This window comes from Neomonachus schauinslandi, chromosome 3 (genome assembly GCF_002201575.2).
Source record: "Neomonachus schauinslandi chromosome 3, ASM220157v2, whole genome shotgun sequence".
In the NCBI taxonomy this organism is placed as follows: Eukaryota; Metazoa; Chordata; class Mammalia; order Carnivora; family Phocidae; genus Neomonachus; species Neomonachus schauinslandi.
In genome coordinates, this window is record NC_058405.1 from 78,226,704 (window position 1) to 78,298,792 (window position 72,089).

The 72,089-nt window shown below is 41.5% G+C and overlaps 1 protein-coding gene across 1 annotated transcript; it reads right to left on the reverse strand.

The window, feature by feature from the left end:
* Positions 1-1,371: 1,371 nt before the first annotated feature.
* Positions 1,372-32,606, reverse strand: FGF9 (fibroblast growth factor 9). Its single transcript, XM_021678227.1, has 3 exons — positions 31,553-32,606; positions 22,988-23,091; positions 1,372-2,172 (listed from the first exon to the last, which is right to left on the reverse strand). Exons 1-3 carry the CDS (start codon positions 31,827-31,829, stop codon positions 1,927-1,929), a joined length of 627 nt encoding a protein of 208 aa, XP_021533902.1. The 5' UTR covers positions 31,830-32,606; the 3' UTR covers positions 1,372-1,926.
* Between the last annotated feature and the right edge of the window lie 39,483 nt (positions 32,607-72,089).

The window sequence follows — 72,089 nt, forward strand, 5'->3', positions numbered from 1 at the left end:
GGCAATAAGTCATGCGTTTCTACTTCCAAACAGCTTTAACTCAACAGTGACATACTTTTATTTTTCATAAAGAATGTGCATCAGAGCAAAACAAAGTTGGAATATTAAATTTTAAAATTAGTTACATAAATCCCAACACAATTTTTTAACTGTCACTTTCAATTTCCCAACATAACTGGCTAGAAAGTGTTATATGTGGTATGTGAATTTGTTATAAATTCCTTTTTCTTAAATATTGCTTTAAGAATTTGGCTCTTTCCTCCTTAGTATATAGTAAGAAATAGTCTTCCTTGCCCAAGGGCAAGTTCCAAAATTATTGCTACTAAAGAAATATGTATTCTTACGCTTTTCAGCATAAAATGTTATAAAAGCCTTGTAAAAGATATTCTGTATAGTAACCTCCCCTCTAAAAAAATTGAGCGCTTGTGAGGACCATTTTTAAAAACAAAACACAGTCAACAAGTATAATACTTTCCCCCTCATTGTCATTATTGATGAAGATTTATTAGTTTCATTTTGCAAGTTTTACTTGAAGGGTGCTATTATGTATTACAATGGTTCACACCAAAAGCAATTTCCTATAAAAGATGTTACAATGACCTCTATGGAGCTTGTATAATGTCATATTTGATAGTGCACAAATAAAAAGTCTCCAAGAACGGTCCTGTTTAATCTGACTCTTGTCCCTTAAAAAAAATTAAAAAAAAAAAATCTGTGCTACGTAAGCTCTTTTTTTTTTCTTTTTTTTCTTTTTGAGGATTCTAAATCAGTACAATGTTTGATGTTAGTCCTGTTGTCCTGGAGATCAACTAAAATAAAAGCATAGTTATTGTTCAGCTTTGGTATATTCTGCAATAGGTTTAAACATGTAGGATATATACCAACCCTTATATTTTCCAATCGTGAAGTTACAGTGATGGAATAAGTCACTTATGAGAGAGGAAATATTACAGACACAGAATAAAAGTTTGAGACCCAGTTTTTCTTTAATCCTCTGGGATAAGCTATGAAACAAGCAGTCTGAAGAGTGAATACTCAGTGTCATGAATGATGTGCATAAGTTTACAATAATATGGGCACAAAAGAGATTGTCACCTTTAGTACATTAGGGTCATTAGAATTTCTCATATCCATGCACCGTTATATTTACTTGCATGAATTTACCACAGGTTTGTAGCGGACTTTGCCATTTAATGCTTACAGAGCCTAAAGCTTCCAAAATGCCTATCTGGCCTGTACATATTTCATTAAAAATAAACTCTATATAATAAATAAATATATAAAATAAATAAAATGTTGCCTTTGGAATTTCTATAAATAAATTTAACTTTTTTTTTTATTTTTATTTATTTATTTTTTTATTTTATTTTTACTAAGAGGTCTTTGCTTTAAATTCACCGGGATGGCACCAGTGAGCATTAACTGAAAAAGTCTCTTAAGTAAGACTGCACCCTCCATGCCTTTGAAAATGCAGCGTACCCTTGCGCAGGCCACCAGCCAAAATCCTGATGAGTCGAAGTATGGCAGCTGTGCTGATACAAGATGAAGTACAACTGATCAAAAATGTAAAAGCGCGTCTAAATCCCAGCATGCATCAGGCCGCGGTCCTCTCTGCTTCTGCTTCTCTCTTCCATCTCCCCTGCTCCTCATCCACGCACACACTCACACCCCCGCTCAGTCTCCCTCTCCTCTTCTCACAATAAATCAAGCAAGTGGGCAGCGGCGGTCCTCCAGGAGGACGAGCCTGTTTAAGTGCAGAACAAAATCAGCATGTTCCCATCCAAGCCTCCATCGTACATTATACATGCGGCAAAGTTTGGCAACTGTGGAGCTGGTGTGATGACACAGCTAATCAATAAGAACCCACCGCGTGAAACCTTTATAGTGGTTACTTTTTTAAGGGCTCAAGTGAAGAAATTGTCTTTGTCAACTTTGGCTTAGAATATCCTTATATAGTTCAGGTACTTTGTCGGGGTCCACTGGCCTAGGTAAAAAATGTGTGAATTTCTGGTGCCGTTTAGTCCTCGTTCCTTCTCTTGGGGTCCCATCTTTATTTAATGCAACATAGTATCGCCTTCCAGTGTCCACGTGTTTATACAGATTCGAAGAGTACGTGTTATACCAGTTTTCTTCAAACTGTTCTCTGAATACACACTCTTGGGTTAGTTTCTCCTGTTAAAACAAACAAACAAACAAATCAGTATTTTGCAAAATAGCTACTTTCTGTATTTAAAGCAATATCCAATCGCGACACAATATAACTCTGGTGAGAAAATACTGATTTTAACCCATTTTAACCATTGTGACGTATTTTGCAAAAAGTGCCTGACTGTATAAATTTAACTACATTCTAATTGTTTTCCATACTGACTGAAGTTCAAAAGATTTCAAACGTTTTCTAGTTAGATTTTTTCGTATGCCCATTATTTGAACAAGCCCGACAGACAAAGGACGACAAATGCTATGAGTTGTTCCCATTTTTACTGCAGCAGTTAGGACGGTGACCATCCTGCGAGGGAGAGCCTTAGCTGAAGCGAAAAGTCCAGCTAACTGCCTCATCTTTAATACATGCTTTAAAAAGTACTTGCAATATAGACCAACATTCTCAACATTAGCACTGTGGTCGGATACCTTCTGCCCTCTGAAGTAGGAGAGGTGACATATTACTCCATAGGAGTGCTTTTCAAACTTTAGGATTACAGAAGAATCACCTGGGGTGCCTCTTTAAAATGCAAATTTGCAATCTCCAACCCTTTAAAATTCTGATCCAGGAAGTCTGGAAATACGCATTTTTAACAGGCCCTTGGGGGAATTCTGATGCAGTTAATCCATGGTCCACATTTCAAGATAGAATGCTTTCTATGTGACTGAGTCTTCCTGAAGACAAAGAAGTAAAAACAATTGCTGTAGCCCTCCTACTTCCTTGAATTTAGACAGAAAGAGCCCCCCAACTTAAAAAGCCACATTCTCAGGCACACAGCTACCAACAGAAAAGCTGTACTTATTCCTACATCCCCAAAGTTAAAAGGTTCCACATTTTCACAAATGTATTGCACCTCTCCCTCCACCTGAGCTTTACGAAACTCTAGGTCCCATTTAACCGCATGCCCCAGGGCTCCTGCATCCATGTGTCTCCTGGACAGAAGTCATGACCAGAAACAACATACGCCTCACATCCCTGAACCAAGAGCACACCCAAGTCACAAAAGCTGTCCCCTGGAGAAACAAGGCAACGGGACTGAATAGCCTCTTTGCTCTTCTCACCACTAGGCCACAACTTTTCAAATCAATACCTTCCTCGACGGTACTTTTAAAAAATGAACACAAAATTACCTTTAAAAATATTCCCCTCACTCTTGCTCATCTGGCAACTTACATAAATAAGAAAACAAACCAAAAAAACAACACATGTCCATGCACACACTTAAAACAGCAGAACAGGTAAGGGCATTTGACGTTCTTCCATTTCTGACATTCAGACCTAGAGGACAGCAAACTAGACATCACCAAAATACAGATGTCCTTTTTTTTTTTTTTAAGATTTTATTTATTTAAGAGAGAGAGCAACAATGAGAGCACAAGCAGGCGGAGCAGCAGAGGGAGAGGGAGAAGCAGGCTCCCCGAAGAGCAGGGAGCCTGCCGCGGTGCTCGAACCCAGGGTCGGCAGACACTTAACCGACTGAGCCCCCCAGGCGCCCTCTTTACATGCACACACCCAAGACAGAATTTAGTACACTGAGTTCATAGAGAGCAGCCGGGCAGGATCCATCACATCCTTGCAATGGAGTAAGTCAGAAGCGCAAAGGAAGAAAGGGAGAGAATTTGACAAAATCAACAGTCCAATGTGAGGCCGGCTCCCCTATTTCTATGAACCGAAGGCTTAACACCCACTCCAAAGCACACAGGGCCTGCCCACACCTCCTGATGGGTGCTCTTCCAGGCCCCGAAAGGGCTTGTGACACAATATTATCTCACTGGACAAGTTCTTCTTAAATCAAACAGGGCAAAGCAAAAAGAAAAAACAACGTGTCTGTCAAGGACAGATTCGACTGTCAAGGACAAAAATGACAGGGAAGCTTTGGAGGGCTGATGCTGGGTTCGTAGGGACAAAATGAATTGCGGGGAGTGAGAAGTCCTCCATGGCTCCCCCCTCGGAGGGATTACTCCACTGGGGTTCCAGGAGAAGCTCTGCCCTCGGGAGGAGGGGATGAGCATCGGAGAGGCAGCCCTTCACCTCACTCCAATGGAAACCTAGAGGAGCATTCTTCTGAGAAAACACAACCCCTCCCCTCCCCTGCACTGGAGGATGAGGCTGCATGTGATTTCTCTTTCATCTCTATTAAGACTGACGAAATAAAAATAGTGTGTTAAAGACATTACCAGCAATTTTAGTCTTTACTTCCATCTGTATAATAAATATTCTCCTCACAGACAAGATTATTCCTGGCTAAAAATGCCTGGTTTGGGTTTGCTGTGATTAAGTTAATTTTCTAAACAAATTATGTTTTTGTTTTTTTCTTCTTACCTAATAAAATGGACCAGTGTATGGAACTGTATGCTGAACCTTTAGTTCCTCAAAAAACATAAAAAACTAATTCATTTTAAGCTTGCTTTTTCTCAGCAGGAAATCATATCATCTGACAGACATTTTACTTAAAAAACAGAACACTTCTTTCTTCTTTTGGAACCGTGAGTTATGTACTAGTCCTGCTTGCTTTACAGAGCTATCGTACCTATCGTACGATGGCCTTTGTTGGATTAGAAACACAGACACGTCACCTCAGCAGAAGACAGGTAGTTTGCACGCTGGTGAAGAGCCCAGCTGGGGCGTCGAAGGCCCATGCACATCCCAGTTTCACCCTTCTCTAGCTGTGGGACATTTACGACTGTACTTAACCTCCACAATCCTCAGTAACTTCAACTTTCAAGCAGGTTAGTATCTTCAGACAGGGCTATTACAAATACGCAGTCAAAGAACATGCCTGGCACAGAGGAAGCCCTCCATAAACAATGGTGGTTGTTGACATTATGTTAACATCATAACCTCTCACAACTGGGAGGAACTTTGGAAAACAGCTAATACAACTTCTCCTGTTAAATACATGGGACAGTGAGACCCAAATGCGAAATGACTTGCCCCTGGTCTCTGCCACAGGATCTTATTATTAGGGGAATGAAGCCACCAGAGCAAGAAGTTTCCAGGAGCCCTACTGGAGGCGCCGCAATCTGGAGACCAGTCCCTTCTGGGCTTTTTTTGCTTTTCACTAAACACTGTGATTCCTCCAGACCTCCTCCTCCAGGGAGGCTTCTGGTGCTGTTTCCAAAGGGCCAGGCACTAGAGAGGGCTGCGCAGGGGAAAGGCTAGGGCTTGCACACCATGCTCAGGAATTACATGAAGCAACTGTTACTCTAAGACTCCTATGTGCTTCCTTCCTTCTTTACCTTAACAAAATGTAATTTTTAGAAAACACTATTCGCTTTGCAAGAGGAATCCGTAGAGATTATGAACAAAAGTCTACAGTGGTGGGGACAGCACAATCTAGCAAGTGAACACATTTGTTTTCAGTATTTATGAAAAGATTCTCATTGTATATGTTTTGAGGGGTTTTTTTAGTTTACCAAAAAAAAAAAAAAAAAAAACCTTTTTTAAAAAAAGTTATAAGCTAAGAAACTGAACTAGCCTTTTCACTGCTCAGAAAACACTGCTCTATTTCCCCTGGCAGGCTATTATACCATTTTTTATATACACATAATAGAATTTTTTAGGCAACCCAGAAAATAAAGTGAATTATTCCATTTTAAACAGCATCATCTATAGCCAGCACTTTTTGTGATGGTTAAGAGTTCAATTGCCTCCTACACGGAAGGGTTGTCTGACTTCGGTTAACAAGTTAAATGAGATCGTGCAGACATTACATTGCAAAAGCGCTGGTACATTTCAGCTCCTGTAATTATGACAATTAGTATAATGCCACTCAGATAAACTGACATACCTTAAAAATTAAAACGATCATTAAGAATTAAAGACCCTGTTACTTTTTTATGCCATGTATATTCTTTTAAATAATTTCTTCCTCTTATTGGGGATTACATTAACGTGTGACTTCTGCTTTGGACAGACAGATAAAATAGCAAGATTTACAGAAGTACTCTCTTTATGATCACTCTTTAGAACTCAGTGACAAAATACTTAGTCGAGGTGACTATACTTACGTATTTGTACCCTGTAGTGATTTTTCTAAACTAAAAATGAGCAAACGAGTGCAAATTGGGACAGCAAAAACATACTAGCCTGTATTCTTCTATATATGCAGTGGAGGAAAAAAAGTTTCTGCCTTCCAATCAACTATACACTTTAGAATTATAGAACTCAGATGTTTTAAAACTCACCACATGTTTCCAATGCAGACAGTTTATAGAGTATTCCACTATAAAGTGATCAATTCTTGTTTTATTGTATTTCCATGTTTTAATTTTTTTTTCTTTAGATTATTTAACTATAGCTGTTTATGGCATACCTATCTTTGAACTGTTGGATTATATCACTAGGCTTGGGTGGAGAATGTGGATTTAATTCAAAAGTCTACTAAAGTCCATGCTTTGGAACAAAATCTGGTGAATGTTAGCAACTATGGAAACCTCTTTTCATTTTATATCATCAAATTCTAAGCAGTGGGAAAAACTGAAATTAAAACTTCAAAACTTTTACGAATCCTATTAAAACCAAAGAATGAGATAATAATGTGAAAATTACAGCACACCCTAAGGAATGCTTAGGAATGTTATAAGACATAAACTCATATAGACACCACTTAAAATATTAGACAATTGGAAAATGTGTAATCCACATGGGCATTATTATGCCCAATTCATATCTATACTCACTTAAAAACTGAAATCAGAATTTTTCAAAATTTGAGGCTCAACAGTTCTCATGGAAAACATATAGGCTTATGGCATGCTGCCATTTTAAAACATGATTTCCCTTTGTATATCCCTTTGTATATATATCCCTTTGTATATATAAATATATTTATAAATATGTTTATAAATATATATGGTGTAGCTTTAACCACACTATCCAAAATGGTTGCATTTATTCGACTCAGTGGGTCACTTAAACTAGTTGCGCAAACCAGCCCAACCCGTAAATCCGAGGTCAGTGACTATACAGAAACTAACTTGATAGTAGAGTTCCCAAACATTTTGCAAGTTAATGATTTGATGTAATCACTCGTTCTCATATCTCCTGTTTATTACAGTCATGGTATTTAAACCTCCCTCAACCACAATTACTCGTACAGATGTACTCTTTCTCATTAATAATCTAGCAGTAAAGTCTTAATGGGAGTTGTTGCAAGGATCGGGGTGATTAAATATAATGACTAAAGGACCATTAATAAGAAGCCAGGTCTTTCAACTCTTCTCTCCTGGGAGAAGTCCCCAAATGGACAGAAAGCAACAAACACAGAGGAGAATAGGCAAGAGGGCACTATTTCTTATTTTATTAGACTCCAATTCAGAGCCAACCCCGTTATGCCCTCGATATGGCTCCCCACAAGCCCCGTCTTTCAAATCCCCACTATTCCACAGGGGCCTGCTTTCTTTCCATGATCTTAGAATTGTGGGAACAATTGGATCAGTTGTGTCTGGTCAACGCAAACAAAATGAAGCAAGGACGCAGGCAGTTTTTCATTTGGTCTCATCAAAATATAGAGAAAATTGAGAATTCCGACATTCTCTCCACTCCTCCCCCACCAAACACTAAACAAAACAAACACAAACCACCCTTTCTCCAGGAGCGGCTTACTTGGGCATTTGGGGATTCAAAGGCCGGGTCCCAGTCTGAATCCAGGCGCACACGGACACTTTCTAGGATGTGCGCTCACCAGCCTTGTGGCACCAACAATGCCGCCAAGGACAGAACCTGCCCCAGACAGGCTAGACAATTCAGGGGCCTTCCTTAGAAGCCACTATAGACATGGATATTCGTTTAGCAAATCTTATTAGCTCGTCAACTTGTACTCCATTTCCAGAGACGTAGTCCCACAGGGGAAAGAAAACCTTGCTCCAGGTGCACGAGGATTCAAATTTGACAAGTCCCGTGTTCACTTTAAGAAATATTGTTGCTTGTGCCCCCTATGCAGACAATGCACGTTTAATGCTTCCACTGAGAACCTTACAGGAAAAAATCATGAAACTTCTTTTAGGATCTTAGAACACCAGAGTAAAAAGAAATCACATGTAACATTTCTTACCCTAGATGATGATCTGGTAAGAGTAGCAGGTCGTCCAGCGACCACTGAAAATACACATCAAAGACCTGCAAACGCTGAAAAAACCTCACAGTGCGTAGCGCGAGAGGGAAGAGCCCAGAGCAGAGGGAACACCCTGGAAGAATCTGACTGACACACCATGGCAGAAACCCGTCCAGCTGAACAGCTGGGAGGGGAAATTAAGGAAATATGGGATCCAAAAAGACAAAGACAATTGAGTCCAACTACTTTGTTTCCATGATAACCATCAAATATACCACAGGGAGTGGAATTGGAAAAGAAAAATGTGCCAAAGGTTTTCTATGATAGACAAAATGGGTTAAATTAAGAACTTGGTTTGTAGAAATAAAATTAAGAGAAACCAAAAAATGAACCAATACAATGACAGTGGAAGCCCAAAGACTACTTTTGAAGAACGAAAAGATTCACGGAATTTCCTTACATAAAGGAATGCCAAACTTACACACACACACACACACACACACACACAGGGTCTGGGAGCGGCGGGTGGGTTGATTAATAATCCTGGGCCTCAATTTCCTTATCTGTAAAATGAGGGAACTGGACTAAGACATTTCTAAGGTCTCTTTGGGTCTAAGATTCTAGGGATTCAGTCTTGGAACATCAAAATGGAGAAAGCAGAGCTATCCACAAGAACTCTGGAAGGACATGTTGAACAGGAAATGGAAAAAGAAACTGCAGTGGAGGAAAATAAGGAAAGAAACCAAATAAAATGTGCTGCATCAATTGCCCACTGCAGAGAGGGTGGGGGCAGCTGCTCAGAAATGCAGACTGAATTAATGCTTCCAGAAGCAGCCAAGGGAATGAGGTTGCTGTTTTGAGGAAGAAAGGAGGACAAGGAAGAAGACATCACTTTGGCACAAGGAGCCCCTTCTTTCTTCTCCCTGGGAGACCGTCAGGATGATCCCATCCTGGAAGGTGTCTTGCCCAGTACGACCTTGCATTTTAGGGCCCGCCACCATCCTCTTCGCCATGTTGGTCACCAGAAACATGCCTGAACCACAAACCCTACATCATAAGCTCTCCCTCAGAGAACTTACTTGGGAGAAAAACCAAGTCTTGCAAGAAAATAAAAAGTCCGCAATGTCGTAGAGCACTCAAACCCAACGGGAAAGCTGGATGTGGGCATAAGGCAGACAAAATGCAACATCAAAGATAAATAATACCAGAACTCTTGAACTTCTCGAATACCCCCAGCCAATGCTCATGGGCCCCTACACCCCCATCCCCACCCGCGACACCCACAGAGAAACCCTGCATAAAATCGCAAAGTAGATAAAGCCTGTCTCTGGCACCCCCCACTTCTTGGGCCCCCAGCTCCTAGCCTCAGCTGTACGCATGCCAGCCCAGATTTCTCTGGAACCGAACTGTTCCTCCCACCCCTGAACTTGTGATATATAAATGGCTCTGCTCTCTTAGAAAGTGACTGGTGCAGCTGTCCCTTCCCCTCTGTAACACGCAGGTGACTGTGTCTAACTCTCTCAGGGCCCCTCTCTCTGCTAGAGTGGAACAACCCACTTCCAACAGTAATCAGGGCTAATACCATCAACTAATAATTCCATTGCTCCAAAACCAAAGTCATATGCTGACATAGACCCTTTTTTAAAACAGTGCTTTAATCCTGAAAAACCAATTCTGAAGGTAGACATTTCAGGTGCTGTGACAGCCTGGTGAATCCACTAATGTGCGAACATTAGAAAAAAAGAATTACAGTAATACTAAAGTAAATTAAATCCCAAAGAAAGAAACTTCTTTAACTATGTGGATAAAATAATAACAAGCTACCTATAAAAATAAAGTATCTAAAATTAATCTTGATAAGCAAGGCTTTATGGTTAACATTTTAAAGTATGATTCAAGGGATGCAGGAACGAGGGAAATTTATATTTATTTTCATAGACTGTGTGATACATCTTCATTCCGGAATTCAAACTGGCGAGAAACACACTGTCTGTGCATGTCGCGTCCAGGAAGGAGTATACGAGGCTGTACCAGGGCAGCGTTCCACCATGACCACACTCATCCGTGAAGAATGCTAAGGAAACGAGCCTGCACTAACCAGCCGCTGCGAGCCAAGCAGCGTGCTGGCTGTTTTATGGGCTTTGTCTTCTCTAATCCTCACAGCAATGCTGTGATGCGGCTGTCATTAGCCCTGTCTCACAGTTATAGCTCAGCAAGTTTGAGTAGACTGCCCAAGGTCGCACAGCGAGTGAGCAACAGGGCTGGGATGCTAAGCCTGGTGTTGCCGCTACTCCCTGCTTTACCTCCAGCTTCGAACCGTTCGAATGTTCCAAATGCAAGTAACAGGCTTCGATAGTCCATCAAAACCCTGCAAACTGAAAATGAACTTGAAAGATGGAGAAAGAAAAAGAATACAGGCCAAGTCAACACAGCCAAGAGAAAACTATCTGAAACACAGCAATTCATGTGGAAAATGGATGGAGGGATGAAATCTAGAGCCGAGGGTGGACAGCAATGACGTGAGAACATACAAAGCAACATGGCAGCTAAATGGGCAAAAATCATTCCATGCAAAGCAATCACATCGTGCACCACAGGGAAAGGGATGTCTTTGGTGTGACCTTGGCAAGTCTGTTCTGGAATACCACACTGAGCTTTGAGCACTTCATTACAAAGGAAAAGCAAATCATGACGGAGATTGCAGTGAATTACAATACACGCGAAAAAAAGAATAAGAAAAGAGGGGATCAACTTATGTCGGGATTTTAAGCATTTATAAAGAGGACAAAGGAGGACAGCTCTGTATATGTCTCTCCCACGTAACACCAGAACCTTTCAATCCTGAGGGGGGGCCCTCGGCAGCGGGGGCGTCCGGAGTGCAGATGATTTCCTCAGCCACCCGTGAGGATGCCGCTGAGGTGTACCAGGTCCACAGACTGAGAAACGATGTCTGTGCAGGAGCACAAGTCAGTGCCTGGCATGGGGGAGGCAGGCGGGATGAGGTGGCCCCGCCACCACTGTAGCTGCCCTCACGGTAGCGCCACCCGCCCCCCCCCCCCGCTCTGGGGAGTGGGGGGGCAGCTTTCTTTGTGGGGCTCCAGGGCACCTCCCACACCGTGGCTGACGATAGTGACAGCAAAGATGCTCCAGCAGCAGCTGGGAGAAACCGAAGCGGAGACAGGACACGGCGGGGGGCGGAAGTAAAGATAACAGAATTAGGGTACAAGCACAGCCACCACGTTTCTGAGCCCAGCGGCAAAGCCGCCTGCTCACAAGCCTTCCTCTCCTCAGGACACCCGCCTGGTTTTCTCCATCTCCTCTGGGAACAATCCTGAAGTTCTCTCCCACCCTGGAATTAAGCTCTCTAAGTTCTCTGAGCCCTTTTTGTACCTAAGGCTATCCTAACAAGAATCATACCAAATTATAATTCTTGGTTTGTGTATCTGCCACCCCCCACAAAGTTGCAAGTTCTTGGATCAGTTCTAAGCTCACCCAGAAGAGGAAGTACCATTTGCATTTGTATGTTCAGTTGATCTCATTATCCATGGTAGTTCTGTTCTCTAAAGCCTCTGTGAGCACTGAAGTCATGAATACTGACGCACTGTTCCCAAGAGAAACACGGCATTAGGTGCCACGCAAGTCAGTCATAACACTTTGGTCAATCAATACGTAACCTTGATTTTTGTGGGTTTCTATTTAAGTTAATGTTGTAGATTCATTAACAACGAACTCACCGACAACACACCAGCAACAGCACTGTGGCTCACACTCACACAAGACTCTCTCACTTAGCTGGTGTGCTCCGTAAGACTCATCACAGCCATCTCGCATTTAGAAACACCAGACAGCACTTCAGCAGTATGCTGAATCACCCAAAAAAGCACAAAAAAGGAAAAATGTGGCACTAAATAGATCCCCAAAAGGACACCTTTTTATAGTGTGAGCTGAAGCAAAAAGGCAGAGCATCGCCTGGCAGGACCTCTGCTGGAAACGTGCCCATCAGGCCATTCCCTTCTGCTTCTCCTTGAATGTCTGCAGATGACCATGGAAGTGCCACCAGTAATGACTTTAGGATCACAAGCAAATTTAGTAAGTAGACGAATTTGCAAATATACAATCTGCAAATAATGAGGAGCAGGTGTACTTCCAGTACCAGCATGTAATAGTAGTAGGTGGTGTCACTGATGTTTGTTGGCTTCATGAAAGCCAGCAGGAAAGACTGAGGGTGTAGGTGAGGGTGTGAGCAAGTGAGGGTGTGAGTGAGTGAGGGTATGTGTGAGTAAATGGAAGAGGGAGTCAGTGATGAGCAAGTGACGGTGTGAACAAGTGAGGGTGTAAGTATGTGATTGAGGATGTGAGCAAGTGTGTGAGCGAGGGTGTAAGCGAGTGAACATTTGAGCGGACAAAGGTGTGAGCAAGTGAGTGTGTGAGTGAGTGAAGGTGTGAGCCAGTGAAGGTGTGAGGCAGTGAGAGTGTGAGTAAATGAGTGTGTGAGGGTGTGAGTGTGTAAGTGAGGGTGTGAGTGAAGGTGTGAGCAAGTGTGTGAGCAAATGAGGGTGTAAGTGAGGGTGTGAGTGTGTGGACAAGTGTGTGAATGAGTGAAGGTGTGAGCCGGTGAGGGTGTAAGGGTGTGCATGAGTGTGTAAGCGAGTGACGGTGTGAGCGAATGAGGGTGCAAATGAGTGAGGGTGTGAGTGTGTGAGCAAGTGAGGGTGTGAGCGAGTGAGGTGTGAGTATGTGCCTGAGTGAGTGAGCAAATGTGGGAGGGAAAGTGTGAATGAGTGAGACTGACCCAACTCTGATCAGCCTGTCCGGCATCACTAATTCAAGGAACTGGGGGAGACTGAAACACTTAAAAGAGAAGCAGAAGGCTCTGCAATTTGGAACCAGTCTGTGAAACAGGCTCCAGTGAGAAGGAGTTCAGGTTGTGTGTGACCAACAATCCATTCTGAACTGAGAGGTGATGCTGGAAAGGTGAGATGGAGGATGGGGCAAGGGCAAGTAGCAGGTAAGTGAGGAGTAGAAGAAGCAGGGGGTGCTTGGAGGCAGTCAGCTTGTGCCTCTGTAGCCCCCAGTGTTGTTTTCTCTTGGTGGTCCTCACGCTCCCCAATTTACAAATTAACCAGATTTCATGCGTGCAGGGAGGCTCAGGACAAGAAAGCCATTAGTCAGCATTGCCAGTCAACTATGTAAGTGAAATATCCACTGCACAGATATGCTGCTCTTTTCAAATGTATATATGAACTGCTCTGTAACAAATTCATTTTACAATGTTAATGAATTCACAGTAGGTTTTGTTGTAATGAATTTTTTTTCAATCAAAAGACACAAGCACAGGGGCCCCTGGGTGGCCCAGTTGGTTAAGCCCTCTGACTCCTGGTTTAGGCTCAGGTCTTGATCTCAGCATTGTGAGATCGAGCCCCTCCTCAGGCTCCATGCTCAGTGGGGAGTCTACTTGAGATTCTCTCTCTCTCCCTCTCCCTCTGCCCCTACCACCCACCATCTCATGTGCCCCCCCAAATAAATAAATCTTTTTAAAAAGTGGGGGAATGTCTGGGTGGCTCAATTGGCTAAGCATCTGCCTTCGGCTCAGGTCATGATCGCAGGGTCCTGGGATCAAGCCCTGCATCGGGCTCCCTGCTCAGCGGGGAGCCTGCTTCTCCCTCTCCTTCTGCCTGCCTCTCCCCCTGCTTGTGCTCATTCTCTCTCTCTGACAAATAAATAAATAAAGTTTAAAAAAAAAAAAAGGCACAAGCACAATTACTATCCTGTGGGACTCCCTAACATTTTTTATTAAAAAGGAAGCCTTATACACAAAATGGTCAGGAACCACTCTGGTCTGCATGTCAACCCTTCTAATCTTCATAAATTAGGTGTTTAGGAGCCAGGATCCACAGGGTCTTCTTAGAAAGAAAGAAACAAACAAACAACCAAAGTGATCTGGGATCCCACTGACAATATATTCATACTTGCAACATGTAATAAGTGCCAACTGCATGCAAGACACTGTTTTAAGTACTGGCAGTTCCATAGGAAACAAAAGTAAGCAAGTCCCTGCCTCCATGGAGCTACCCTTTATGAAATGGAATTCTAGTAGGGACACAGAAGATCTATGTGCCAGTGGAGACTCTGCCCCAAGAAACGGCCACGCCCTCAAGCCTTCCTCGTCAGACTTCTCGGGCAGACACTAAGGCCGCGGAGCTTCCGAAAAGGCAGCAGTGTGGAGCAGGGAATATGAGTAAAACCAAGGGCAGGAAACAGAAGGGATCTTGTGTGAAGCCTGCACCTGTCATGAGGAAGATTCTACTCCGAGACTCCTGAGCCTGAACAAAGACCACTGCTGAGCATGTTGCCTGGTACCCAGGACCATCCTCCTCCAGATGAGATGAGAGCAATCTCCTGAGCTATTAATGATTAAAACCAAAGCCTTTGTCTCCAGACCTGTGTTCTCTGACTTTGGTCATTACTAATGTGGGATGTTTTAAACATGTCTCAGTAAATCAGTAAAGCTAATCCACTAAACAACATATACTTAACTAAAATTAAATAAACAAATAGATACATTTGTTAAAAGATGATTTTCCATGAACTAATGTCCATTGGTACAGATGCTAAGGAAACAAACCAACCACAAAATAAAAACTAGGCTACTAGAAAGAAAAAAACTGTTCCAAAATCATATCTGTAAAGGAAATACTAAATCCTATTCTAATACATGGTTAATTCTGGTAAAATTATTTTGTATTCACAAAAATGGATGGCAACTCTTACGCATATGTTTTGGACAAAGTTTATTCATCCAGCTACATTCAAATCGTAATTTGTCACTATCTATGTAACCCTGAGTAAGCCACTCAGCCACTAAACCCTCATTTTCCCCATGTCTAAAACAAGGACAGTGTATGAACTCAATCAAATAATATAGAAGATGCTCTTCTGAGGTGCTGCCCTCTTTATCATCAAAGAATTATTACTCAATCCTTTGAAAATTGGCAATGTACATATGCAGTATAAGGTAATACTCTATTTCCCAAAACATCTGTTTAAAACCACCTATTTCCATAGCATACTGCTATCAGGTAGATTACTAAACAAATGACCCTTTTCATTTCCTTTATATGAATTACATTCTTTGGAGACTATCTACAGGACATGCCTAAACATCTACCATCAAAGTAATCTGAACTGACAAACCACAGTGACAAATTGCTAAGTCTAGTGGTGCCTTGCCCTTTGGTACGATATCCTGTTCCACAAACACACTAGTTTATTCTGCTCGCTCAAAAGTTGCTCACGATTGCCAAGGCAGGATGCCCGATGGAGACAAGAAGGTCTCCGATACACTGCCGGGCTCAAGCTGCCTTTCCAGCATACCACTAAGCCTCCTTGCTAGACTTCACACCTACTGTGATGGGAGATTTTCAAAACTGACATCTGCAGACCCCCAGAAGACAACGGACCTAATTTGGAGAGCACTTGCAGCCCTCCAAATTAGGTCTTTGCTTGGTCTTTTCATTTCATGAAAAAGTAAAGGGATTGTTTTAAGGCTATTCTGGACCCCCCCCCAGATGACCACCTGTAACTGTATACTGCCACCCAAGAACGTATTTGTGCTAAGTAGTGCTAACTAGTGCTACTTTCACCATCAGGGCTAATAGGAAAAGAAAAAGACATACCTAGCACATCATCTGATCTCCCAGGAATTAGAATAGGAAGACTTGAGGGTTAGGGGGACAACTGTCTTCCCTAGGTGCTCAAAGGAACAGGTGGGCTCAGCTCAAAAAAAAGCTTTAGGGCCACATGGACAGTGAAGCAGCATCTTAGCCTCAGTCGCATACCATCTTCCATCACACTAACTCAATCACGCCAATCTGGATTTTATTGGTCTTAGAGGTTAGTGCAAATTTTAACATTAATATGTTTCAAATTGGAATTGCTAAAGAAGTATAAGAAGTTCACGTTGGAATGAATCATGGAACACTACATCAAAAACTAATGATGTACTGTATGGTGACTAACATAACATAATAAAATAAAATAAAATGTTTGTGTTGGTTCATATTCAAATGACATAGCCATGATCATTTAAATGAGTATGGGTTTCTAAGGATCTGAGAGATTTTATTTTTTCCTCTTAAAGAGATTTATAGGGGCACCTGGGTGGCTCAGTTGGTTAAGCGTCTACCTTCTGCTCAGGTCGTGATCTCACGGTCCTGGGATCGAGCCCCACATCAGGCTCCTTGCTCAGCGGGGAGTCTGCTTCTTCCTCTCCCACTGCCGTTCCCCTTGCTTGTGCTCTCACTCGCTCTCGCTCTCTCAAATAAATAAATAAAATCTTTTTAAGAAAAGAGAGAGATTGATATATTCCTTCACTCTGGGACAGGTAGATCTACAGGGTCTCTCTCCCCTCTATCCCACACCATGGAGACACCTTGCAAGGGAAATTCTTTGACTCACATACCTTTAACCCAGTAGAGACAACTGCCCTGACCAATGTATTTTTTTTTAAGTTTATGTGCATAGGAAACACAGTCAAAAATCCATCACACCTAGTTATTACATGGATTCATATAAACCAGGGCCCAGTTGTGTCTCTGGAAACATAACAACCAAATCTACTAGGAAATACATGTTTTATAAGCATCGCCATCAGGATTATGGTCAGGTTCCAAAGCACTGATCTGAGGGCTGCAAGAACTAGGCATGAGTCACTCTGCCATCTACAAAGTCTGGGTCTTTAAATGAGGAAGAAGAGGACCCTGTAAGAGGACAACCACATACTAGGTAGTGCTATCGACCACGGTGCCCAAATTCAGTGAGGCTCTGCATCTATGTGGGTCGTGACAGGCTGAATAGCTGGTTCATCAAACACTGACCATATGCCAACTGCACCGAACGTGTACTGCTGGGCCTTTAAAAAACAGAAAGATTATAAAGACAGAGAATCTGACTCCTAGAAATTTAATCTAGTGGAAAAGACCAACAGGAATTAAAATTCTGGACAGAAAAAAGTAAGTGCTATAAAAGGGATACAAACCCAAAATCTGTACATCATCCTTTTGTATCACTTTTACAGATTCTATGCTCTACTTTCCTGTATCATTACAATTTTAATGATTGTGCTACCCTTTTTAATGAAAAGGTGAAATATCTTTCATTAAATGCAAGCTTCTTAAAGGAGATTAATTTTTTTCATGGCATTCTTTTTAAAAGAGATATTTATTACAGTCAATTACTCTTGATGCTTTAAAGTATCTTGGTAACAGGGACACCTGGGTGGCTCAGTCGGTTAAGCATCTGCTTCGGCTCAGGTCATGATCCCAGGGTCCTGGGATCGAGCCCCCGCATCGGGTTCCCTGCTTGGTGGGGAACCTGCTTCTCCCTCTGCCCCTTCCCTCTGCTTGTGTGCTCTCTCTCTCTGACAAATAAATAAAATTTTGAAAAAATAAAGTAGCTTGATAACATTCAGATAAATTAGATTGACTCTAAAAGTAACTATCCAAGCCTTACTTCTAGTCTCCTTGATAAGAACAAAAGTGACAAATGTAAACAAATACTCTAATAAACTATAATCCTCTGTGTGTGTGTCTGTGTGTGCACGCAAGCGCACACGTGCATGATCTAACACCCTCTCTCTGACTCAGGCAGGATACTCTAATCTTTACATTTGAAAGCTCATGTGCCCTAACTTGTCTGCCCTGCCTTTTCTGAGACTCCTATTCCTCCCTCAAGATCCAGTGTAAATGTTACCACCCAATTTCCTCAAGCAGTTATTTAAACACTCTTTTGGACCCCCAAGATGTTTGTGTGTTTCTCTGATACAGCACACCGCACTCTGCACTGAATTACTTATAAATACACGCCTGCTACTAGATTTGGGGATCTTTCTTGCACGGTTATGCACTCAGCACAGTGCTGGGCACATAGTGGGTATGAATGTTTACGAATGAAGGAGCAAACCAAGGAATTGATGCCTGGGTGAATTAACACATGAATTCGAGAATCGAACCCCACCCCAGAGCCAGAATCTTTCAGGTTGTCTTTAAATCATACCATGATACACACTAGCGATCGCGTTTTTCCTATTGCCACATTCTAATAGGGTACCAGAATTCCATGCATTTTTCTGAAGAACTATGACCCCTTTCACCTCTGGCTTTTTAGATACATTCCTAACATAAACTTGGAAACCAAAGAATTACACAGATGAAAAGAGAAAATTTATCCCAAAATACATTTTAAATTAATATTTGCTATATTTTGCTTTACTTTTTGAGGGAAATCTGCTATTTCCCCAGATCTCCTATTTACCTTCTTTCATAATAAGGTAAGTCTTTTCAAGGTTTCCCCAATGTTTAGAAACTTCCCCGCTTTAGTGTACTGAGCTTTACCCAACTTCATATAGGTAAAAATTCTTTAAGCTACAATTTTTAGTGTACAGTTGACCCTTGAGCAACGCAGGGGTTAGGGGCACTCACCTCCGGCCCAGTCAAAAATCCGCATATAACTTTTGAATCCCCCCAAACTGAACTACTAATAGCCTACTATTGCCTGGAAGTCTTACCAATAATAGAAACAATTAACGCATATTTTGGTTTTTTGTTTGTTTGTTTTTGTTTTTGTTTTAAAGGTAGGCAGCTTGCCCCTAGGGGCCTCGCCTTGCTCAGCACAGATGCCTTTTTTTTTTTTTAAGATTTTATTTATTTATTTGACAGAGAGAGACACAGTGAGAGAGGGAACACAAGCAGGGGGAGTGGGAGAGGGAGAAGCAGACTCTCCGCTGAGCAGGGAGCCTGATGCGGGGCTCGATCCCAGGACCCCGGGATCATGACCTGAGCCTAAGGCAGACGCTTAACAACTGAGCCACCCAGGTGCCCCAATTAACATATATTTTGTACATTATATGGGTTACATACTATAGCCTTAACAATAAAGTTAGTTAGAAAAAAGACAATGTTAAGAAAATCACAAGGAAGAGAAAATACATTTATAGTATTGTACTATATTTATTGAAAAGAGAAAACCGCTGCCTGGAAGTGGACTCACGCAGTCCAAATACGTGTTGATCAAGGGTCAACTGTATTTAATAATAGAATCATTGCCTGTTTCTTTTCTTTCCTTCTCCCAGTCTCATCACAATGAAAATGTAATGTTTTTGTCACTCCTCATGTCCACTGCCACACCAGATATGATAACCATAAACCCGATGGAAAATGTGATTCCTAGCCACAGAGGAGCACAGATCTCATCTCCATTCCCCTCTCCTGCCTTAGGTACATCCAAAAGGAAGACCATCTGGCTATCCAGAAAGCTTTCTTCCCAGCTCTGTACATTAGAGGCAAAAAGATCTCGATGCATAAGCACTTTGTGTACGTAGAGAACATCATGCATGAGGCAGACAAGACTCAGGAGTAGCCTAAAAAATCCAAAGCATAAATTCTTGAGATCCAGACTAGGAAAAGACACTCCAGACATCGAACTCAAGCTATTCATCTCATAGAGGAGGAGAACGAGGGCCCAGCACCTCACTAGAGGCAGACACAGAATGAGAGCGCAAGTCTCCTGACTCCTCTTGCCATGCTTTCGCCACTACACTCTCTCTTTCCAGCCCCAGCCCCAGCCGCCTTGGGTTGGACACACCAGGGACGGCATACCATTGTCCAACTCAGCATGGGAATGAAGAGGCGGATTCTCCCTTCCAGCGGAGTTCTCAGTACCCCTGACCACACAAGCAGACCCGATGAGGTCCACACCCATGTGTTTCATGAAACATCGAAATAAATCACAATGCTTAGTTCATTTCAATCCAGCAAGTGTTTATTGAGCACCTACCACGTGCAGATGCAGGCAAAGTGGTTGGTGAAAAGGCCTGAACGCTAGGCTAATGCACGCGGGCGTTCGCCTTCAAAGGCAAGATTTGAAGGGATCCACACTGAGAAGTGACACTCATATGTGAGATTTGAAAGGTGATTCTCCCGTCAGTGTGGAGAATGGACTGGAGAGGGGAGAAGCCGGATGCAGAGAAGCCACGGGAGATACTCTTCCACAAAGGAAATCACAATTTGGAAAAGCACTCCTTATTATACTTTCATCCAGGCAGTTTCCAAGCCTGAAGACACTCTTTACGTGAGAAACTGTGCATTTTCAAGCACGGGAGGAAATGGAGGCCTTTTCTCGGACTCGCCCCTTTGCCTAGCTGGGGTTCCCTGGTGGCATTGTCAGTGAGCCCTGTGGCTTTGCGGCCACACTGCAGTGGAGGTGGGAGGCGTCCTCCCAGCCACACACTCTGTGTGCTCAAAAAGCCCTACACGAGGCAGTTGGGCTTCCCAGAAAACATGCCAAGATGGGGTTCTCCAACTTTCTGCCATCTGGCCACAATTTCAGGCAGGACTGTCATTGATATTCATTGGGTCTACATTCGGGGTACCTTCTAGAGCCCACACTCTGTTCTCAGCCTGTGCTGCAGATGGGGGCACACAAAGGCAGGGAAGCAGCCAGAGGAGAGGAGAGATGAGCAAGAAGCCACCGCAAGAGTCCAGACAGGGAGATGAGGCTCAGCTGGACAGCAAACATAGAGGCCACCACTCTCCTTGTCAACCAAGAAACTGCAGGAGGCTGTCATGCTGGTGATTTCATCCGAAAGACTGGTCATCTCTCTCCGGGGGAGGGTACTCTGCAGGAGCATGCAAGGTGGTCCATGGAACGGGGAACAAAAATGGCCTCTATTTGTGTTTACTCATTTGTCACAACCTTTTAAAATGTTTACCTTAATACAAGTTTTATAAAATAAAATAATCTCTATGAACTATATTTTATGTATTGAATCTTTAAGTAATTTAATATACACTGTTGAGATTCATAGTCAAAAAAATTGTTTTGGTGGTGGTATGTGATCAAAGAAGTCTTGAGACCATGATGATAAACGATGGAACCTTCCACCCACTAAAAGTTGGATTGTGCCCTACACACAAGAAGCAGTTTATCAAGTTCAACTGTGACCAACTTAATTTAATCCATAAATTAAATCTCTATATACCTAAGAGTGAAAAAAATTGAGGGGTGACAAAAGGAGAACATCATTTTATGTTTTAAAAGTGTGAAAGCTGGGGCACCTGGGTGGTTCAGTCGGCTAAGCATCTGACTCTGGATTTTGACTCAGGTCATGATCTCAGGGTCGTGAGGCTGGGCTCCGTGCTGGGTATGGAGCCTGTTTAAGAGCTCCCCCTCTCCCTCCTCCCTCTCTCCCTCTATAATAATAATAATAATAATAATAATATGGAAAGCTTCCTTATACCTTCTATCTTTGCACTTAAAAGTGCTGACAAAGATAATTTAGGCAGTAAATAACTTTATCTAAACCACAAACTGTGTTTAAAAAGCTAAACCCAATCCTATGCTTAAAAACGTATTTTAAAATAATCTATTCTCTCAAGGAAGCACTTTTTTAAAAAAGACTTAAATATCTAACAAAATCAACCAATCTAGATTCAAATTTTACCAAGGCAGAAAAACCAGTCTTGCACCATTAAAAATGGTGTGTGCTATATTCAAATTACACAGGCCACTTCTTGTCATCTGGAGTGTTTGAGTAAAAGTTTGATACCATTCCAACCCTTGCATATGTGTGTGTGTTTACACATTATACATATTTACTAATATGTGGATAAGAAAGGCGTAGACCTAGAAAATGTTTCTCCTAATTATATATGAAAATCCCCTTCATTTCAGTTTCCCATTCTGAGTTTCTTTTAATTTTCAACTTTTCTTTTAATTTTCAACTCAATTATAGATTCTAATCAATGTTTTCCTATGTAGATAACATGGATTAAATTCTCATTTGGCCACCAATAATGGCAAGGAAAAACCAAAGGTTGATTTCACTATAAGCCTTTTGTTGAAAACTCAAATTAGTATATACTAACTAGTAATCTATGATCCACACGCATACATTTAGCAAAAATGTATCAAGTTCCTACTGTGTAGCATGCACTATATTTTAGAAACTCTGCTAGCACAAGTAAAGAGATAGCAAAGATGTAAAGTCAGTCCCCTTCTCTCAAAGCAGAAGCGGGGACTTTGTCTCATTCACTGCTGTCCCTGAGCACACGGAAAAGCACCTGGCACCTGCCAGGCTATAATAAACACTTCTTCACTGCCTCCTTCAAGAAACTTACAACCCAGTAGAGATGGGAAGTGAGACAGGAAAAAACAAAAACAAAAAACTCATAATACTTGCAAATAATTATAATATTTTTATATTCTTGTTCACATACAAGAATGTCTGACAATAATTTCCATCTCCCTCTTCTCTCTACATAATGAAAGTCTTATGTAGCTCAAAGAAAGAGGTTTATACTCACTGCACAGTTGTCTATTTCTAGTTTTAATTACATTGCTTTGCAAAGCTTAGGAGAAGATAATTTCAATTCATTTCAAAAATAACTTCCATTCAATACAAGAATATGGAATTTTTCACACTTGTGAATTTTTTATTTACTTGATAATGAAAATGGTTTGGCATATAAATAAAGCATTTTCTTAGAAACTTTGGTCTAGTGAAGATCCAGGGCTGATATCTATAAATAAAAACAAAATGGTTTTTCTCAAAAAGCAAGAACTTACACTCTCTCCAAACAGACTGTTTCATCTAGATATTTATAATCTAGATAAAATGCAGTTCAAATCAAACATGAAGCATAAAGATTGGCAAAGTCTCTCCCAGTACTTACTGATCCATACAGCTCCCCCTTCTCATTCATCCCGAGGTAGAGTCCACTGTCCACGCCTCGAATGCTGACCAGGCCCACTGCTATACTGATAAATTCCAGAATGCCTATGAGACAGATGGCAGAGGGCAAAAGAGAGGTCAGAGCACAGAGCAATTCCTAAGTCTCAGCATCCCTAGGACTTTTTGGGAGGACACTGAGTCCAGTTCCCAACTTGGATAAGCTCACACTCATTAAAGAAGTTTCTTCTCTTAAAACCACTTCCTAAAAGAACTAATTTTTCAGCTAAACTCTATCTTATAATAATGATACAAAAATACTTACCAACACAACATAGAACAAAACATTTTAAAAATGAAAAAGCTACTATTTACAGATACACTAAGAAGTGATATGACAGATAAGCCAAAATACATCCCCTAATCAACCTTACAAGAGTATAATTTAAGAGAAAAACAACTTACTCCCACTTTGTAAATATGAAATCAAGTATTTGTGTATGGGCGTATATTGGAAAACATTCTATTCAAGGAATGGTCTTCTGTCCCTTAAAACAAGAGTACCAGGTGCTAACCAAAGACCTGATTGGTTTATATGGAAAAATAAAGCAAGATAAAGTTATGGTATAACTTTATTGAGCTCCATCTGGAAAATTAAAATAGCCTACACATATCCCGAATATTTCTGCTACACAAAGTATTGATTTTTGCTGTATTTATCTAAGCCTCAAAGAGCTAGTTAAGCAATTAAGATAATGTAATATTCTGGAGGTGGCGGTGGGAATACTGATATGAAAAATGCTCTTGATTTAAAATAGGCATGGAAGACTATATCCCAAAATCAAACTAACATAATGATCTTTTTTCCCCCTCTTTCCCCTTGCTTACCTCACTAAGAATAATAACACCTAAGCTGGGTATAAATCCAGAATTTTATGGCCATACAACAGCAGCTTTAATTTCCCCAACCATATTGTCGTTTTAAGATGATTACCCACCTGTATATTTGGGACAATGCTAGTATTACTTGTGCTTAGCCATTTGCTCAAGTTTGTTATAAAGTGCTACACTTTGTGTAGACCTTGAGTTAACACTTACCAAATACCAAGTTCTTGTTTTAAAAGTATCTTTAAATATTGAAAAATTCACTTATATTTAAGAGTTTAGGAAAAAACTAAGGATAACAGTATGCTATAGGTAGTCTCGTGTGACTAATAAAAAAGCACTTACATGGATTTTTAAACAATTAATTTTGCAACTCTCACAAAGTAGACTGTGTGGCAATCGAAAGAAGACATGCACTACATAAATCTGAGGAAGCAAAGGGTTTCAAGGCAATGTAAAAAAAGAAGAGAAATTTCTTATAAAGGGGTATTCTTAATTCTTTGATAAGCACAAAATGTAACAAATATCTTGTGTTTACATTTTATAGAATATCTATCTGGATATGCGAAACTATATTCATAAAATGGGAAATAGTGTATGGAAAAAATAGAAAGGGAAATTACAAATTGCATTTTGGATCTGATAATCTGCTACTCTGTATCGGAAGATGCATCTAAAAGCAGCTAGTTTATTACTAGCCTTCCCTACCTCACAAAGCAAATGGAAAGATAAATAAGGAAATACCTCCATGAGATTCATTTCGCATGAGAGGCCTTCCCTTATTGATGCAATTATTTCATTTCATTGTACTATTTCCAATTCTTCTGGTTAAAAAATAACTTACATTGTGGCATTTTATTACCATTAGGAGCCATATGCATATGAACCTCTTGTTAGCTACCTGAAAACACACCATAATATAGGTCGTAGTGATCCTGAAATTAGTGTAAGGAATTCATCAATGTCCAATTGCCCTTATAAAATGAATGACAGGACACATTTTGCCCCTGTTGAGGTCTGACCACTTTAATATCCCATGTCAAGGAGGAAGAGTTTAATCACAAAACTAAAAGACACTTGCAACTTCCAACAGGGTCTTTGATGACCTCTTGGTTTTTCCCTAGTGGGGAGGCAGAACTAATCATGAATATTCATCATCATCATCACCCACCAGGCCCCAAAACAACAGGGTGTGTGCGATCTTACAAAACCATCTGACTAGCTTGTCTTTAGAACAGCAAGACTACCAATAAACCACAACAATGACAATCGTAATAGCTTGAACACTTGAGCATTTAGTCTGTGCCAAACGAGAGGCCTTCTTTCACTCAATCCTCAGAACAACTCTCAGCATTACAATATGCTCATCTCCAGCTCACAAATGGGGACATTGAGGTTTTAAAATGTTAAGTAACTTGCCCCCAAGCAATCAGACATCAAAGCCTAAATCCTTATTGATTATGTACATCTTATCACTGTTTTTACCTTTTTTACATGTGTCCGTGATTTCTGTACCATTTTTATATAGTCATACCCTTACTAGTGACAAGAAGATGTTACCTAGATCAGACTCCACAGACCCAGTGAGCAGGACTAGAAGTAGCAGAGAAAATGAAGAGCAGGTAACTTCCTGGGACTGTGCTCTCTCATCATGCCAAATTTGGGAAGATGGGCATCTCCTATGTATGTAGACATTTACCCAAATTGTTTATGTGCACAGAGTTAATGTCTATTAAAAGACTTAAGTACTGAAATTATTATTATATACTTTAGAAATGAAAGTATTAAGATACCTATCTTGTTTCTTTCTCTGGCATCAACAAGATAGCTGTTAATTCATATGCACTGACCTATTTGATCAACAAACTATTATTGAGCGACCATTATAAGCCAAGAAACATGCCATTTGTTAAATATACAAAGATGAATAAAATATAGCCTAAGCCCTATATCCTCAAAGAGCTTACCATGTAGTGGAAGGAAAGACAAATAGATAAATATAACAATGTGGTAAAGGCAGTGAGAAGGAGATGCTTAGGGTATGGCCACTCAGGCTTGGGAAGGGGAGTCAGAGGGGGCCTCCTGAAAGTGAGACAAGTTTCTGAGGGGCTCTCCCTGTGAAAAGGAACTACCTATGTAGTACCCCAGGTGGAAAAGATTTCATCATCTCACACCACCGTCCATATCTCTATAGCTCCTTGAAAAACAGGGACCTCAAAAGAACAGCCCAGCCTTTTATGAGGTCACCTCAGTGATCCAAGGGCAAGCAGAACACTTGATCGTGTGAGTCACAGCATTCCCCCTACACACAGAGAGAACACCAATGTTGTAAGGTCAGAAAGACCTGGCAGCCTGGCAACAAGATCCCCAACGCCCAGATTGGAATCCTTAACATTCCTGGTACCATCTTGTCCACAAGAAACTCCATAACCTCCACCAAGTCAACGAACCTCTCTCTGGGCCTGAGCCAAGCCAAGTGCTTTCAACCATACTCATTCGGGTACGGCCCACTCCCCACGTTATCTGTTTGCATGAGTGTGCAGTACAGAGGGCTGATGCATCCATAGCAACACAGGAGAAGTCTTCTGTGTAGAAACATTTCAATGTTTAATGAGCAACAGGAGAGGAAGGGAAAGAAGGAAGGGCAAGGAAGAGAAGAAAGAAGACCGGAAGACAGGGAGGGAGAGAATGGTGGACTTGTGCCTGATGTTAAAACTGTGACCCTCACGTGCGTGCCATGGTGGGCTGTCTCTCCTCTTCGGCAGACACAACCAAGACATCTTCAGTTCAGAAGGGCCACTGACATGGGTAGTGATGGAGTGACAGGGGAAGCACAGGGTCAGTGGCTAGTGGCATTTGGCTCTTCTCTTTCACAGCAGCCAACAGTTCCTTTGAGAATGTGCTCGCTGGGCCCAAGGGGGTCTGATGGGGTCTGAGATCATCTCTGGTCCACAAGAGGCCACGACAGTTCCTGGGACTACTTTAGGAAAATGACCACACCAGACTTAATCCTTGCTCCAGACTTGCTAGGTATTACTGGTCAGCCCAGAGCTCTGTTCAAATGGACCATTAACCCAAAGCTGGCCCAGCTCCCAAGAGCCCCTCTGCACTGAGCCTCACCTTCCAAGGCCATAACAAGGCCAGCCATGGCAAATGGGAGGACAGGCAGAAGCGGCTCCACTCTGGCCCATGCTAAACAACCCTCTAGCCTAAAAGCCCCCAACACTTAACAGAGCTGCATTCTTTAGAGGACAAGAATGTATGCAGACTGTGGAGAGAGGCATGACATGAAGCTTTTGAAAATAGATTAACCCCCCTCCCTACAGAGCTCCCTGCTCACCCAGAGAATCCCACACCAGGGCTGCCAAATCAATCATCTCAAAGCCTGGGACAGAGTAAGTCCGAGTCTGTAGCAACTTGAGGAAATCTCAGCATTTCCTCAGGAAATGACTGACTAAAGGGGAGTTTACAACTCCAATTTTTCAAGATTCTGAACCAATCCAGAAAATAACACCTTAAATAGGAAGTCTTTCCCTTAGTGAGATATTGAACAGGAAGCCCCAGGTCATGCTTGTCTGGGGTCCTGATGAAGTCCGGCCTTTTAGAGCCACCACTCCAGGCCAAAAGGCAGACTGCGGAGAAGCACGCCATCTTCCCCCAAAGTCAGGTGGTCAATCCACTCGGGCTTCCTTGTGCCAAGTTAAATAGCGGATCAGGACCAACGCTCACTCTTTTATTATTCTGCAATACCATTTCCTCAATTGATTTTCTGCTCACTTTTTTCTGTCTAGCAAGTACTTTAAAGAGAAAGAAAAAAAAAAAATATATATATATATACACATATATATGAAATGAAACCTCTCTCTCCCCCAGCCTACTACCCAGAGATACAATTCCTCCTTCCTTTTCTCCATGCTCAACCTTATCTCCACACCACCACCCCCAAAGGAAAAAACAAAGGGCTCTCTCAAGGTCCCACCTAAGTTGTCACTGCCGCAGCTCCTGCCCCGCCCCCACGTCCCCTGCACTGCCGCTGCTGTGTCACCGCCAAGCTTGCCAGCAGCTGCAGTCACCGGCGGCTGCCTGGGGGTGGCAAAAATCATTTTTCCAGCACGTTTTCTTCTGCCGGTTCATTGCACATAGAAATGCACCTTCTATTTTAATCAAGGTGTAAAGCTACCCCCACTACAGCTACTCTTTCCTAGAGAATCGGAAGAGAAACAGGGTGAAGACAAAGTCCCCTGGAGGGAGTCGGGATGAGGAGAGGGAGGCTGCTGATAAGGGAGGGAGGAGGGCAGAAGGAGAGGCTGCGGGGAGCTAGCTGGAGCGCCAGGTGTGGCGTGCTGCCGCAGCCCCTCGGCCCCTTCCCGGAGCCCGCTGGCTCCGCGGTCCTCCCCTCGCACTCCGGGCCGGGTCCTAGCGCCCACGAGCCCAGCCCTCCTTCCGGGAGGGGCTGAGAAAGCAAGGGTAGGAGGCTCCCGGCACTCGCGCCTGCTGCAGAGGTTGCTAATATTGGGACCTGCCGCAGCGGTAGCAGCGGGAGACCGCGGCACTGCTGTCACCCCGGGGGCCGCTTCTCCCTGCAACCGGATGAAAGACTTAAATAGTCCTCCTGCCTCACCCTCCTTCCCCACCCCCACTGCGCAGAGCCACCCACTCAGCTCCATCCAAAAGAGGGTGAGTGGCACAGCGGAGCGCCAGGCGCGCCCTTCCCCCGCAGCCAGCTCCCGGCCGACCCCTGAGCTCGCCTGCTCGGCGACCCTTCCCCCCAACCCTGGCCGGGGCTCTATTCCCCTCCCACCCGTACTGCCCCTACCAACCTAGCCAACAGTGCCTAGCGAGTCTAAGGAGTAGAGATGTCACTTCCTTGGCGACACCTTTCTCCAACCTCTAGGATTGGGGGTGGGGTAGAGGGTGACGACGTCTAGTTTTTGTTTTATGATCTCTATTCAGCTGCTGTACCAGCAGTCCTTGTCCGCTGACCCCAGAACTCGCCTCTCGGGTTCTCTCCACCCTCGTGGTCCCCACAATTCCACCCTTGAATCCTCACTCTCCCCTGTGGCACTTACTGTATTTCTAATAACTCGACTGCATTTAGCAAACGTCCTACCCTAAAGGTGACTGCATTAAAAAAAGAAGAAGAAGAATCTCATGGGGGGAGGGACGTGGAGGAACCCCAGCTGGAACATCCTATAATCTCTCCACGCCGGGGCCCAGTCAGGCTGCGCCGGGGTTCCGAGGTGCTCTCTCAAAGGCAGGGCTCGGCTAATGCACACAATGAAGCTGACCCGGCCTTGCAGCGGTGTACCCCGCCGCGCTCCCCCACCCACCCCCCGGCCCAGAGGCCGGGGCCCAAGCCTGGGGGCTGAAACGCAGGCCCGCGGGCCGCCAGCCCTGCTCCCTGAACGCAGTTAACAATAGCTCACCGCCCCCTCCGCCCGCCTCCACGGCCCTTTGTCCCCCCACCCCACCCCTTCCCCTGTGGCTCCGGCCTTGTCGGCCGGGGACCCCGACCCACCTCCCGGGCACAGCGGAGCCACCGACTCTCCGAGACCTGGCTGCGTGCTTCAGATGAGGGAGATGGGTCCGAGATGGCAGGGGGTACGACCTCCAGCCAGTCCTCCGTCCCCGCCACCAACTCTCCCGCCGCGGTGCGCGCCTCCGGCGGTTCCCACACCGCAAACGACCGCGCTGCCGGGGGCGGCGGCTGTCAGCCCCGCTGGACCCACGATCACACACAAAGAGAAAGCGAAGGGACTAAACTTGGGAAAAAAAAAAAATCTCATTCCCTAAACACGACCAGAAGTGTGTCAGCCCCTGCCCGTCGCCCCCGGACACAAGGAGTTCCTGCAGCACCGAAGGGCGCACTCCAGCCGGGTAGAAAGGGGGCCGGAAACGGAGCGTGTTTAGGACCGCGCGGAGCTGGCTCGGCGTTCGCCGAGTACGCCGGGGGGCCGGGGCTGCAGACTCGGCACCTGCCGGCTGGGAGCGCGGGAGGACTGGGGCTCCCCCCGCCCAGCGCACCTAGGCCGCCCGCCCACGCCACTAGCCATCAGCCTGCGCGGTGCAAACGTCCAGTGGGTGCCCGCTGCGGCCCGGCACACACTCGGCTCTCCCACCCACGGCCGCCCACTGCCTGTTGTTCGGGCACTGAACGCTAGGCACTGTAGCAGCTCTTAAAGCGGCCAGATAGAACAGACTTCTAGTAAAGTTTAGTCTTCGCTTTGCAACAACCAGAGCTGAGTTTATTTCGGTGGGGGGCGGGGGGGTGCAGTTATATTTCAACTGAATAATTGCAAAGCAGAGAGCTACAGCTTTGCCTTTTCTTTCTTTTCCTTTTTTTTTTTTTTCTTTTTGGAGCAGGGAGGGGAGACTGCCAGAAATTTACACTAGTAGGTTCAGCCTGGGGCTTGGGATCGGCCGTGAGCAAAGGGAGAAAATCCTGGGCCTCGTGTATCTGGGACCATCCCCATCCCAGGCCTGAATCTTCCTCACCTTCTGGCATCATCTACAGCCCCACGAGCCTAAACAGATAGTTTAGGCTGTGTTCAACATCTGGCATTAAAGCATGAGGAAGAAAAATCACCACAGGACTTTGTTTTTTACGACCTAGTTTAAGTGTTGTCAGGTGGGTTCACTGAGAAGTTAACTCCTTCCAACAGTCTGGTTGTCCAACTGGCGCTTTCTTTTTAGTAAGTAAGGAAAACACCCGAGAGTCCCTCCATCGGTATTGTGCTCGCTGACACTGTGCTGCTGGGCTCAGGGTAGCCCCGCAGGCACGTGTGTGCAGGCTTTAAAATGAGCAGAGTCACCAGCACTCGGGTCTGCAGCCCTCAATGCTGAGTCACAAGTACCCTCCTTGGGAAATGAAATCCTCGGAATGCCCTTTTAAAATTAGCTCCCAGCTTTTGCACGCGCGCGCACACTCACACCAGAGAGCCACCGAGGAAACCCACACAGGGCTGCACACTATAGAAATATGGAGCATAGGTAATAACTTGATAGCTGCAAGGACAAACGTCCCTGATGAGCGTTCTGCCCCTTCGCGTCATTTTCCCCCAGCGCCTCTGCCTATGCTGCTCTCGGAGTCTAAAATATGACTTTAGTTCTCCCAACAGAACAATCAGTCAGCAACCTTCGCCTACGGGGTTTTCAGACCCTCGCGGTAGGAATAAACAATACGCTTAATTTACAATTCAAGCAGTATACTTATCAGAAGAAAAAGAGATGGAGCAAAAACTTCATTGGGGTACAAGATGATAACCACTGCTTTCAGCAAAAGGCATTTTCAAGTTCTCAGTAGTTAATGATTAAAGCTTTAAACTCGTGGAATCAGTCCATTCAAAAGAAACTTCCTAAACCCGATCTTCCCGAGCATCTGATGCAAAAGAACTACAGACTTTTGTTATATTTATAAATCATGCCCTCTTTTTAAAAAAAAAAGTCGGGGGGGGGTTGCCTTTCAATGTAGACTTGCATCAGTGCCAGCGGCAGATCTGCAATTCCAGAGGCTTTTTCTTTTTTCTTTCTTTCTTTTTTTTTTTTTTCTTTTTCTTTTTAGCTGGCAAGACAGAGACAGAGGGACAGATCCTTTCCCACATCCCCCGCCCGGCCACCACCTTCTTGGTAGTTATAACCCGAACATGTCATCGCCCGGACACTAAAGGGTTAATGGTATACCTACCAAATCGGCTGTGGTCTTTCCTGGTTCCCTGGATAGTACCATTGGGGAAGATTTCTAAGTGAAATCCAGTCCTGCAGTATAGCTGCCTCCGCCTGAGAATCCCCTTTAAATGATCCAAGTCCGTGACTGCGGGTCCCCTGGGAAGCCCCCCTGCTTCGGACTGACCCAGGTGGTCACTTAACAATACCGGACTGTCCACCGGCAACACGGGCACATTCCCAAACGGTACCGCATCCTGCACACCGAAATAGTTCCCAACTTCACCTAAGGGAGCCATCAGAGGACTCGGCTTTTGGAGCACAAGAATAAACAATAATGACGGTATCAACCCAGAAGATATTAGGCGAGGTATATCCAACTCCCCTCCCTTACTGCAGTTGCAGAGAGAGAAAAGAAAAAAAAAAAAAAAGGTTCTTTTCTTCAATCCATTAAATGCATAAATAAAAGTAATCTGCTGTTTCACTGGCACAGGTTCAAGGTCAAACCACTGATAGTCTAAGAAACCACCACTTTATACTCACACACTGACATATTGATAAACATATCTATGTATCTCTATAGATAGATCCCCAGCTCTTAGCAGGCAGGAAGGTCTTCATCCCATCCGACCGTAATAAGGAAAAAAAATCCGTAGTTTCTCCATTTGGTTTGAGATCAGAATGACCATAGCAACTTAAATGCCTAGGCGTTATTATAGGGATTTTTAAGATGCACGGGCTACGTCAGAATTTACGGATCCCGACTCCAGGAAGGCATGCGCTGTTTTTACTCTAACCGACTCTGCAGACATCAGCATGAATCCTTCAAGGGGAAAAAAATATCTCACGTTGGCGGCGGCGACAAAATCTCCCCTCCTGGTCCCCCCCTCCAAAAATAATAATAATAATTAAAAAAACAAAAAGAAGAAAAAAAACTTTAGGCGTCCAAAGCTAGTATCCAGAATTCCCCAGAGGCTCGGCAGATGTCCATTGGCTTAGAACGGGTGGCGAGCGGCGAGCAAGGAGAGCCACGACCGGGAGCTCGCGTGCCGCCCTGGCTGCCGCGAACAGGTGTTGCCGCGCCGGCTCGCGGAGCGTTGTAGCCGGGCGGAGCGCTCCTCCTGCGCAGCCCCCGCCGGCGCGCAGAGTGGCGCAGGCAGCGGCATTGGGCTGGGTTTAAGGTAGCGCCGCGGCCGCCCGGGCTCCCCGCGGTCCTAGCGCCCGCCTGCATCAACCGCGCCGCTCTGCCGCAGGCCCGGCGCTGCGTGCCAGAGCGCGAGACTTCCTAGGGGACAGCCGACGTACACTTGCATTGCAAAGAAAGATGCTTGGAGAGAGGCAGGAGGCAGAAACCCTGAGTGTCCTGCAGAATTGAATCTGATAACCTCAAGTCTTGCTCGATACATTGATGGAGGTTCAGACTACAATTGGGAAACTAGTTTTCACATGGACTCTGTAATGTTGCATTGCATTGTAAAATAAAACTTGGTTGAAAGAGTTGGAGGGAAGTGGCCTTGATTCAGTGAGCTTGAATGGATATGGCAGTTTCTCTTTCATTCTTCTGCCAGACACACACAGAAAGAAGCGCAAACCGTATTTCAGGTAAGCCGGATGGATGTGAACCTAGCGTGTGTGTGTGTGTGAGAGAGAGAGAGAGATACAGAGAAAGAGAGAGATACAGAGAGGGAAACACACACACACACACACGCAAACACAGAGGCAGATGTGGCCACCGGTTTTGTTCCGGGCTTCCTGATGGCATCGGTTGGGGCTATGTTTAGGTCCAGCCCCGCCGCCTGGGTCCGGGCCGCCGCGGTGCAGTCGGCAGGGGGGGGCGCCAGAGAACCGCCACTGTCCCCGAGTTCGACTAGCGCGCGCATCTTTGGAGAGTCGGGGTGGAGAAGAGCGCGCCAGTGGGCTCCCTCTTTCCCCCAAGCACGCTAATTAGGGGGAGCTGTGCCACCCCTCGCTGTTTCAGCCTGTTTCGCTGTTGGGAAAGCGAAAGAGGAGTGCCAGTGTCTCCCCCCCACCACGGTCTGAAACCCGCCGCAGAGCCGGGAGAGCTGGCGCGAGGCGCGTGGGGGGCGCCCTGGGGCGCGCAGCCTCTCCTTCCTGCTCTGCTTCGCGGGGCAGCCAGTGGAAGCCCGAGCTCCAGAGCCCAGGCTCGGCTTTCTGCTCGCGGCCGGCTGCCTTCGCGCACAGCCACAGGCCGGGACAAAGAAATCCGCGAACCCGGGCCTCTAGGGGCCCTGCCGGGCCAGGCCGGCCCGAGAGCCCAGCGGCGGCGCGCTCTGTGTCCGGGACACCCTGCAGGCGCCCGGATCCCCTGCGCGGCGCCCGCACAGCCCCCGGTCCCCAGCACCCACGCGCGCACACATTCGCCCCGCAGCCCGCCCTCGGGTCCCTCTGTCTCCCCGGCTCCTCTTTGTTCACATTGTCTTCGAAATGGCCCGACTCTCGGGCCAAAATGGTGAAAGTTGCCGAGACTTGAGCACAGCTCCAGACTGCAGGACAGGCGAGTGCGAAGCGAAGTCGAAGCAGAGACTGGATCCCTGCGGTGGGAAAGGGACTCAGCCTTTTGAGGGGTAGGGGGGGACCCGCCTCAGTAGTCAGCTAAAGGCTGGAGGTGAAGAACTGGGGCTGGCCCTATTCAGGACGGAAGGGTTTCGCCCGAAGACGACAGGGAGTCATGAATTTGCAGATTTCTCGGGCGCAGGAGGTGCCGGCGACCTGAAGCGACCTTCCCCTGCCCCCAGGGTGGAAGGCGTGCTTGGGCCCCAGCAAAGAGGAAGGAGAGGGGCGAGGTGGTCCTCCCTTCTTGCCATTCCCACACCCCTTTGCCGCAGTCCCAGGTCATTGGGTGTCCGCGGGGCTGACTCCGTGCGTCGTGCTTACGTGTTTATGAAGCACCAGAGCCCTGCCCCGTGGTATTTACAGCAGTCACATCGACGGTGGGCTTTAACGTTAACTGCTCAGTGGCAGATACAAGAAGCCGGGGAGGAAGTGTCACTTCTCATAAACCACCTGAGTAGCTGGCATTAATCACGGAGGCAGCCAGCAGCTCTGGGTTAAGCAGGGGCGTTCCTGGACCACTCCGGTACAGTGTGCCGGGTGGGTTACTTTTTTATAAAACCTGATAAAGAGAGACAGGCGGACGGGGAGAGATGGAGAGAGGGAGACGCCTGACAAGGGAAGACATGAGCAGCACGTGGACATTTCCACTGAAGACAGGACTGGGACAATTTCCACCAGCTGTCTCCAACCACATTCTTTCGGTCTGAATTTAGATTGTGAGCCAATGAGCAAAGACCATTTCCGCTTCCGAATCCTGCAGCCTCGTGACTGTCACTTTAAAAAGGATGCAGCAGTGGGAGAGAGGGCTAAGAAGCTGATACCGCACTTTCCCAGTTAGAAGCAGCCTGCCTGCTCAAGCATCTCTTTTCTACTGCAGTGAATTTAATCCACAGTTCATCCGCATCCCTAACTCAACCTGCAGGAAGCTTTTGCTGCTTCCTTGCCCCCTGAACCTGCCCAGCAGGTTTCTTTCCCTTCTTCTGTTTGGTCCTGTTTTCCTATTACAGTAGTGCAAACACTAGCTCCTTTCTTTCATTGATCACATCCCATTTTCTCCAGAACTCACTCCACTGGCTCTGTCTGGCTGACTTCCTCAAGATTCCCTTCCAGCTCTGCCATGATCATGAGCTCCTACGTCCACGCCTGTATGCATGTTTTACAAGTGTTCTTCAATTAGTACATAGATGTTAAGCTCCAAGAGGAATGAGGCCTTGCTTTCTAGACACGTGGTATAATTGGCTTAATAACACCTGCCTTGGAAGATTGTTGTTAGGAATAAAAGGAAAAATGCACATAAAACAGGCAGCACACAATAGACACTTAAGACATAGTAGCCCTTATTATGCTGGTCCTAATGTAGTTCCCCCTAGAATTCTGCCCATGAAATATTCAGCAAATACTATTACTGATTTCAACCCCAATACTCTCTCAGGCTCGCTCTTCTTAAAATATTATAATCCCTCTGGTTTTCTCTTCTTCCAGTTTGTCATCTGTCTTTTCTGCTGATAGTTTAGTGCTTAGACCCAGATAGGAATCATGATGAGGTAAATAAAGAGAGGTATGAAGAGAAATGAGCACTAGAATAGGGATCAGCAGATCTGGAACTGGCTTCTCCAACCCTCCCCGCACCACCACCATCTACTCCCTGTGTTTACCGATACCCCCTTCATGGGCCCAGGGTGAGTTGCTGTAAATATGGGTTTATGATACATGTATGTAAAGATGGCCTGTAAGCTATGAAGTCCCTACAAATTTAAGATGACCACTGGACAGAAGTGCTCTGTCCACCTCTACTGCTTTGTGCATTAACATGTGTCTCCTCCTTTGATTTCTTTGGACCCCCCCAAATGCACATCACTAAGGAATACTTTAATTCCTTTCCTACAACAATAAAGGTATAACTGGGCCTCCACCCTTCCATCTCCATTTCCCCCATTCTCCTCACCTCACTCTACAGCCCTTTGGTTTGGGAACTGTGATGAGTGTGGAGTGGAGAAGAGTGTTTGGGAAGGTTGAAGTCTGTTCCTAGTCTGATCCCCATTGACTACATATAAGCTTCAGTGGTTAAGAATTCTGGTAAGAGACAATAGCCAAACTGTAGAAAGAGCCAAGACGTCCGTCAACAGATGAATGGATAAAGAAGATGTGGTATATATATATACAATGGAATATTATGCAGCCATCAAAAGGAATGAGATCTTGCCATTTGCAACGACGTGGATGGAACTGGAGGGTATTATGTTGAGTGAAATAAGTCAAACAGAGAAAGACATGTATCATATGATCTCACTGATATGAGGAATTCTTAATCGCAGGAAACAAACTGAGGGTTGCTGGAGTGGGGGGTGGGGTGGGAGGGATGGGGTGACTGGGTGATAGACACTGGGGAGGGTATGTGCTCTGGTAAGCGCTGTGAATTGTGCAAGACTGTTGAATCTCAGATCTGTACCTCTGAAACAAATAATGCAATATATGTTAAGAAAAAAAAAGAAGAAGAAGAAGGTAGCGGGAGGGGAAGAATGAATCAGGGGAAATCGGAGGGGTAGACGAACCATGAGAGACGATGGACTCTGAAAAACAAACTGAGGGTTCTAGAGGGGAGGGGGGTGGGAGGATGGGTTAGCCCGGTGGTGGGTATTGAGGAGGGCACATTCTGCATGGAGCACTGGGTGTTATGCACAAACAATGAATCATGGAACACTTCATCTAAAACTAATGATGTAATGTATGGGGATTAACATAAGAATAAAAAAAAAAAGAAAGAAAGAATTCTGGTAAGAGGACAGAACTATTGTAGTCAACATTTATTGACTGCTTTGCTATGTTCCAGACACTCTACTAAGTGCTTTTGTGCCTTATCTTTTTAACTTTCAAAACTGCCTTATGAAATCAGCACTATTATTATCCCATTTTACACATAGGAAAACGGACTTATAAAGATTAAGTAAGGGGTGCCTGGGTGGCTCAGTTGGTTAAGTGTCCAACTCTTGATTTCAGCTCAGGTCATGATCTCAGAGTTGTGAGATCAAACCCCGAGTCAGGCTTCATGCTGAGAGTGGAACCTGCTTAAGATTCTCTCTTTCCCCTTCCCCCTGACACTCACTCACTCTCTCTCTCTCTCCCTCCCTCTCTTAAAAAAAAAAAAAAGATTAAGTAACATGCCTATTGCTACAGTGTCAATAAATGATGGAAGCAAGTTCGTAGACTTCAGACCCCCATTATGCACACTGCCTTCTATTATAATAGGCATATACTTCTAAATTTTTATAAATGGCATGTTTCCATAAAATAAATATATAGAAGTAAATAGCTTCTATACATGTATGAACAACCAGTTAAAACACATAATGAAGGAATAAAAACCCTCATTACAATAGGGGTGGGGGGAAGAAAGATAAATTCCTAGGAATACAATTAACAAAAATGTGCAAGATCTAGATGAAGAAATATATTTAAAGCTCTCTAGGAACACAAAAGAAGACTTGAACAAATAGAAAGGCATACAGTGTTCTTAGATTTAAAAAAAACTCAATTTCATAAATATATAATCATTCCTAAATTAATCTAAAAACTTAACCCTGATGCTAAAGTTAATATAGAAAATTAAAGTTGACAAAAAGAATGTTTGAAATTGACAAGAAAAAGAGGAAAGTAACTAGCTATACAATATTTTTAAATATTTTAAAGCTGTAATACTCAAAGTAGTGTTATCATATGAATTATTCATATTAGCATATGAATAAGGAGATAAGCAATAACACAGAATAGAAGTCACAGAAATAGACCTAAATTCACAATATAATTTTTTTTAAGATTTTATTTATTTGACAGAGAGAGACACAGCAAGAGAGGGGACACAAGCAGGGGCAGAGGGAGAGGGAGAACTGGACTCCCCGCTAAGCAAGGAGCCAGATGTAGGACTCGATCCCAGGGTCATGACCTGAGCTGAAGGCAGACGCTTAATGACTGAGCCACCCAGGCGCCCTCATAATATAATTTAATACATGATAAGTAATCATGAAGAGGAGGTGGGGAGAGGGGGGGAATGAACTACTGAGTGAATGGTTTTGAAACAACTGAATAGAAAACTGGGAAAAAAATAAGTGGTATCTATTCCTCATACTTTACATGAGGATAAAACCTAAATGGAGCAAATATTTCAATATTTTTTTAAAAACCATAACAAATACTAAAAGAAACAATGGAAGAACTCCTTTATAATCTCAGTTGTGAAGGTCTTACTAATTGTATCACAGAACCCAAATGCCTAAAAGGGAATAATGACAAATTCTACCACATACAAAACAAAACATTTGTTTAACTGCATGGAGGGAAAACACAAATTCAGAAGATAAATGACAAAATGGAAAAAATGTGCATCTCTCTAACTCATTTCTATAATATATAAAGAGCTCCTATAAATCAATAAGAAAAATATGACTTCTGTTTTCCATTCTGACATGTAAAGCTTGGAAGTCATTATTCCTGTCCACACAACAAGGAAAAAGTTGGACAACTAAAGTCAACAACTATTCTTAGATCCCTCAAAGAATCCAGGTCACAGGACAAGCTGCTGTTGTGAAAACTGAAGAGAGAGATAGAGAATCAGACCTTACTGGAGCAGAAGCCCACATCTGGAACCAGTATCAGTAGGAACACTAAACTGTAGTTGATGAATTAATTGCTGGGGGCTCAGTTTGGACAAGCTTGAGAGTTAAAAATTCAGAAAAGGCCTAGTCTTAGAAGGGCCCCTACAGTTTCCTGAGATGTACCTCCAGGAGCTCTACCAGGTTCTCACTGAGAAGATCTGAAAAAAACTCCTTCCTTCTTCCTTCAGGGGAAGGGAGAAAATAACCATTTTGAAATATGCCCAGAGATCTCTGTTCTCCTTAACAAAGCCTGCCCTCAAGGGAAGATATTTTGCCAGCACCTAACCAACCTAGACGAAGGGAAATATCTACCTCCAGCCCCCTCCAGACCTCATTGTAGGGAAAAGGAAATACCCAGCTGAGGCTTTCTAAAAGACTGAAACCTAGTCATAGGACTACAGAAAACTTGCCCCGCCCCTACATCTTACCAGGACATCCAAAGGGCTCCTGTATAATAAGAGGGATTAGAGCTAAAAGAACTGTAAGACTCAGACCCTATTTTAGAAATCTCTAGGGAGGGCGCCTGGGTGGCTCAGTCGGTTAAGCGACTGCCTTCGGCTCAGGTCATGATCCTGGAGTCCCGGGATCGAGTCCCACATCGGGCTCCCTGCTCGGCAGGGGGTCTGCTTCTCCCTCTGACCCTCCCCCTTCTCATGCTCTCTCTATCTCATTCTCTCTCAAATAAATAAATAAAATCTTTAAAAAAAAAAAAAGAAATCTCTAGGGAAACCCAAGGACAACAAGGGAAACAAAAACAGGGACACCAGAAGAAATTTTAGCCCCTGGCCCAGTACTACTGCAAACAATAAAAACAGCCTAACTCCTCACCAGATAAACATAAAATCTCCACTAAACACTTGTCTCCCTAAGTAATTTTTACCCGATACATCATATCCAGTTTTCAACAAAAAATTACGTGGCATATTAAAAAAAAAACACAGTATGAAAAGACAAAGCAAGAGTTAGAGGTTTTGGAATTATCACACCAGGAATTTGAAATAACTGTGATTAGTAAGTTAAGGGCTCTAATGGACAAAGTGGATAACATGCAAGAACAGATAGGTAATGTAAGCAGAGAGATGAAGACTAAAGAAAAGAATCTAAAGGAAATATGAGAAATCTAAAACACTGCAAAAGAAATGAAGAATGCCTTTGATGGGTCATCAGTGGGTGGAATACAGCTAAGGAAAGAACCAGCGAGCTTGGAACGTATGTCAATAGAAATTTCTCAAATTAAAATGCAAAGATAGATAAAAGAAAGAAAAAATGCAACAGAAAAATCCAAGAACTGTGGGAAAATTACAAAAGAAGTAGCATACACATAATGGAAATACCAGAAGGAGAAGAAAGAGAGAGGAAAAAAAAAAAAAACAGAAGAAGTATTTGAAGTGATAACATTGAAGAATTTTCCAAAATTAATGACAGACTCTAAGCCACAGATCTAGGAAAGTCAGAAAATACTGAGTAGGATAAATACCAAAAAATCTGCAGTGTATCTCATATTCAACACATATTCCATGTCTACAGTGTAGACAAAGACAAAGAAGAAATCTAGAAAAAGGCTAGAGAGAGGGGAGGAAATCTCACCTGTAGAGGAACAAGGGTAAGAACTACATTGGACTTCTCTTCAGAAACCATGCAAGCAAGAAGAAACTGGAATGACATATTTAAAGTGTTGGGGGGAAAAAAAACCAAAAATACTAACAATAGAATAAAATAGTTTACAGAAAATACAAATGGGGGACGCCTGAGTGGCTCAGTTGGTTAAACTTCTGCCTTCTGCTCAGATCATGATCCCAGAGTCCTGGGATGGAGTCTGGCATCAGGCTCTTCACTCAGCAGGGAGCCTGCTTCTCCCTCTGCCTGCCACTTCCCTGGCTTGTGCTCTCCCTCTCTCTCCCTCCCTCTGACAAATAAATAAATAAAATCTTAAAAAAAAAAGAAAGAAAATACAAATGGTTCTTAAACATTAATAAATATGCTCAACTCCATTTATAATATAAGAAATGCAAAAAAAGGGGTGTCTGGGTGGCTCAGTCTTTAAGTGTCTGCCTTCTGCTCAGGTCATGATCCCAAGGACCTGGGATGGACCCCGCATCGGGCTCCCTGCTCCACGGGAAGCCTGCTTCTCCCTCTCCCTCTCCCACTCCCCCTTGCTTGTGTTCCTGATCTCGCTCTCTCTCTCTCTGTCAAATAAATAAATAAAATCTTTAAAAAATAATAAATGCAAAAAAAACCCTGTGCAGATATACCATTTTTTACTTATAAATTGGACAAATATTAAAAAATAATATAAAACACTGTGTTAGAGTTTGGGGAATTCAGATGCTCTCATACATTACTGTGCAGATGAAATTGACACAGCAGAAGGGCACTTTTGATAATATCTACTTATAAATCACAAATACACAGATCCTTTGATTCAACAATCTCTCTTCTGGAAATTTATCTTCAATACCTATGTACACATGTACAAAATCATGTGTGCAGAAGATTCATTACTGTGACACTCTTTGTAGAACCAAAAGAGTGGAAACAGCCTATGTGTCCATCGAGAATGACTGGTTACATGAATTTAAATAAATTCGTAAAATAGAATCTTAAGCAGCTTGGTAAAGGAAAAAAAAATTGGGAAGTTTTTTGTATACTGCTATGGACTAATCTCAAAGGATATTTTTAAGCAGAAAAAATACAATCCAGAACAGTTTATATGTTATGGCATCATTTGTGTCCTAAAGGGAAAACTTTTGTATTTATACATGTAAGTAATATCTCTGGAAATACATACAAGAAACAAGGACAGTAGCTTTGATTGCCTTCAAGAAAAGAAATTGTATAGCTAGGGAACAATGGATAGGAGGGAGAATTTTCACTATATACACTTTCTTACCATTTCGAACCACATGAATGTAGTGTTTATTTACAAAAACATAAGCACAGTTTAACTTTTTAAAGGCATTGCATCTTCCTCTTTGGAAGGAATGAACGTGCAGTGCCTGATGCAAAGGTCTTGAGAGGAACTGCAGAAAATGTGATCAGGGACCACTTTCCTCCACACAACCGAGGTGCATGAATTAACACATTTCTGAAAATGTAATGGAGTCAAATCCTTTCCATCTCTTTCAGCATTATTCTTGTTTCCTAAGCAGTATTCAGCATTTTTCCTGCTCCTTTTATCTTTCTGCCTCTCCTTATTCCTCCAGCATAAAACATGGCTGGCAAAGTCCTGGGACTTTCTTCACTTATAATTGTCCCAGTGTTGGATCACATTGCTGATTCAAAATACACTACCTTCCACTCCAAGTTCATTCTCATGGCCAGCAAAGCTGCCCAACTTCCTAATGTGACCTCACCTCCTTGTTTGCCTCTCCATTCCCATTTCTCTCCACTTTCCTTTTGGTCACTCCAGCTTAACCCATTTTAACTTTTTTTCTTGTCCATTTCCCTACTTTTATTATTATTTTTAGTTCCTTACTTTTAGAATATAGATGGGGCATAAATAATAACAATACTAATAATATTTATCACTCAGTACATGCAAAGAACTTCACATACACTATTTCATTTGAACTTGATTACACTATGAATTAGACATCATTACCTCTACTTATTCAGGTTGAGGAAACTAAGACTTAGAGAGCTTAAGACACTTGACCAGAGTCACGCTAGGGAGCAATGGAGCAGGATTCTAATGCCCTCCAACACAAAAGCCTAGGTTCTCTCCTCCTACTTCTTCCCAGTTTAAGCTTAATTTGTAATCAGACTCCCACTGAGTTATCTGTCTATATTCTCTTCTCCGTTTCTTTCTAACTCTGCCCTTTGTTACCATTAACAAGAATGCTAAATTTAATGGAATATCTATCTGCTTCATTTTTTATAGTTCTTATAGTTTTTTAGTGATTCAATGGATAATTACCAAGTTACTGGTTTTTAATAAGTACCTAAAAACATAGACATGGGAAGAATAGAAAAAACTATAAAAGCACAAATTATGTTAAGAAGAATAAAATATTATCAGAGGTGTGACTTAAATTTTTAGAAGCCATATTTCAAATGTGCTGAAGGATGAGTGAAAAAGAATAGGCATCTGATTCCTATTATCTATCAGCTAACATAAACTTCCTACTTTTATTAAAGAATTGCTTTTCCAGTTAGATCAGAATCTCTTTACAATGGGAGAAAGCATCTAAAAAATGTTTATTTTTGTACAGCCTATATTCATTTATATCCATGCATGTCTAGATATTGTTGATTATATGCCAGATGTTGCATATAGAAAAGTGGAGGTTCTTGCTGATGCTATATTCCACTAAAGAATGTGTCCCTTTTCTTCTTAGATATGAGTGCTTGATCACATGAATCCAATCAAGAATTGAACTGGGTTCGGGCTGGGTTGCAGTTTTAGGAAGACTCTGTAGACCTTTGATTCACACTGTTCCTTGGGCATAGCCCTCCCCTGGTTCTGATGGAGAGCCCGGTAGATGTCAATTTCCTCAACTCTGGAAGATTTCAGATGTTTTCAAACCAGCTCTCCAGGTTCATCACGCCACAAAGCGTCAAAGTCTGGCAAAAGTCTTAAGGCCAAGAGGAAACAGTCATGTGCTTGAAGCAGGCCCTATTCGCCAAAGGCTTCTTGTTTTTTTAAGAACAGAAGCCCATGGGAGGTTTCATTTGCCCTTTAGAAACTTTCAGCCCCATTCCCCCAGCATCCTATGAATCCCAAGAACTCAGCAAATATTTTGTGGAGAAAACCAGCTCTGAGTGTGAAACCCCTCAAGTTTCCAATTTGTCACACTAGGCCCCATGTTGTTTAGAGCTTTGCTGGTCTCTCTTCCCTTCACAAGGACCATCAGCCTGAGCCATGTCTGATCCTCACCCTGTGCCCCAAATCAACAAAGGCCACTAGGGCCAAGTCTTCAGCTCACCTGAAGAACAATTCTTCCCTCTCTGTAATTTTAGTTCATCTAGTACTCATTTCTTCCATGACTCCCTGGTGCCTTCCAAAATCTCATTTCTGTAATTTCTTCAGTTCTTCCTAGTTGCTGCAGTAGAAGTGGCCTGCCTCAACCAACTACATTCTATCCAAAAGTAGAAGGTTCACATTTTATTCTTGAAGATGAGAAGGTGATTATTATGAGGATTCTACTTTATATGTCATGGTGTTCGGTATTTTGCGAAGGTCTTAAACATCCACTATCTCAACTGGTTCAAGACGCTTACCAAGTATGTGGCCTAGGTAAACTAGGCTACCTGACTTGGCAGGAAATCTCTGAAGCCATACCACCTGAGCACAACTGCCCTGGGAAAGGGGTGGAGGGCTCTTCTCAGTTCTTCTGAGACCTAGCTGTCTGCAATCTCTCCAAATTCAGGACATAAAAATAAATGGGAGATTTTGATGAGGCTAAAGAACATAGTCTTCAACAACTGACTTACAGTTGTTAGTCTTCATTTACAAGAATGCTTGAATGCAGACAGATTCAGGGTGGGATTTAAAATTATTAGTGAATCACCTTAAATCTTCATAAATGTGGGTTTACAGAATTTATGAAACAATCAGCTCAGACAGCATTGTCCACTGGGTTACTGATTGGAGAAAATACAAAATCAAAAATAGCATTCCAAAAACTTCTAAAAATATATATAGCAGTAAAATTGTACCCTATATGAACCTCCTGGCACATAAATTTCATGAATTATGCTGGTATGTAAACTTACCTCTAGATAACCATGCTTGCTTCTCAATATTGTAGAGCTGGGAGGATATGTTTATCCTTGGTATCTCTCTAGATAGGTTTACCAAGCTGACCTTTCAAAGAAATGGAATGTGCAACGTCTTTAAGTACCTTCTAGATAGCTTTTGCAATCCAACAAAGTCCCTTTCACTATAGCAGAGTAGCTGCTATTCCACTGAGCTGGTCTTTGGCATGGTGGCCAGCAGATACTTATCTGGTATTCTCTGAAGGAGATCCAGAAAGTCCCTATGATCAGAAATTCTCCCCCAGCGTTACTGCAATTTTTTTTTTAGAAATCAGAGGGGGGAGGAGAGCAAGTCTTATTCATAAATTGGCCAGACCCAGAAGACACATAGTTAATATCAACTTGTGTATTTTATGCAAGAGTAATTAAATAGCATGGGTTCAAAGAAAAGTAAAAAATATAGCCACGTTCAGCATACAACATCACTATAGATAGTTAATGCTAGGGAGGCATTCTTATTTGCAATATACAAGAGCTGCTTGAGGGAGGGCAAAGGAAGTGAAATCATGTTTTCATGCTATAATTTGATTATGTGAAACTAATTTTAATTGATTAGTCATATTTGTGCTTGTTTACTTTAATGTGGCATTATTTACTTCAGTGTGTTGAACACACAGTAAAACAACAAAAGTTTCTTAGTATTTCTAAGTATACCCAATATGGAAAGAATGCCATATTTTGAGTTACTCCTTCACATGGAAAGGAGATTCAAAGGACAGTGCTCATTCTTAATCTTTGAACATTTCTTTAATCATAGCTGAATTTTACTTATTTTTATTTATTTATTCATTTTACTTTACATCCTTCCAATTGAGTTGAAAGATGACATACCATCATTTTACTTTACATCCTTCCAATTGAGTTGAAAGATGACATACCATCATTTTACTTTACATCCTTCCAATTGAGTTGAAAGATGACATACCAAAATTCTCTGTCAATTTTCAGCATGTATCTGATTGTGTGGATTTCAATGGGACAGTTACCAGCGACTAACCCAAAGCCTAAAACTATGGTTTTCCATAGTTAACTTTTCCTGGGTAAAACGTATTGGAACATGAACTAAATTTGAAAACATAAGTTGAAATGAAACATGAATAGTCATGCCCCTAAAAGAAAAAAAGGCATGCTTCACTTTGTCAAATTTTAGAAAAATAGTGACATTATATGTTACAATATCGAACCAGATATTGAGTCTTTGCACATATTCTTTCCCACAGAACAAGATGAAAAGGGGTGCTCTCCCACAATCCATAAATCCCTTTCTCCACAAAAGAGAAGGTGGTGTAAAATAGGCAGACAAGACAACATGGCAAACTAGAAAGAGTGTATTTTTCGGAAGCTCTGCCACCTGGCAGACTAGACAAGTTCTTCAGTGACTCCTAGAACAGTTTCCTCATCTGTACAATGGGGATGCTAATACTTGCCTCATGCTTGTTTGGAGGATAGAAAGAGCTACAGCTGACTTAAAATGCCGCATATCTAAAAGGGACTTACTGAAGGTACATCATATTAATGAGTGTAAATCGATTTTCCTTGAACAGTAAAGCTATTTTCAACAGAAAACTAGATAAATAAAGGAAAAAAGGCAATTTATGAAGATTAAGTAATAACAAAGGAAAAAGCAGGGGTAATTTTAAATACAGCATGATTGCCTCTATACAAAAATGACATTTGCTCAGGGTCGGGGTTCAGTAGGGAAGCCTCAAGGAAATGTACCAAAATACTAACACTAGTTATGTTATGATCGCGAACATAAGGTATTTTTGCCCTCTGTTTTCCAGATTTTCAATAGTGTGCTTAGTGTTATTTATATAATGAAAATACTTTTCCTTTTTGAATTTTGAAAGCTAGATGATGCCTTTTTTCATAGAAATCAGCAACTTCCTAGCAGAGACATTTAAAATATTGTTTTAGATACTCCAGAGCTGTTTGCAGTAATTGCTAATAACGTGCTTCATTCAATTCATCATTTATTGAGAGCCATGTGCCAGAGTCCAGAAGGAAACATAATAAATGAGATAGGGGCCTGTCCTCAGTCCGTCCCTTGATAATAACAATGCTGGTGGTTCTATTGTAAACCAGCTTGAGCATTAAGGCTTGAGGCAAAACAGAGAAGGAGAGAGTGAGAGAGGGAGGGGAGGGAAAGATTTATTGCAAAGAACTGTGAGGGCTGGCAAGGCAAATTCAAAATCTGTGGGGCAGGCCTGCAAGCTAGAAACTCTGGGGCAGAAGCTGAAGCTGCTGGGGCAAGCAAAATGTTTTCTACCTCAGGGAAACCTGAGTTAGGCTCTTAAGGTCTTTCAACTGATTGGATCATGCCCACGCATATTATCCAGGGTAATCGCCTTTACTTAAAGTCAGCTGACCGTACATGGTACCCCCATGTATAAAATACCTCAGAGCGACACCTGGATGAGTGTTTGATTAAATAACTGGGGACTGTAGCCTCGACAAGTGGACACATCAAACTGACCTTCAGAGTCACCCAACATTTCTCCTATTTTCTCCTACTTCCTAATTTAGTTAAAGCCACTAGTTTCTCAGCTCATTTCAGACCTCACCCAAAACAGAACCCTCAGGAAATAATGCCCTTGCTACACCCCTGTCTTCCTTCCAAGGCCAGCTTAACACAATGCTTGGTTGATTAGGAACTTGATTACTTCACAGAACCGTCATTAAACCAAACACAAAATCATCACAGAGGTTTAAAAGCTCTCTCACTAGAGAACGCCTTAACAAATTAGGACAGTATTCTTATTCTATGTAGGCTGTTGCTTTAAATTTAGTGAAAACCAAGGTGGAGAGGCATTATAAAAGTCAGTGAAAAGCTAAATCTGCTCCCTATGAACCACAATGTCAAATGTGAGGAGGCGGAAGGTGGAGAACAGGAGAAACAGCTGTGATTCCCACACTGTAGGCTCCAAAGGTTTTTTGACTGTTGTTCTCTATTAAACTTTAGTTTTATTAGACAATCTCTTATTTAAATTTATTTTAGGCTATGGTCCCTTACTTATTTATGCAACTAGCCTTACTCATGCCATACGTATCTATACCCGTGGTTCTCAACTGGGGTGACTTTGCCCCATGGGGTGACTCTGTGGCAAAGTCCAGACACATTTTCAGTCGCTACAGTTGGGGGTACACAGGAGAGGCCAGGCTGCTGCTGAATATTCTACAATGTACAAGACAGGACGACACAACAAAGATTTATCCCACCCAAAATGTCAGTAGTGCCAAGGTTGAGAAACCCTGGTCTAGGCCATATTAGTATGAGTTCTGTCACAAATTCCAATCAAGTTCCTCAAACACTAGATCTATGAAGAAAATAAGCTTGTTAAATCCTCTTAACCTTTAGTTTCCAGACTTCACTGAAATTGTTCTTTAAAATCATGTCAGAGTTTTTAGTGCTGTGGGAAGGTAAAATGAAGAAAATATGTTCATTTTTTTAAATGGCTGAAAATACTAATGTTCTGCATCAGTGCAAGTTATTGATTGTAGTTAAACTGTTAAAACAGTCGGGGCACCTGAAGGCTCAGTTGGTGGAGCATGCGACTCTTGATTTGAGCCCCACGTTGGATGTAGAGATGACTTAAAAATAAAAATCTCTAAACTATTAAACATGTCAACCACACTGCTGAAACATAACTTATGAAATATAATTTACATTAAGTTTTTAAATAACATATCTCAAGTGATTTATTCCATTTCCATTTATTCTTTAACTGAATTTATACTAAACGTTATTTGCTCTTTTCAAAATCTATTTCATCTTAAAAGTAAAGTAGGAGGAAGTTTTCTAAATTATAACTGTAGCACCCTCCTGCCCAATGAATGTAATTCACAAGTAACACAACATATATTTTTCTGCTAGGAATCCAATATATTTGTCACTGAAAAAAAAAAGGTTGAAAATACACGGAAAATCATGTGTTTTTCACCCCATTTTATTAGGGTTCTCCAGAGAAACAGTCAATATGATGTATACATGTGTGTAAATATGCATATGTACATATTTATTACAGATACAATTATTAGACTTTATATATAAAGAAGATTATTATATGGAGAGTGATTATATGAAGAGATTTATTACAAGGAACTGGCTTACGTGATTACAGAAGCTGAGAAGTCTGAGATCTGCAGAGATGATGCCCCAGTTTAAGTCTGAAGGCTGAAAGCTGCCAAGTTGAACAGCCAATGCCTAGTTCAAAGGTCATCAGGCAGAAAGAGCCTTTCTCCCTCAGAGAAGAGGGTCAGCCTTTTGTCCTCTACAGGCCATAAACTGAGTGGGTGAGACCCACCCACATTTATGGAGGGCAGTCAGCTTCAATTCAGTCTGCTGATATAAATGTTAACTTCATCCAAAAATACCCTCACAGAACACCTGGAATAAGGATTCACCAAATATCTAATGCCTAAATTGACACACAAAATGAATCATCACACCCACTCAGGAAGAAAAAGACATCTGGAAAAGGGGAAAAATTAGAAATAACTTACAATAGCCAAGATATGTCTATACACACTGGAATATTACTCAGTCATAAAAAAGGATGAGATCTTGCCATTTGCGACAATATGGATGAACTTAAGGGTATTATGTTAAGTGAAATAAGTCAGTCAGAGAAAGACAAATACTGTGTGATTTCACTCATGTGTGGAATCTAAAAAACGAAACAAGTGAATAAATAAAAAGCAGAATCAGACCTATAAATACAGAGAACAAACTGATGGTGTCCAGAGGGAAAGGGGTAGAGGAATGGGCAAAAAGGGTGAATGGGGAGTGGGAGATACAGGCTTCCAGTTACAGAGTGTATAAGTCACTAGAATAAAAGGTACAGCATAGGAATATAGTCAATGGTATTTTAATAGCATTGTATGGTGACAGATGGGAGCTACACTTGTGAGCATAGCATAATGTTCAGAGATGCTGAATCACTGTTGTACACCTGAAACTAATGTAACATTGTGTGTCAACTATACTCAAATAAAAAATTTTTTAATTGGAAATAACTTAATGTTCAATAATAATGAATCAGTTAAATAGACAAATTCAGTCCCACAATAAAACCATTATTTTTCTAGTGTGGTAGAAAACTGTTAATGTCATGGAAAAGTTTCTTAAATACCATTGACCAGGCCCAGCCATTATATACATGAATTCCTACAATGTCTTGTGATATAACTCATTCAGCTCTAAAAATGTGAACCTATTTAGTACACTCATGTACTCACTTATCAGAGCCATTAAATGGAATCATATAACTGGAAGGAAACTTTGTGATAATCTCCAAATCCCCCCAATAGTGACAAAGAAAACAAGATGGTGATTTAGATTTTTCTTGAATTATTGACAGAGCCTTGATTTTGGACACTTTAAAATAATAAGGATTTAAATATCAGAGTAGGATTTGATGTTGACCACTCAAACAAATGGGAAAAGTACAAACCTGCATTGGCAAGGTAAGGTGTCACTATTCCTATTTTTTGTTAATGTCAAGATTACATTGGAGAGATTGCTTTTTATTCTGCAGAGTATGGTTATGATCAAAAGAAACCCAGGAGTAGTCCTGGTTATGCCTCAGGATTATATGTGGAGTGACATAAAAATACAGTTGCTTTGGACCCATCTCAGACTTACTGCTAGGATTTCCCTCCTCTTCTGGTGAGAATGCTAATCTAGAGTTTTACTTAAACTTTTGACTTATTCTACATAGACATGCCCAAAGCAAAAAACAGAAAGGAGTATTAGGCATGCAAACTATGATTTTTTCTTAAAGCCCACAATTTGGGAAATAGTATTTTCACAACTACTCTTTCCCACCTCTAAAATAAAGTTCTGTATCAGAGAAAGTCGTCATTTCTGAAGTTAATCACACACAAAAAAGTAAAAATATAGAGCATCGAATTTAACCTGATAAATATCTGGGTCCAGGCTTTCCTAATTCAATTATGAATTTATGATACATATATCTGTTAACAATATTTAAACATCTGAATGCCACCCCATTAGAGTTTAATGCTCTGATATTAATGATAAAAATATTCCTCTTGTACCATTTGGTGTCTATGAACTGCAAGGAAGTCTAGAGAAACACTGTTTTATTTTCAAGATGTGACTTTTCATTATGAATCTGTTGCTCTTAATTGAAAAGTGAGGACAGTAACTTTACAAACTCTGCCAAAAGCATTATTAGAAGAACGCCTATAAAATACTTTAAGATCCTTACATAAACAGTGCCACATAGACACAAACTCTGAAGCTATAGCATTATGGTAGCATATCAACATAATCAGAAAGTTTCTCTTCCATTGTGCAAAACCAGTTACTGAGATGCATTACCTCTAGGAGGGTCAATAAATTGATTTTTCTTAAACATAACTCAGTAATTTGTCAAAGGACCCTCCTTCCCATAGGAAGGGGCTTCCCATCACTGGCTGCCAAATGCAGATGCTGCTACTGAACCAAGTCTATGCACCAGGGGTTCCAGAACGTTTCCTGGAAATCCCTCAGGATCCTTATCTACTGCACATCCCTGTGATCAACCCATAGAGATTCCAATTCAGTATGTCTGGGGTGGCACCAAAGCATCCACATTTTTAATACGTACCCCAAGTGACTTTGGGTGGTGACCAGGGAACCTGCCCTTGGAGGAGCTCTGTAATACAGTGTAGCCTTTGGTTTATTTTGCCCTCGGTGATTTTTGCTAATGATCCTCATTCCCTTACCTAGTTTTCTTCAGAGGTTCTCCAGCTCAACTGAGCATTGGAATCCACTGAGAGCCAGGTCCCGCCCTCAAAGATTCTAAGAAAATTGGTCGGGGGAGGGGGGGAAGGGAGTGGTGGTGGGGCAACCTGGGTGTATTTTTGTAAAGCTCGCAGGTGACGGTCCAGTTTGTGGATATGGTCGCTGGTCCTCAAACTGACTGGCCCATCCATCCAGTCATATCACCAAGTTGTGAGCACCTGAGAGAATTGCCTGTTCCAGTCCCCATGGTCAGGACCCCAAATCCAGAGGATAACTAGGTCATGGAAATTAAAGACGTCCATGCCAAGCAGAAAGAAGTCCTAAACCGAAGCCTCCCCATCCTGCACACAATTCCAGAGAGGGCCTTTGGGGACACTGCCCCTTACTTAAAGAAATACAAACCCAACCAAATGATAGGGCTTTCAGTCATGAAAAATAAGACTTTCTTACTAGTCAAGGATGGTCTCTCTCCCTCGTGAGAATTGTTCGGCTTCCTCTAGGAAGACTAAATCAATAAATAAATGATAAATTAGTAACAAATATTTAATATATATGCTTATTTATATATTTATTCTAGGCACTAAAACAAAACAATTCTCATGAAGGAGAGGGACTCTACATATATATTTTTTTATGTTATTGCATAAGTAACACAAGTTTACTATAAAACATTCAGACAGCTCAGAAGCTCGTGAAGTAAAATTTCAAAATCTCTCCTATCCTCTCAGGTGCTCACTAGTACTTGATGTGCATCCTTCCAGACCTTTTTCTAAGTACCTACATATATGTACAAGGGTGTTTCTTTAAATGGGAACAAATTACACATATTGACATGCATCTTGCTTTCAAAAACCAGTACTCTACCATTGACATTCTCCTCTGTCAGAACATGCAGACTTACCTCATTCCTTTTTAATGGCCACTTCACTTTCCATAGCATCAATAAAACCATAATTCAATTTTCTCCTATCAATGGATATTTGACTTGTCGACAGATTTTCACTCACAATGCCACAGTGAACATCCTTTAAACTAGACCCAGTTCATCCTGAAGTCAGTGCCCCTCCTTCCCCCCCCCTTGCCCAACTGCAGGAGTGGTGTTCAATATGCTGAGAGCTCTGCCCTGGGGTTGGCAGGAAGACCTGCCCAAAGCACTCCTTTAACTTAGTTCTTGGTATTCCAGTCTCCCATATGAGGCTTTCCTTACCTGTTTACAATATTCAATTCTAGCCAATAAACATGCACTGAGCCCCTACTAAGTGCACAGCCCTGTGCTAGATGCTAGGAATTCAATGCCACACAACACATGGTCCCTGCCCTCAAGGGTCTCACCATATGCTGTGTCAGGTGCCAATCTAGTAATAGCAACAAAAGGCAAAGGGAGAATGGAAGTAGGTATGATGACCACACTCGGCCCTGCTCTTACCTGCTCTAAACCTTTACTAATTATGCCCCCTAGACAAATCCACCTGCTTGCTCTAGTACCTGTCTGACATTCAAGAGATGAACGTACGCCAAGCACATCTCAAATAGTTCTCCTCTGGGAGATATGTTGACTATATATCTAGGACAGAAAAAAAAAAAAAAACCAAACAATAAACCTATAAATATATATCCCACAAACATGCATTGTGTGGGGGTGGAGTGTCTAGAAGTGGTGAACCAGCCTCCTCCATAGACATTACCTCAGATGGAAGAAAAATGTTTGCTCTGTGTAAACCCAAGCCTCTACCTACAAGTTAGACACAAAATACACTTGTTCTCTAAATATACGGGTCTATGTACGATGCATTTGTGTGTGTTTATCTCCCTTAGACAATTTATTGCTTATTCATGTTCAATAAGTGTACAGCTATTTTGAATTTTTTAATTAGAATAAATAAAGCTTAAAGATAGTTCATGCCCAGTTCTGGGAAGACCACACAAAATTTATCTTTGTTTTTCCTTTCATTGTCACTGCCTTCCGGTTCCCATTGCCATTCTTCCATATCTTCGAGTTTAGATTTCCTTCCTAGCAGTTGGCTTGGCTCCTTCTGTATCACCCTCTGTGGAGATGGCCCCCATCCTCTCCAAGATAGCAATTCTTCATATACTTGAATCACACCACAAAGTCTAATTTCAACTGCGTCTTCCCAAGCTACCTAACACTGATTTCCTTATTTTGCTTTCATTTTCCTCACCTTCCAAACTTCTCCTTTAGATGTGGATTTTCTCTGCACTTTTTACTCAGTAGGGCATGCACTCCAACATCACCCAGTTGTAAAATCTGCAAAGTCAGGGTTCTTTGTCCCATTCAGCAATATATCCAAGTCCCAGGAAGAGGGGATGTTCCATCGTAGGTGCTCAATAAAGATTTGTTGATTGAATAAATGTCCCTGTCTCATCTTTCTATGTTCCAAGTCAGATTATATCTGAAAAAAAGGGTGTTACAGCATTAACTTTGCCTTCAACCGTATTTCATTTCTGGTTTCTAAAAAGCAAGGTGATGGCTTTGTGCCAAGCCCCACTTCTACCATTATTGGTAAGTAAGCATAGTATCTGGCATTATAGGTCAATGAATGTTGACACTTGGATCGGAAACCAATTTTTGAACAAAAATGTAATGCTAGCATTTTTCTTTTCCTTTGTGACTGATTATCTTCTGCTCAACTTTTGTTACAGAGAACAGTGGTTTCTAGAAGAACGTCTTTGGCTTGGAAAACCCTGGGTAGATTGACTCTCAGATAAAGTAAAAGCTACCTCCTTCACTTTCCCTGTACTCCCAGTAGGTTTGCTCTTGTTCCCTAGATTATGCAGAAAGGAGGGGAAGCCCCGAAAGAGGAATCTGAACAGCTATGAAGGCTCCATTAGACCTTGGCAAAGGCCCAAAGAGACCACCAAGCTTGCTCATAAATGCACAGTGTCTAATAAAAACATGATGATTATTATTATGTATTTATTGAGCAGCAAAAATGTGCTAAATTTAAAAATGTATGCACTCTGTTATTCATATCTCCCGGATGGGTGTGTAGAAACTTCTGGCTGTCTGTTTTCCCCAGTAATTGGCACGTTGTTTTCACGGCCTGGTGGCTGCCGACTGTCACCATTTTGCTCATGCTTGAGGTCTCTGTGGCCCAAGGACGGCACCTAACCCCACCACCTCATGCTGATACCACTTCGTTATGGGACAAGTTCCATTCTATGATGGAATCAATATGGGACAAACATGTTTACCAAGTCCATTGGATTTCTTTTTCCTAGTTCTCCAAAGAAAAACATTTGAGGCTTCAAAGTGAGGAATTTGCTTCTTAACCCAGAGATCACACAAAAAAGTGACTTCATACTTTAAATCTACTTCTGATTCAGAAATCACTACAGGATGGGGCACCTGGGTGGCTCAGTCGTTAAGCGTCCGCCTTCAGCTCAGGTCATGATCCCAGGGTCCTGGGATTGAGCCCCGCATCGGGCTCCCTGCTCGGCGGGAAGCCTGCTTCTGCCTCTCCCACTCCCCCTGCTTGTGTTCCCTCCCTCGCTGTGTCTCTCTCTGTCAAAATAAATAAATAAAATCTTTAAAAAAAAAAAAAAAGAAAGAAAGAAATCACTACAGGAAATCGCCAACATCTTGGGCAAACTCCCATCCTAGTTGGAGAATAAAAACAACAACAAATTAGTTCCTGGAGGATTTTTCGGACGCTCCCAACAACCATGACTTTGCAAGCACTTTATCAACTCTTAGGCAAAGTGTCTCAAAAATACAGCCAATGTTTCACGAGTGGGAAACCACAACCTGTATGGCAAACCAGAAGTAGGTGCTTTGTGAACTGCTTGCTTTCTCTAAATTCTGCAATGGGAAGAGACAAATTGGTCAATAGGAAACTCTTGTTTTAAATTAGGTGAAGTCTGTGATTTTTCCTTGTGCTCCTCCTCTTAAAAAAAAAAAACAAACAAGGGCGCCTGGGTGGTTCAATCAGTTAAGCGGCTGCCTTCGGCTCAGGTCATGATCCCAGGGTCCTGGGATCGAGCCCCATGTCGGGCTCCCTGCTCTGCGGGAAGCCTGCTTCTCCCTCTCCCACTCCCCCTGCTTGTGTTCCCTCTCTCGCTGTGTCTCTCTCTGTCAAATAAATAAAATCTTTAAAAACAAACAAACTACAAGTCACTAGAATGACTCAAGCCAAAGCAGAGAATGAATATTACAGGACTCAACTTGACCAGGCATTATTACGCCAGCACACCTGAGGCCAGTTGCTCAAAAGTTTCCTCCCTGTTTGCACCTGCAATTATTTTCATGCACAAATAATGTTAAGTTAAACTGGTCACTTGTGAGCTGAATTCAGCACTGTCTTCTCATTCTGACTGGATAAAGGATCATCTTCTAGTGAAATTACATTTCACGAGCAATTTTTGTGTCTGCATGCTATGGCTGAAACCAACGCTTTAACCCTGAAAATGACAGTAAGAACTCTTTTTAAAACTCAGTACACTAAATGTATTTGCAATTTCTCTCATCTCCACTTTTCTATGATGATAAATCAACAGCTATGACTAATTTGAAGCCTCTCGGGTTTTTTCCCAAAAAAAAACTGTCCAGATTTGAGTCAATCAACGATGCTCAAGAAAAATCATCATGATGAAAAAGACCTAACTTATCTTGAAATCTACCCAATACACATATTGCTGTCTTAAATTTTTTTCCTTACACAGTTTTTATATTCAAAACCATTTGCGACTCACTCAATACCTATGTCTTTCCACACAGGAGATGGAGTATATGTGTTCATATTATGACAAATTTACCAACATATAAATTCAGTAAAAATAGAGATGAATTCATATCCTTTCAAGAAAAGCGGAGGGGTTCTTCTCAGGCCGGGAGTAGGCTGATGCAAGCAAGGGGCCTGTGATGCAGTGTCTGAGAAGCCATCACGCGGAGGAGCTGACCCTGCACTGGAGGGGACCTCCCCACCTCAAGGGGAGTGCCTCCTTACTCCCTCTCAGAGTCCGGGGCCTTCTGGGGTCAAGTCAATGCTGCCATGACAGCACAAGCCTGGTCTTTCCAACAGATGCGGGAAAGCCAAGTCACGTGACCTTAAAATACCGTGGTTCTCACAGCCAGGCCTGGGAGCCCCAGTTATGTCACCAGAGGTGTTAAAACCTGTGGCAGTAAACCCGTTCAGTCATTTTAAATAGCATTAACCAGCTCTCATTCACGGCTAGAGGGAGGCCACCCGTGTTCATGGATTCTCATCACGAGAACCCTCTTCTGCCTCTTGTCCATCTTCCCTCCAGGAGGTTTACAGGTCAATCTGAAGGCCGAGGCTTGGGGGAGAGCCAATGCTCCATCTTCTGACTACTGCTCTGTACTTGTTAAATAGAGTGCCTTAGGTGGGAGGCATGCTTCCTTCCTCACTCGCTATTGCAATTTTGGTTTTGCAGAGGGGAATAGGTTAGTGTCACATTATGTCTATTGGGGCTTTCTCAGGAGACACGAAAACCACTTCTAGCCAGCCACGCTGAAGTACTAGTCACTGAATGTACATTGTCACAGGCCTGTTGTTGCTCAATGAGATTAGTCTCCAACTGATGCACACGGGTCTTACTGAAAAGGCTATTCTGTAATTGTTGCCATTAGCGAGGCTACCATTAGGCAGTTGCCTAAAACTTCCTGGAGGGCCTCGCTGGCGGCTCGGGCTGCCACGGTTCACTCATGTAGAACAGCGGGAGCCACGCTAATTTCCAGTCCCCCATCCATTAGGGGAGAGAAGCCGCTCATTAGAGGTCCTACCCTCTCAACTCCAATTACCCCGAGATAATGACAAAACATGGAGCACACTAGAAACTTTCAGAGCTTCCCAACCATCCCTCCCATTCATGCTCTCTGTTGATTACATCCACAGAAATCAACCCCAGGCCCCAAATCTCCTCACAGGCAGGCATGTCCACATCGTCAACCCATGTGAACATTGGGTCACAGTCATTTAAAAGCTGAGAGCTTTTATCTACACTTAAGACTCCTTGAGAAAACGCTGAACATAATTGAGTAGTATAGAAAGGGGTTCCCCCTGCCCTGTGCTGCCACAGCTCTTCTTCATCTTACAAGGAAAGAAAATCTGAGAGTAATGTGAGCAAATTCATTAGTCCCAGAAGTTTTAATATCTCTTACCTTTGCAGAAAACTGTATGAACATAAAGCCTAACCTGGGTTTCCCTGCTCCCCAAGTCATATTCCTTTAGGAGTAAAAAGGTGGGAGCAAGCAAGCGAAGAGGGAGAGAGGGAATTATTTCCCAGGAAAGCTGAAAATCGCACAAATCTGCTTTAAAAATGGCATCTCCACTCATGGGCCAGTGTATCAGACCGCTAGGCAGAGCGGGACCCCTGAGCGACAGGGAGTGCTCTTCGCATACTTTTGTCTCGTGTCATCAAAATTTAACTTCTACAGACCTCAAAAGAAAGCTGGGGTAGCAATTCTTATATCAGACAAATTAGATTTTAAACTAAAGTCTGTAATTAGAGACACAGAAGGACACTTTATCATTCTTAAAGGGTCTATCCAACAAGAAGATCTAACAATTGTAAATATCTATGCCCCCAACATGGGAGCAGCCATATACATAAGCCAACTGTTAACCAAAATAAAGAGTCATACTGATAACAATACGTTAATTGTAGGAGACCTCAGTACTCCACTCTCAGCAATGGACAGATCATCTAAGCAGAAAATCAACAAGGAAACAAGAGTTTTGAATGATACATTGGACCAGATGGACCTCATAGATATTTACAGAACATTCCACCCTAAAACAACAGAATACTCATTCTTCTAGAGCGGACATGGAACTTTCTCCAGAATAGACCATATACTGGGTCACAAATCAGGTCTCAACCGATACCAAAAATTGAGATTAGTCCCTGCATATTCTCAGACCACAATGCTTTGAAACTGGAACTCAATCACAAGAAAAAATTTGGCAGAAATTCAAACACTTGGAAGCTAAAGACCACTCTGCTCAAGAATGTTTGGGTCAACCAAGAAATCAAAGAAGAACTTAAACAATTCATGGAAATCAATGAGAGCAAAAATACATCGGTCCAAAACCTATGGGATACTGCAAAGGCAGTCCTAAGGGGGAAATACATAGCCATCCAAGCCTCACTCAAAAAAATAGAAAAATCCTGAATTCACCAACTAACTCTACACCTTAAAGAACTAGAGAAAAAGCAACAAACGACACCTAAGCCATGCATTAGAAGAGAAATAATTAAAATTAGAGCAGAACTCAATGAATTAGAAACCAGAAACACAGTAGATCAGATCAACGAAACTAGAAGCTGGTTCTTTGAAAGAATTAATAAGATTGATAAACCACTGGCCAGACTTATCCAAAAGAAGAGAGAAAGGACCCAAATTAATAAAATTATGAATGAAAGGGGAGAGATCACGACTAACACCAAGGAAATAGAAACAATTATTAGAAATTATTATCAACAACTATATGCCAATAAACTGAGCAATCTGGATGAAATGGAGGCCTTCCTGGAAACCTATAAGCTGCCAAGACTGAAACAGGAAGAAACTGACAACCTGAATAGGCCAATAACCAGTAACGAGATTGAAGCCGTGATCAAAAACCTCCCAAAAAACAAGAGTCCAGGGCCTGATGGATTCCCTGGGGAATTCTACCAAACATTCAAAAAAGAAATAATACCTATTCTACTGAAGCTGTTTCAAAAAATAGAAACAGAAGGAAAACTTCCAAACTCATTCTATGAAGCCAGCATTACCTTAATCCCCAAACCAGGCAAAGACCCCATCAAAAAGAAGAATTTCAGACCGGTATCCCTGATGAATATGGATTCCAAAATCCTCAACAAAATCCTAGCTAATAGGATCCAACAATACATTAAAAGGATCATCCACCACGACCAAGTGGGATTTATCCCCGGGATGCAAGGGTGGTTCAACATTCGCAAATCAATCAATGTGATAGAACACATTAATAAGAGGAGGGAGAGGAACCATATGGTCCTCTCAATTGATGCAGAAAAAGCATTTGACAAAATACAACATCCTTTCCTGATTAAAACTCTCCAGAGTATAGGGATAGAGGGAACATTCCTCAAGTTCATAAAACCCATCTATGAAAAACCCACAGCAAATATCATCCTCAATGGGGAAAAGCTGAGAGCCTTTCCCTTAAGATCAGGAACACGTCAAGGGTGCCCACTCTCACCACTGTTGTTCAACATAGTACTAGAAGTCCTAACAACAGCAATCAGACAACAAAAAGAAATAAAAGGTATTCAAATTGGCAAAGAAGAAGTCAAACTCTCTCTTTTCACGGATGACATGATACTTTATGTGGAAAACCCAAAAGACTCCATCCCCAAATTACTAGAACTCATCCAGCAATTCAGTAATGGGGCAGGATACAAAATCAATGCACAGAAATCAGTTGCTGTCTTATACACTAACAACGCAACTGTAGAAAGAGAAATTAGAGAAACAATTCCATTTACAATAGCACCAAAAACCATAAGATACCTCGGAATAAACCTAATCAAAGAGGTAAAGGATCTATACTCTAGGAACTACAAAACACTCATGAAAGAAATTGAAGAAAACACAAAAAGATGGAAAAATATTCCATGCTCATGGATCGGAACAATAAACATTGTTAAAATGTCTATGCTACCCAGAGCAATCTATACCTTCAGTGCCATCCCAGTCAAAATTCCAATGACATTTTTCAAAGTGCTGGAACAAACAATCCTAAAATTTGTATGGAATCAGAAAAGACCCCGAATTGCCAAGGAAATGTTGAAAAAGAAAAACAAAGCTGGGGGCATCACGTTGCCCAATTTCAAGCTATATTACAAAGCTGTGATCACCAAGACAGCATGGTACTGGCACAAAAACAGACATATAGACCAATGGAACAGAATAGAGCACCCAGATATGGACCCTCAACTCTATGGTCAAATAATCTTTGACAAAGCAGGAAAAGACATGCAATGGAAAAAAGACAGTCTCTTCAATAAATGATGCTGGGAAAATTGGACAGCCACATGCAGAAGAATGAAACTCGACCATTCTCTAACACCAGTCACAAAGATAAACTCAAAGTGGATGAAAGACCTCAATGTGAGACAGGAATCCATCCAAATCCTAGAGGAGAACATAGGCAGTAACCTCTTTGACATCGCCCACAGCAACTTCTTTCAAGATACATCTCCAGGGGCGCCTGGGTGGCTCAGTCGTTAAGCGTCTGCCTTCGGCTCAGGTCATGATCCCAGGGTCCTGGAATCGAGCCCCGCATCGGGCTCCCTGCTCGGGGGGAAGCCTGCTTCTCCCTCTTCCACTCCCCCTGCTTGTGTTCCCTCTCTCGCTGTGTCTCTCTCTGTCAAATAAATAAATAAAATCTTTAAAAAAAAAAAAAAAGATACATCTCCAAAAGCTAGTGAAACAAAAGCAAAAATGAACTTTTGGGACTTCATCAAGATAAAAAGCTTCTGCACAGCAAAGGAAACAGTCAACAAAACAAAGAGGCAACCCACAGAATGGGAGAAGATGTTTGCAAATGACACTACAGAAAAAGGGCTGGTATCCAAGATCTATAAAGAACTTCTCAAACTCAACACCCAAAAAACAAATAATCAAGTCAAAAAGTGGGCAGAAGATATGAAAACACACTTCTCTGAAGAAGACATACAAATGGCTAACAGACACATGAAAAAACGTTCATCATCATTAGCCCTCGGGGAAATTCAAATCAAAACCACATTGAGATACCACCTTACACCAGTTAGAATGGCAAAAAAGGACAGAGCAAGAAACAACAAATGTTGGAGAGGTTGTGGAGAAAAGGGAACCCTCTTACACTGTTGGTGGGAATGCAAGTTGGTATAGCCACTTTGGAAAACCGTGTGGAGGTGCCTCAAAAGATTAAAAATAGAGCTACCCTATGACCCAGCAATTGCACTGCTGGGTATTTACCCCAAAGACACAGATGTAGTGAAAAGAAGGGCCATATGCACCCCAATGTTCATAGCAGCAATGTCCACAATAGCCAAACTGTGGAAAGAGCCGAGATGCCCTTCAACAGATGAATGGATAAAGAAGATGTGGTCCATATATACAATGGAATATTACTCAGCCATCAGAAAGGATGAATACCCAACTTTTACATCAACATGGATGGGACTGGAGGAGATTATGCTAAGTGAAATAAGTCAAGCAGAGAAAGTCAATTATCATATGGTTTCACTTATTTGTGGAACATAAGGAATAGCATGGAGGACACTAGGAGAAGGAAGGGAAAAATGGGGGGGGGGGGAATTGGAGGGAGAGATGAACCATGAGACACTATGGACCTGAGAAACAAACAGGGTTTTAGAGGGGAGGGGGGCGGGGGGATGGGTTAGCCTGGTGATGGGTATTAAGGAGGGCATGTACTGCATGGAGCACTGGGTGTTATACGAAAACAATGAATCGTGGATCACTACATCAAAAACTAATGATGTATTGTATGGTGACTAACATAACATAATAAAATTAAAAACTACAAAAAAAAAAATTAACTTCTATTTCCTTGATCTTTTACCACCCGCTGACTTCATTATCTATTTGCAATTTCACAATAAAATCAAAGCCACAGATTTTTATTTTCAGATATCTTCACTCACCCTTTCTGCTGGTCGCAGAAAGGAGTGTGTGTATTTGTATACATGTGTCCTCCTCCCCCCGCAGCCCCCTCTGAGACGGCCGGCCCCTTTCTTATTCCAGCGTGCGATCTGCAAGTGTCATGTTACTCATGTCTGAACTCATTAATGGCAACGTCTCCATAGTGCTGTAACTGTCTGAATAATAAAAAAAAATGTATCATATTGTTTCACCATTTTAAATGAATCAACCACTTGTTTTCTGTGTTATGTAAATATTCTTTCAAATATGCAGAAGCATATTTTGGAGACTAGTATTTTTACTGACAGGTCTTGTTCATAGGCACTAATGAAGGAGATGTTTTTACAGATAATCCAAATAGCATAGACCTCATCTATTATAAGGATATTGTTAGGAGATGCATAGCCCATATTTTTCTGATGTCCTAATCGAATATCCCCAAGTCCCAGTGGAAAAAAATTATAACTTTTTGGAATGTAATACAGCTGTCAAAATTTACATGAAACCAGCTCAGCAAACAGCAAAACATAAATCACTCTTCTGTTTATTCTGTGCCAGTAGGAAAATATAAATTGTTGCTTCCAGGTAGAAAATAAAAACAAAGAATATAGGCGCCCTCTTGTGGAGAGAGCCAACACTAACTTCAACTTCATATTACCCAAATCAGACTGGGTCCCAAACCATATATATATACATTTTAAAAGACGTTCGCCTTCCTAGTTGTTGCTCAAGCAAACACTTATCTTGCCAGGCAAGGGCATAAGAGTTTCATTTTCTGTACAAGCAAAGGTCTTGCCTCCCAAATACTTCTTGGCAGGCCTACCTGTGCATTACCTTAGCCCCACGAACTCCATGAGGGGCTAAATACAAGGTGCCTCCTCCGGTGGAATTTCAGACAAAACCTGGGACTGGCCTGGCTAATAGAGACTCCTGCTGGTCTCACATCAGGTCCTGCCCGTTTGGGACATACTGAAGCCATCACAGCCTTATAAATACACATCTAGTGAAACTGGTCCCTCTCTTTATCAAACATTGTACATTAATTTTATCTTCATTATGTGAAGAACACCTGATCTGAAAAAATCTTATGATCATTGTCCTCAGAGAAATAACAGTGCTGTTCTTACGTGCTAGGGCAAGAGCTCTTCTGCTAGCATTTATTATGACAGATGTTCATTGCTTAGCTGCTCGGCGGTCTCTCCCCAGACTGTAAGTGCAGTGAGGACAGCGACCACCTCCTCTTTCGACCATGGCACTGTCACGGCCTCGTGCGGCTTCCTGCATACAGTGTGTGCTTAATAACTAGGTCTGCATAAATAAATTCTATTTCAATGCCCAAAGGTGGCTTGCTGGAAGCAGCCTTGCATTTCCAAGCTCCCATGTCAGGTGGCTTCCACTTTGGTTGGGCCCTGGGTTCTGATAGCACACTTTCCCCTTTTAGTTCAGGGTGTTGTTGCCAATCTCCAGATTGCTTCGCTCAGCTCTTCCATGGCCTCTGTAACACCTCTATTCCAAGTTTATTTGACTCTAAAGTTAACATAAAAAAAAAAAAACTGATTTAAGCCCAAGAACTGTCACTTATTACTTGCCTTCTTTTCTCTAAAATCTAGTTAAAACTTTTGCCTTCTCTTTCTCCTAGGATTGTTGGAGGCTCACACGAGACTACATAGGGGAAGACTCTGCAGTAAAGAGATGTTTTATTATTGCGTGTTTCTGTCACTGAAATGGATCTGAGTTGGGCCTCTTCCCAAGTCGCACTTCTCTTACTGCTTCCATTACAGTAGACCTCCTCGTCCCAGCCTCAACCCAAATGGCTGTTGCTGTCACAGGTAAGTTAGACCAGTCCTAGAGAAAGGTGGCTATTATGGGCTATAGCAGAACAGGGTCCAACAGTGCTAAAGACAAAGTGATGCTCAGTTTGAGGGCCTGCTAGCAATACTGCCCAGAGGAGCAATGCCACTATCGACTAGATCAACATGGAGGTTTGAGGTGTAGGCTGGCCCCCAAAATATTGTTGCCCATGCCAGGTTGGTGGCCACAAGCTATGGAATTGATCTGCCTCTGCCTTCCAATAGGATATCAACAAGGGAAAACATTTCCTGAAGATATTTTCATGAACACGTAGAGCATTTATTTTTATATCACATTTTTTATTGTCAGTCAAAGGCAACAGATTCATCTTGTGGTCACCTTTCATTTATAGAAACTGGATGCACGTTACATAAGAATTAATCAGTAAAGACAGGTAAGAAAAAAAAAAGGAGTTGAAGACAGGAAACGTAGCTTCATGATTATTTGGTAAGAAGTAAACAACATTAAACCCAACATGGCAGGCTTGGTTTTGCTAGTCTATATTTAGAAGGCTAAATTATTAAAGCCTAATAGCAAGATGGTGTTTTAAAAAAACACATAAAATTTTTATCTAGAAGAAATTATTTATCTAGGAGTCAGTAGACCTGAGTTCTACTGCTAGATCCATCACAAAAACTTCAAGTCTCTGGGATAAGTTTATTTCCTTTGTAAAATTAAAGAGCTAGGGCGCCTGGGTGGCTCAGTTGGTTAAGCAACTGCCTTCGGCTCAGGTCATGATCCTGGAGTCCCCGGATCGAGTCCCGCATCGGGCTCCCTGCTCGGCGGGGAGCCTGCTTCTCCCTCTGACCCTCCCCCCTCTCATGTGCTCTCTCTCTCTCATTCTCTCTGTCTCAAATAAATAAATAAAATCTTTAAAAAAAAAAAATTAAAGAGCTAAAAAATAATTTCAAAAGTTTCTTCCAAATCCAAAATTATATAATTCCTTTATTCAAAAAAGAGATTTCAAATTTCACCTTTTACTTTCATTAATACTAGTTTTATTTACCAATATATTGTCTTGTTTTCATTGTGCGTACACAAATCAACTATTATCCCACCAATACTTAGAGGAAGGTTAGGTTTAAAAGAAGCAATATATTAGTAGGGTGGTTGGCTGACTTCCTCCCTGGGAGGGAGCACAGCACCAGAGTTAAGAAGGAAGACTGGAATAGGACTCTCCTTGGGCAAGTCTCTGAGCCTCCATCACCTGTGCAGTCAAGTGTAGTGACTTATCTCCTCGGGCTGCTGGGAAATTAAATGAGCTCCTACACGTTGAGCATGATGGCAGGTGCCAGGCATGTGGCATCAGTTATGTTGGCCATTATCACACCACACTTAATTTCTAAGAAAAAAACCTGTTCTTTTTGTTAGTATACAAGAAATTTGCAGAGTCTCATACCAAAACCTATCATTAAAAAAAGAGTATCTTATTATAAGGTCAATTAAATCAGCATTCAAATATTACTGTGTATAATGGACAAATGGGTCTTCTTCCCTTGTCATTATTACAAATATAAGAATAATATCTTTTCCCCATTCAGATAACCCTTCTATTCCCCAAGAGCTTGATGTATTTTTCCCAAGTATTTTCTTTAAATATCTTGACTGCAGGAAATAATCCCAGTTAAAATGTGATGTGCTTTATAGGAAATAGTAATTATGATGTAGTTTTATAATCTTAAACTTTATTAGGGAAAATTTATATACACTTTGTCATCTCCAATATTATTTTTAAAGGCATCACATTTTAAGGTAGATTTTACTATAATTATTATTATTATCCATAATAATAATAATTATAACCATTGGCCCTTGGCAGCTGCTCAGAGAAGCTAGAGACTCAATAAGCTTCTTCGAGTTTAGCATTTTCACGCAACATATAATTTTAAAATACTGAAAATAGATTTGAACACTAGTAATTCTATATTTGTTTCCTTAATAGTGTTGTGACGTAATAGATTTCTTCCCTATTTAAGTTGTTTCTTGCAGCTGCACACACCACAATTATTCAAAACTCTGGAATTTGCATTAGACTTAGATACAGAAATGCCAGTAAATCATACTTGAGTTTGGAGTACAGTGTATCAATTAACACTGTTGGTCCTGACAGCTTTATTATGCTTCTTAATCCAACTTATTTCAGAGCTTAGAGACATATATATGCACATATATATATATTTTCATATTATAACATCATATTAAAGAGAAAGCTAGCAATAAAAGAAAAACAAAATTAATAATTGTAATAAGAATTTAAAATACATAAATCCACTAATGTTACACATCCTAAATGTTCTAGAATTGATCATTTCACCTGAGTACCATTATCAATACTTACCAGAGAGAAATCTGAAAGTGCTCAACTGCTTCAAGGGATCCTACTGAAATGATAGCATATGTGCCTTATAAAGTTTTCCAAAAATCATTCACTTTTCTCAATCCTGTTTGACTTACATTTTTTCAAATATCTTCCTTTATATATAAATACATATACTCTGTGCTACCTCTATCCAAACTCATATCCATACACATCATCAAAATTAGTCAATTGAGTTTTTAAAAACTCATAGTAGGACTTGTGACATCTAGTGGATCCCAAATCTTAGTGCACCTAGGAATGAGCTAGGAGCTTCCAATCCAGCAGAGCTGCAGTCTAGACAGTCTGAAAGGCCCTCTCACCATGCAACAAATAAATTCTGCATAAAAAGCCATTTTTGCCACATTGCTGGGCTTTCAGGAATTAAGTTGTGGTCATCATTCTTAAGGGTTACCAATATCTGGTTCTCCTTTTCTTCTTGAGCCTATGGAAGATTGTATTTCCCCAGTCCCCTGCAGCTGGAGGAAGCATATAACTCCCCCAATAAATATGAGCTGGATGACAAGTGTCACTTTTGAGTTGATAGAGTAAAGGTTTCATATGTAATTCTCTATGCTCTCTTTTCCTTTTACATCATGAAAGCAGAGGCCTCACATTGAGATGGTGGAACCATTAAGAACAAAGTCACCTGGGCTGCTTAGTCACAGCATGGAGGACAGGTGCCCTGGCAGGTACTGTGATCTGCATCAGGCCTTATGTGGGTGAGAGATGAACTTTTGCTGTTTTAAACCACTGAGACTTTTGGAATTGTTTGTTAACACAATGTAGCTTAGTCTATTCTAACTGATTTGTAATATAAACTTACAAGGAAGAAAAATAAGCAGTGAGCTATAAAAAGTAAAGTGCTGCATTGCATGGCAATAAATATTAATATCAATCTAGCCCTCATGAAGGGAAGGGAGTTGAAATAAAGACATGAAGATTTAGCCAGAGACTCAACAAGGGTCCAGAGAAACCCCTATCTTCCAGATGAAACAAATATCCTCAATTGAAGTCCCCAGGTTTTCCATATATTAACCAACCAAATATGAGTTTCTCAATCAAAAATCACAAAATCAAAAGAGAAAAGATAAATCACCACGAATGAGAGTCAGCAGAAACAACAAACAACAGGGACTTTAGATATTTAAATTACTACAGACTGGACCATAGATTATAAAATACTTATATATTTGATGTTTAAATGGAATCACCAAAATTAGCAAGCAATAAGAGACTATTAAAAAGAAAATATTTAACAACAAATGTTGGAGAGGTTGTGGAGAAAGGGGAACCCTCTTACACTGTTGGTGGGAATGCAAGTTGGTACAGCCACTTGGAAAACAGTGTGGAGGTTCCTCAAAAATTTAAAAATAGAGCTACCCTATGACCCAGCAATTGCACTCCTGGGTATTTACCCCAAACACACAGATGTAATGAAAAGAAGAGCCATATGCACCCCAATGTTCATAGCAGCAATGTCCGCAATAGCCAAACTGTGGAAAGAACTGAGATGCCCTTCAACAGATGAATGGATAAAGAAGATGTGGTCCATATATACAATGGAATATTACTCAGTCATCAGAAAGGGTGAATACCCAACTTTTATATCAACATGGATGGGACTGGAGGAGATTATGCTAAGTGAAATAAGTCAAGCAGAGAAAGTCAATTATCATATGGTTTCACTTATTTGTGGAACATAAGGAATAGCATGGAGGACATTAGGAGAAGGAAGGGAAAAATGAAGGGAGGGAAATCAGAGGGAGAGACGAACCATGAGAGACTATGGACTCCGGGAAACAAACAGGGTTTTAGAGGGGAGGGGGGATTGGTTAGCCTGGTGATGGGTATTAAGGAGGGCACGCACTGCATGGAGCACTCGGTGTTATACGAAAACAATAGATCGTGGAACCCTACATCAAAAACTAATGATGTATTGTATGGTGACTAACATAATATAATAAAATTTAAAAAAAAAAAGAAAATATTTAAAAATAAAAATTAACAATTGCTAATTTAAGACATTAATGTATTTAAGAGAATTATTAGTTTACACTTTAGGGCACACAATGTATAAAGATGTAATTTTGTAACATTAACATTGAAAGTGGAGGCACAGAGCTGTGAAAGAGCAGTTTTGTATGTTATTGAAGTTAAACTGGTATAAATTCAAATTAGAATATTATAACTTTAGGATATTAAATGTAATCTTAGGTAATCACAAAAAAATAGATATAGATAATACACAAAAGGAAATGAGAAAGGAATTTAAACATTTCACTACAAAAAAAATACTCAGCTAAGCACAGAAGAAGACAGTAATGCAATAAATGAGGGACAAAAAAGTCATAAGGTATATAGAAAATAAATAGCACAATGACAGTAGTAAGTCCCTTCTTATCAGCAATTACTTTAAAGGTAAATGGATTAAACTCTCCAATAGAAAGACAGAGATTGGCAGAATGGATAAAAACACATAATCCAACTATATGCTGTCTACAAGAGACTCACCTGAGATCCAAAGACACAGACAGGTTGAAAGTGGACGAATATAAAAAGACACTCCTGCAAATAGTAACCAAAAGAGAGCAGATGTGGCTATACTAATATCAGACAAAATAGACTTTAAAGCAAAAAATGAGAAGAGACAAAGGACATTATATACTAATAAAAATTTCAATACAGTAAGAAGATACAATTATGAGCACTTACACACCTGACAGACCATCAAAATACAGAAGCAAAAAAATGACAGAATTAAAGGCAGAAATAGACAGGTCTACAATAATAATTTGACTTCAATACCCCACTCACAATAATGGATAGAACAACCAGATAGAAGATAAATAAGGATAAAAGGACTTGAACAGCACAATAAACCAACTGGGTCTAAAATTCATGTACAGAACACTCCATCCTAAGAACAGCACACACATTCTTCTTAAGTGCACATTGCACATTTTCCAGGATAAACCATATGTTAAAAGTAGTCTCAGTAAATTTTTAAAAATAGATGTCATTCAAGATATCTTCTCTGACCACAATGGTGTGAAGTTAGAAATCAATAGCAAAAGGAAAACTGGAAAATTCACAGAACTGTGGAAATTAAGCAACATACTGTTAAATAATTAATGAGTCAAAAAAGAAAGCACAAGGGAAATTATAAAATACTTAGAAATGAATGAAAATGAAAACACAACAAGCCAAAACATGGGATAGAGTAAAAGCAGTGTCAAGGGGGAGATTTATAGCTATAAATACTTACATTTAAGAAACAAGAAAAATATAAAATCAACAACCTAACTTTACAACTTAAAGTACTAGGGTAAAAAAGAACTAAACCCAAAATTAGCAGAAGGAAGAAAATAATAAAGATTAGAGCAAATAGGGAATAGAAAAAAAATAGAGAAAATCAATGAAACCAAAAGTTGGATCTTTAAAAATATCAGCAAAATTAACAAAACTTATCTAAATGAACTAAGAAAAAAGAGAAAAAACTCAAATTATTAAAATCAGAAATGGAAGTGGGAACATTACTATCAATTCTACAGAAATAAAAAGGATTTTAAGGGAGTGTTATGAACAACTGTACACCAACAAATTGGATAACCTAGATGACATAAACAAATTCCTAGATCACAAAACCTACCAACATTAAATCACAAAGAAATAGAAAACCTGAATAAACCTACAACTAGTAAGGAGATTGAATCAGTAATTTTAAATCTCCCAACAAAGAAAAGCCCTACACCTAATGACTCCTTTGGTGAGTTCTACCAAACATTTAGAGAAGAACTAGTACTAATCCTTCCCAAACATTTCCAAAACATTGAAGAGGAGAAAACATTTTCTAATTCATTCTATGAAGCCAGCACTACCAAAGCTGAAGACACAATAAGAAAAGAAAACTGCAGACCAATATCCCTTATGAATATACAAAATATACAAAATACTAACAAATAGAATTCAGCAGCATATTAAAAGGATTATGCATCATGACCAAGTGAGGTTTATTTATGGAATTCAAGAATGCTTCAATATATGAAAACCAATCAATGTGATATGCCACATCAAGAGAATGAAGGGGGGAAAACCACATGAGCATCTCAATTGATGCAGAAAAAGCACATGACAAAATTCAACACCCTTTCATGATAAAAACACTAACCAAACTAGGAATAGAAGAAAACTACCTCAACATAATTAAAGATATATATGAAGATTCCATAGCAAACATCATACTCAATAGTAAAAGATAGAAAGCTTTTCCTCTAAAATTAGGAACAAGGAAAAAATGTCCATTTTCACCACTTCTATTCAACACAGTACTAGAAGTTCTAGCCGGAACAATTAGGCAAAAAAAGAAAAGAAAAGAGAAAAGAAACAAAAAGAAATAAACTGTGTCCAAATTGGAAAGGAAGAAGTAAAATCATGTCTGTTTGCAGGTGATATAAAAAAAAATAAAAAACCCTAAAGATTTGGGCGCCTGGGTGGCTCAGTTTGTTAAGCATCTGCCTTCGGCTCAGGTCATGATCTCAGGGTCCTGGGATCGAGCCCTGTGTCTGGCTCTCTGTTCAGCAGGGAATCTGCTTCTCTCTCCCTCCCTCTCTCTCTCTCCCCCTCTCTCTTCTCTCTCTCAAGTAAATAAATAAAATCTTTTTTAAAAAACCCTAAAGATTTTACACACACACACACACACACACACCTGTTAGAACTATAACAAAGTAACAGGATACAAAGACAACATACAAAAATCAGTTGCATTTCTATACATGAACATGGAATCTGAAAAGGAAATTACAAAAACCAATTTCATTCTCAATATTAACAAAAAGAATAATATACTTAGAAATTAACTTAACCAAGGAGGTGAAAGACTTGTACAATGAAAACTGCGAAACATTTCTGAAAGAAATTAAAGAAGATGTAAATAAATGAAAACACATTCCTCCTTTAAGGATTAGAACACTTAATATTATTAAAGTGTCAATGTCAATACTACTCAAAATTGTCTGCAGATTCAATGCAATCCCTATCAAAATCTCAATAATGGAAAAAAAATCTCAATAATGTTTTTTGTAGAAATAAAAAAGCCCATCCTAAAATTCATGTGGAATCTCACAGGATCCCAAATGATTTCAAAACCATCTTGAAAAAGAAGGACAAAACTGGAAGACTCACACCCTCTGATTACAAAACTTACCACAAAGCTGCAGTAATTAAAACAGTATGGTACTGAAATAAAGACAAACGTATATACCATTGGAATCAAATAGAGAGTCCAGAAATAAACCCTCATGTTTATGGTCAAATGATTTTTGACAAGGGTGCCAAGACCATTTCATAGGGATAGGACTGTCTCTTCAATAAATGGTGCTGGAAAAACTGAAGATCCACATGCAAAACAATGAAATTGGATCCTACCTAATACCATATACAAAAATTAACTCAATATGGATTAAAGATCTAAATATAAAATATAAAATAATAAAATTATTAGAAGAAAGTATAGAATAAAACTTGTAGACATTGGATTTGGCAATGATTTCTTAAATATGGCACAGAGGCACAGGTAATAAAATTAAAATAGACAAATAGACTTCATAAAAATTTAAAAATTTTTGTGGATCAAAAGACATTAGGAACAGAGTAAAAAGCCAACTTACACAATGGGAGACAATATTTCAAATCATGTATCTGATAAGAAATTAAATCTAGAATATAGAGAAACTTGAATAAACATTTCAAAGGTCAAAAGCCAAAAGACTTGAATAGACATTTCTCCAAGGAAGATACGGCCAATGACACATGAAAAAATGCATTGGCAAGAATATGGAGAAATTGGAACCTTTGCACTATTGGTGGGAATGTAAAATGGTACAGTTTTACATTTTTGTGGCACATTTGTTGTGTGGCACAACAATGTGACTGTATTTAATACCACTCAGCTGTGCACTTAAA

Coding starts and splice junctions, on each gene's coding strand:
- FGF9 (XM_021678227.1), bottom strand. CDS start 31,829: ATGGCTCCCTTAGGTGAAGTTGGGAACTATTTCGGTGTGCAGGATGCG. Junction 23,092..31,552: donor GAAAGACCACAGCCGATTTG/GTAGGTATACCA, acceptor TCTGTCTCATAG/GCATTCTGGAATTTATCAGT. Junction 2,173..22,987: donor AGGGGGAGCTGTATGGATCA/GTAAGTACTGGG, acceptor TTGTTTTAACAG/GAGAAACTAACCCAAGAGTG.